The sequence below is a fragment of the Tachyglossus aculeatus genome, chromosome 20 (genome assembly GCF_015852505.1).
Source record: "Tachyglossus aculeatus isolate mTacAcu1 chromosome 20, mTacAcu1.pri, whole genome shotgun sequence".
In the NCBI taxonomy this organism is placed as follows: domain Eukaryota; kingdom Metazoa; phylum Chordata; class Mammalia; order Monotremata; family Tachyglossidae; genus Tachyglossus; species Tachyglossus aculeatus.
This window is the reverse complement of record NC_052085.1, coordinates 10,153,401-10,225,489: the sequence shown is the minus strand read 5'-3', so window position 1 is coordinate 10,225,489 and position 72,089 is coordinate 10,153,401. Positions and strand designations below refer to the sequence as shown.

Sequence of the window (72,089 nt, the reverse complement as noted above, 5' to 3'; positions counted from 1 at the left end):
GAGCATGTTTTGGAGTCAAATTAATTCTTATATCTCCAAGACAATAAAGGAGAAATAAGGAGACATAAAACACACGTGGGAAGCGGTGTGGCCTAATGGGAAGAGCTCGGGCCTGAGGGTCGGTGGACTTGGGGTCTAGTCCCAGCTCCACAATTTGTTCGCTGTGTGACCTTGGGCATGCCACTTAACTTCTCTGGGCCTCAGTTTCTTCATCTGAAATGAGGGTTAAATCCTACTTCCTTCTACTTCGATTGTGAGCCTGACCTCCAACCTGAATATCTTATATCTACCCCGGTGCTTAGAACAGAGCTTGACATATACTAAGCACTTAAGCAGTTAAAAAAATACCGTAATTATTCTAAGGCAACATGTCTACCAACTCTGTTGCACTGTACTTTCTTAAGCACTTAGTACTCTGCCAATTGCCAGCTGTGTGACTTCGGGCAAGTCACTTAACTTCTCTGTGTCTCAGTTACCTCACCTGTAAAATGGGGATTAAGACTGTGCCCCTCCTCCGTGGGACAATCTGATCACCTTGTAACCTCTCCAGTGCTTAGAACAGTGCTTTGCACATAGTAAGCACTTAACAAATGCTATCATTATTATTATTACAGTGGTCTGCACACAGCAAACACTCAATAAACACGACTGATAGACTGATAATGACTTTCCAGCCCTTAGAAATTTAAAGAAATGACCTCCTTTCTGAAGGTTCTATCTGATCTGTAAGGGCTGGAGTTCCCTAGGGACCGCCCACTCGAGAGATGATTCAGGTGTCCCAAGGAGATGATGAGTAAAAAGTCAGAGATCAAACAGAAGCACTTTCTGGAAATGAAGGGGCTTGAGGATATGCTCTCACTCACTTGCTTCCAACCAGTGGTGTCCCACCAGGTTACCATGGAGACCGCCTAACAAATCAAAGGTGAGACTTCAATTATTAAAATTACATTAATACAGGAAGGGAAGAAATTCAACGTTTGAACTATTATTCATTGAAATGGAAAACTGAATCTTGAGGGAAAACTATCAACAGTTTCTCAGAGGGGCTTGTTAAGACACAACCTACACTCAATCAATCGATCATATTTATTGAGCAGTTGCACAGCACTGTACTAAGCGCTTTGGGAGAGTACAATAAAAGGGTCGGTAGACATGTTCCCTGCCTACAAGGAATTTACAGTCTAGAGAGGGAGACAGACGGTAAAATAAATTACAGATATGTGCTGTGGGGCTGAGGATGGGGTGAATGAAGGGTATAAATCCAAGTACAAGCAGACGGGAGAGGGAGTAGGGGAAATGAGGGCTTGGTCAGTGAAGGCCTCTTGGAGATGTCATTTCAGTAAGACTCTGAAAGTGGAGAGAGTGACGGTCAGTCGGATAGGGAGGAGGAGGGAGTTCCAGGCCAGAGGCAGTACGTGAGCGAGGGGTCGGCTATTATTCCAATTCCTAGCTTTTCTGAACTTCAATTCTGCCCCATTTGCACAGACACACACACAGCCTGTTCCATTGGCATTTCTAGCCAAAAATAGATACTCACAGGGCATCTCGTCTAGGAACTTATCCAAATCCATCTTGATCTTATTGCTCCTTCTGGCCCGCACATTTTTCTGTAGTAATACAGTCCATGTGTTTACCATCCCCTGGTTGCAGAAGTGCTTCCTTGTGCTCATTTTGAATCTGCCTCCTTCAGGCTTCAGTGAGTACCCTCGGCCCCTCATCTTGTAAAAGAGCTTCGAGCAGCTGGTGTCGTGAGTCTGCTTAGACCCCACACACAGTACAGCGGGAACATGCGGAAATGAAAGGGCTACAGGCTAACAGAGCACAAAAGCAATCGCAAAGAATGGGTGACACTCGGCCTGAGGGTTAATTGGTAAATGGGGGCGAAATTGGAATTTAGGACTCCGGAGATTGGAATAGGATGCGAAAACCTGAAGCACTTCCGGCTCTACTTTGAGAAAGCATTTTCCAACCAAATGTGCTGTCAGATTTATTTGCTCTTTGAATGGCAAGGGAAAGTGCGCTGCCACCTCAAAATGACCAGCTACCCCTGAAACAAAATCAAATAACCTTTCAGGTTTATTTGAATTAGCCACAGTATATCTCCTCCAGGTCACGAACTCCAATTCCCTCCTCTCCAATGGAAGTCATAATCCCCTTTCGGGAGATTCGTTTTCAAGTATAAATCTATTTCTTCTTAATTGAGCAGTTTTCATTATACTGCAAGAAAGATAGATCTTGGGATCACGCACCACTGCCTCCTTTTTTGCTTCATTCCAGAGAAAATGAGGAACTTGGAAAAAATAATCGTAGTAGGCCCAGCTCTTTATCAGACAGCAATTCCTCTCTCTCTGTCTAAGCAGATACAGATCGAGTTCCACATTAGCTCTGGGGACAGAGATCTTAGGTGAAATCCTCTGAGCTTTATCCATCTCTGTTACCGGATCTGTACATGGCTCCATAATTACCTAATACAAATTGCTCACAGATGACCTGAGGATACATTTCAATTCCATACAGAAGGCAAGGGAATTGACTCTAAATTGGGGGTGTTTAAGTTCAGTCTACGCGGATTCCCTTTGGAAGCGAAATAATCCACTACTCTTAATAGCAGCACTCACCATGTCTGCGAGGTTTTTTTAAGATCCACTGGCACCATTTCTTTGCACCTCTGGATCTGAAGTACAAACTCCTGCCCCTGGCCCGACACCCGTAATTTTCATTCCGATTCCACCGGCCAATTTTCTTTGTTTAATGCAGGGGCATTAGCCTCAAAGAAGAAAGTGGAACTGATGATGGCAAGTGATTGTTATCACTTTCCCCCATCAATCTGCCCATACTCCTTCACAGAAGTGAGGCTGGGAACCCTATGCCTCTCTCTCCAAAAGGGAGCAGTTAAGGATACTGAGAGGGCTGTGTCATAGGTGCAGGGGAGGAGGGAGCGTCAATCAAGGGGAGGGACAGGGTGGAGACACAACAAGCAGATTTGCCAATCAGGTCCAACTGGGGGGAATGAATCAGATGGCAAGGTGAGAACTCTGGGAAAGGGGTGGATTGCAAAACTGTTCATTTCAGTTGGAATCTGAGTCTCAAGGGATAATCCCAAGCCTTTCAGTTTCAAGGGAATCAATCTACTGAGAAACTCAAGGTTGTGGGGTTCTCGTTTAAAGAGCCAAAGCCCAGGAACTGCTACGGATTTCAGTACCTCCAACTAGAGGTCAAGTGAAATCAATCATCAGCTACTGAGGCCACATTCTCTGCCAAATTCCTCTGCCAAATTCCTTTCTGTGTTCACTTGTGAAAGTTCCAATCTAAACTTCACTCCTGCAAATAACCCAGGACTGGGAATGAGTACACTGCTGGTCTCAAAAACAACTGTAGCTACGGAAAGCCTATTCTCTGCATTCCCCCATCCCATCAGTGTGCCCAGAGGTTCCCAGTCTTTGGGACATGGCCCAGGTAAAACAGGAACTCGGACCCACAGAACCAACAGAGGCAGCAAACAAAACTAATATGACATTTGGACTGTTGAGGCAGCATCAATCAATCGTGTTTATTGAGCGCTTACTGTCTGCAGAGCACTGTACTGAGCTCTTGGGAGAGTACAACAAAACAATATAACAACTTAGATCAAACATGGGGCTATCTTGGACGAAAAACAGTGGGGTAAGAATCAACTTATCATAGGACCATGGAGATGAAAGAGAACTCAAGAAGGCTCCTAACAAAACTGTGCTGCATCTAGGAATGTTAGGACTCCCTTTTCCTTCAAACCGCAGGAGGGGACACCATGGTCACTCTTAGAAGCAGTCTCTCACAGCCCTAACAGTCAAAAAGTCCAACCTGAATCCTGCCAGCTGCACTTTAAAGCTTGTCCTCAGGGAAACAGAGATAAAACCTCCCACTATTCCTCACGCGATATCCTTGCAGGCTGTTACGAAGCTCCCTCCCAGTTATGCTTTTCTAAGCTAAAAAAAAATCCATTATCTTTCACCTTTCCATCAAGGACCTCTTCCTAAACCTGTCATCATTTTTTGATGCTTTCTTGTAAATCTTCCCCTGAATTTCCACTGCCCAAATCATTCAAGGCCAGATCCCAAAACCTTCTTTTGTCATAAAATCTCAAAAGGGTCTTTGTACATTCTATACACTTATGGTTAAAGATGTGCAATAATGAGTATGACTTCGTAGGACCCAATGATTTGCACCCACACCAAAGAAAGTTTTTAATTTTGCAGGTTTTTGGATTTTCCTTCAATTTTGCAGGTTCCCCTGAGTGGAAACTAGGACAAAAATCTCTCGGCAGCGGTTAACTCTCACTGATGATATATTTTACCGACAACCTCTCCCACACCAGTGAGTCACCATCCACTCTGCACCTGGGGCGATGAGATGCACGATATGGTCAGATCAGTTTAAGTAAAGAACGGGTCAGCATTCAAAAAGGTGGAGAGTACCCTTGATTGAAAAGAAAACAGTTTTGCAACAGTAGAAAATGGGTTTGCTAAACCTTTCGCATGTGGGTCCTATCTGACCACGTGGAGCAATCCTTGGTAGAGAAAATGATTCCAGAGCTCCTGAAAACCAAAGCTGCTCATTTTGTCACTTAGCAAGTTAGTCCAGAAAATTATCCTTAGTGATGCAGTCACTATGCCCCTTAAACTGACTATAATTCAGCGTGGCTCAGTGGAAAGAGCATGGACTTGGGAGTCAGAGGTCATGGGTTCAAATCCTGGCTCTGCCACTTGTCAGCTGTGTGACTTTGGGCAAATCACAACTTCTCTGTGCCTCAGTTACCCCATCAGTAAAATGGGGATTAAGACTGTGAGTCCCACGTGGGACAACCTGATTACCTTGTAATCTTCCCAGTGCTTAGAACAGTGTTTTGCACATAGTAAGCACTTAACATATACCATTATTATTATTATTATTACTACTATTATTATTCCCTTTACCTTCCTCCCAAATGTATGGGTCCCTGTCCCTGGCCCCCTTTTAAGTCTGATGGACTGTGTAGCTTTAGTGCTAATACAGATAAGGCTGAGGAAGAAGAAAGGCAGGTACACTGTCTTTCTCCACCACCTTGGTTCACCTGCTGTCAAGGAACAATTAACGCTCACAGGCTCATTCAATCAATCAGTAGAACTTACTGAGCACTCACTTGTTCGGGGGAGTACAATCGAGTAAACAGGCGCAATCCCAGCCCTCACGGAGCTAGTCAGGGAAGCGAAAAAGAATAAGTACATGTCATTTCATGAGATTAACTTGGTTGTCAGGGGCTAAGAACGCAGCGTTCTGAAACGTCACCGGGCAAAAAGGAAACGCTATGGAACACTGGGTCAAAGTTCGATCCTGAGTACCTTCCTACGTCCATGCATGTCCAAACCTATCAGTGCTATCATGGCATAAGTAAGAGGGATGAAAGAGGCGAAAAGGGGCAGGTTACTGTAGTCAACTAAATAGGCATTAAACTAAATGTCTGTATCCAAGAGCTGAGAGTTTGGGAAATAAGAAAAAGGTACCATGAATGTTTCTTCAGATTCTTCCCTCCAAATCCCTGACAGACCAGCTCTAACTGCCATATGGCTAATTGCAGTCTGGTGGCTTGGAATCATGATCTGAAAAATTATAAACAGCTTGGAGTTCCATACCTTCCCACCCAACTCCCCTACTGATATTCTTTGCCTAACTATTGCAGTAGGTCCTAGGCAGAATTCCCCCTTTCAAGCCTCACTCTGAAAGCTTTTTCATTTCACTTCAGCACTTTCACTTTAACCCACCCACAGATGACCCTGTCCTAGGTTTCACACGGTCCATGGTCTCCAAGGGTCTGTGCTGAAATGGCCACTTTGACATCAAGACATCATCTGCCTATAACAAATTTAAAGTTTATTTATGAATTAATAGAATCATTTTGATAATAGCCCAAAAAATGGTGTTTTGCCACTCTATAAATTCTTAAGTCTGCCTTAGATAGATAGACTGTGTTTGGCTCACCCCACGTGTCAACATGAAAGTTCTTTCTCCAAATCCTAAGAGCAGTCAGTCTCACAGCCAGTACTTATTAAGTATCTGGGTGTTTAGTACTGTTCGGAGGGCTTGAGGTATATATTAGAAGCTGCTCATAACATTAAAGTTCTTCCCTGTGTGTTTCAATGGCTTGGTGGCATGCTGTTCTTCCAGTAACACAAACCAGGATGAACAGGTCTTGGATTTGGTGTGAACTTCGTGATGCATTTTTTGGAAAAGGCTGGAGGAATTCCATGTGATTTTGTGATAGCTTCTGAGAAACCAGATAATAAATCGAAAGCCAAGAATGTAGGGGTAATAAACAGAAAGGCATTGTCAAGCGGTGTTACTTAATGAATCCACTTCGGCTATCTTATAGCCCTAACTACCCACTTCCCTCAACACATCACCCATAGACACATCCACATACTACAACAATATTAACTTGGTTTGCATATGGCACTTTTATTCCCAAAGCACACTCAGGTAACTATTCACATTTTTACCCTCATAATAGCTCTTGAACTAGCAACAAGTGGATAGAGCACCAGGCTGGGAGTCAAGAGACCTGAGTTCTAATCCTAGCTCCATCACCTGTCTCCTGTGTGATCTTGGGCATATCTCAACTCCTCTGTCCCTCAGTTTCCTCAACAGTAAAACGGGGATTACATAGCTGTATGCCTTCCTCCTAGACTCTGAGCCCCATGTGAGACAGGACACTGTGTCTGATCCAGTTACTCTATTTCTACTCCAACACTGAGCATGACGCTTGGCATATAATAAGCGCTAAGCGGTATTATTTAAGGCAGATGAGGAAACTGAGATACAGTGACTTGCCCAAGGTCACACAGGAAGCTGGTAGCAGATCTTGAACTTGAATCCGGGCACACCAGCCTTCGGACCTCCGCTCTTCCACACAATGCTGCCTCCTTCATACACCAGCCTTCTCTTCTCTTCCAGGAAACTCAGGCTATTCGTAGACGCATCTAATTCAACCATGAAAATAATTACTGTTCTCCTGGATTAGGGTCTGAAAAAAATCATGATGGGTTTAAAGAAAATCAGGTGGGGACCTAAGAGAAACTGAATACAGAACCGCTCCCTTCTGTTCCTTTTTTTTTTCAGTTTCTTATGGGAATTTGTGAAGTTCTGATCATTTGCTGAAAGTGGAGTTCCTCTCAACCTACTGACTTAGAGAAGCTCAAAATTTCAGGGAAGGAGATAAGGTGATACTAGGCAAATTTTGGAGGTCAAATAAACATTCTGAAGATGTAACTATTTTTGAAAACTCTTTTCAAAGCTAATCTAATTCACTCTCAAAATCATCTTCCAGTGAGCAAAAGTAAAAGGGGATATTCTTTTAAGTGATGAAGAAACTGAGGCTCAGAGAAATGTAAAACTTGCCCAAGATTCTCAGAGAGAGTCAGTCTTGGGCCCAAGTCTTCTGACTCCTAATTCTGAGCTCTCTCCACATGTACTACACAGAGCAGATCATCTTTAAGACAGAGTAACCTGTTCTTCTTGTAAAAAAAAGTACTCGCGTTTCTCAACAAAGTAAAGAGCAAGCTGAGCCTCAGCCTGCTTGGGGCAACACAAAGAGAAGTGGGAGTCACTAAGTGTTCTATATTTACCGAGGAACAGGCGAGAACCAATCGGCACACTTCACTGTCCTCCGGCCTCTTGTTCGTGATGTCCAATGATTGGAAGAAGAGAGAAAAACTGCACAGTGAGAGATCACATCCCTCATGCCTTTACCTGTGTTAATAGCCATGTGTCTGACTCCCTCGCAAAGGATGTCTTACCTCAGTCAATGGTATTTATTGAGTGCTTACCATGCGCAGACTTAAGAATTTAGCAGACAAGTTCCTTGTTTACAGTCCAGAGATGAGCTTAGGGTCAATCTACTTCCAAGGATTCCTGGTCCTCCCACCATCACCACCCTCAACTGCCTCTAATTCGGAGTCCCCAGGGACTTCAAGGCTCTCCAACCTCTGACCTAACCTGCAATCTTCACCGGCCATTCCCCAACTCACTATATTTGTTCTTCCAGAGGTAACGCCTAGCTGGGCCTCACTCTTTACTCTCTCACCTCCATCCCTTGGCTCATGCTGTTCCCCTGGCTTGGAACTCTCTCTCTCCCTACAGCATATTCTACTCTACTATTTTCCCTAACTGTAATTGATTTTAATTTCTATCTCTCCTTCTAGACTGTAAACCCTTTGTGGGCCAGGATCACATCCACCAACTCTGTTGTATTTTACTTTTCCAAGCAGTTAGTAAAGTGCTCTGCACAAAGTAAGCACTCAATAAATACCACCATTTGATTGATTACACAGAGCACAACATTCCCCTCAATCACACCCCTCTTAAAATCCTATCTTCTCAAACAAGCTTTTCCCCTATTAATTTCCCAACATCCTGAGCCACAGAATCTCTTCAACCAACTCCAGCACTGTGAACTTATCTACATCTTTCCCAGCACTCAATTATGTATGTGTACTCAACTATTTATTTCAATACTCAAGTTGAAAATATTTTTATTTTTGTCTCTACGGTTAGATTGTAAGCTCCTTAAAACTGGGAATGCATCACTTCTTTATCTTGCCCTTCCCAAATGTCTAGTACAGCTGCACAAAATGGAGGGCTCAATAAATGCAGTTCCTGTTGCTTGTACTGTATTCTCCCAAGCACTTAGTACAGTGCCCTGTTCACAGTAAATATTCAACATATATCTCTGATTGACTGATACTACCACAGAGGGAATTGTGAGAGAAGGCCACAGTCAATCTATCTCCAAAAGTCTGGACTATCAAATCAACTTAAATGTGGTTGTCTGGCAGATTAGCTGAGCTTGTGTTAGTTTACCTGAATGAAATATTAGTTCTTCAAAGAGTCGGCTCCCTCCTTAAATGGTATAGAGACAAAAGAAGAAAGCAGGCTAATTGGAAAAAAAGGCAGCAAGCTCCCCCGACCCGCCTTGATGACTTCAACCTTTGCTTATAAATCACACTAACGTATTCCCTTCGGCATTTGTTCTTCTTCTACATTTGTCCAGTTGTCTGCCTGACCTTGACACATTAATCCACATATGTGAGGCCTCGATTATTAACTACTGGATTGCAAGAAACATACCTATAAAATTTGCAGAACTGCACATGCTCGCAGATGCTTAACAAGTGTTTTATGATGCACTTGATGAGAGAAGAGAAAATAATGACATAGAATTAAGAAATCTATTTCAGTTCAGTAGGCCAATCCAAGTCCTAAAAAAATTATGTTTAGACCAGACACTCAACTGTCCCCAGAATCCATCCTTCTATGAGAGATGTTTCTGGGAGATATAGAAAATGAGACTCTCCCCTCAGTCCAGGTTTCTTGTCAATAAGCAAGTCATTTGAGAGAAAGCCAGAGGCCTCTGAATAGATTAGATATTTCAGTTTACTCTTATCTTTCCTTGAAGTGTACTGCTGAAGGACACTTTATGCAATGCAAAATGATGGCAGAGTCTGTATAAACAATCGAAAAAAATCTCATTTTATCAAGGTGATCATAATGAAAATCTTTCACCGAATACATCAACATTTAACACAAATGTTGGGAGGGTTACTTGTTAGAACAACTGTCCACCTAATGGACCAAAACCCAATTTTTTGCCCAGGTCTAAAATGATGAAAACCAGCTTTTGTGGTGGCACAAAGTAAAAATCCAGAGGGGTGAGGCAGGACACGTGGAAAGGAACAGAGACCGAGCAACTCAGCACAGGTTTGGTGGGTTCTGCTCGGGACATCAACCCTAGCCAACTGTGACCGGGCCTGATCAATCCCCAAATTGGGTTCCCCTTTACAATTTAGGGGGCATGATTCAAGCTTCATAATCACTTCATGGAAAGCAACTCAATGTTTGGTCAATGCAATCGCTGAATGGGTTTGAACTCTATGGTCTGCTTGGAACTGAATGTCCTTTCCAAGGCCCTATCATTGCCAGTTTGTCAGGGCTTTATTTGTGCTGGGGATTGCTGAAGCTCAGTAGTTCATAGCCCTGGCACTCTACGATGGACAGATCACAGCCTTGGCTGTGGGGGGAGACAGACAACAAAGCAAAACATATTAACAGAATAAAATAAATAGAATAAATATGTACAAGTAAAATAATTAAATAGAGTAATAAGTACGTACAAACATATATACATATATACAGGTGCTGTGGGGCAGGGCGGAGGTAAGGTGGTGGGGATGATACTGCCCACTAAGCATCTTGGTACTCACCCTGCACCCACCCACAGCTCTTACGTACATAACCCTAAACTCAGCTGCTTCCCCTACCTATAATTAATTTTTTTGTCGGTCTCCCCATAAAATTGTAAACCCGGTGAGGGCAAGGATCATGTCTACTTACTCTATCATACTTTCCCAAGCACTTAGTACAGTGCTTTAAATACAGTAGGCGCTCAATAAATGCAACTGATTGATTCTTTTGCGGCTCTCAAGATCATCATCATCAATGGCATCTATTGAGCACTTACTGTGTGCAAAGCACTGTGCTAAGCACTTTTTTTAATGGCATTTATTAAGCGCTTACTATGTGCAAAGCACTGTTCTAAGCGCTGGGGAGGTTACAAGGTGATCAGGTTGTCCCACAGGGGGCTCACAGTCTCAATCCCCATTTTACATATGAGGGAACTGAGGCCCAGAGAAGTTAAGTGACTTGCCCAAAGTCACACAGCCGACAGTTGGCAGAGCCGGGATTTGAACCCATCACCTCTGACTCCAAAGCCCAGGCTCTTTCCGTTGAGCCACTTGGGAGAGTACAATTCAGTAGAGTTGGTAGGCATGGCTTTGCTCAAGATGACTCAACTGCCTTTGGGTTGCTCTTATTTATGCAAGAACCATTGCTGGGTTTAAAACCCTGAAGGAGTTTAAATTCTAAGGGCATAACTGATGTAGAAGAGCTGGGTGGCTGAAGGAGTCTCCAATACGGCTGGAACCATAAGCAACACCCCTTCTCTCTATCTCACTTGCCTCCCGCCTCTGCCCCCTTCTACAATGGCATTGCAAAGAGATAACACTGCCAGCATCCGGATGAAGCTAACAAATCTACCCTATTTTATTTGCCTAAATAAACTTCTTCAGGTCCCACTCAACAGATTCTGGCTAAGCACTGAGTTGATCCTCAATAACGTATCCATTCATGATTATAACGGTGATGCAAATACAACTTCATGATGAGATAAAATACAAATTATTGCAGTTCTTTCTAACTATAAGCCGCATATATAAAATCACTTTACGATCTGGCCGGCAGGTCTTCTGTCAATAAAAACACAAAGGGAAAATTGGAGTTTGTACGTCTTTAGAGAAATAATTGCTTTTATGATAAAATTCAGAGATGTTTAATAATACAAAACCCCGTTGCCTATTTTGCACTGTAACGGACTTCATAAAATTTCCCTTTTATTGCATAATCCGATCCTATAATGGCAAAAATGTTCTACCTCAGGTAGCTTTCAATACCACATGCATTCTTATTCTTCTCTCTCATTTTTAGGATGGCCAATATGAAGACCTTATGCAAGAAATTTTAAAGTCCAGATTGATTTTAGATTACCTTTTCCTAGTATATCCTGAATGATTTTCTACTGTTACTGAGGCCTTTGAGGAAGTATGTAGTCATTAAGCAAGCCATTCTCAGCCCAGAAGATGACTGATCAGAGCAATATAAACAACACAGCCTGGGTTAGATCAATGGCCCAGCCAGCCCAGGATTCTGTCCCCAGTAGTGGCTCCATCTTCTGCAGAATAATCTTTCTTCTATTAAAACTTTCTTCAAATGAAATAATCTCAGTTTCTTTAATCTTCAATCAGTGACAGCTATTTGGTGCCTACTTAATGCAAAACTGTTCTGGGTGTTTTGAGAAAGGTCAACAAGAGCAAGAGAAGCATTTCCCTAAAGAGGGAAGATAGGAAGCAGAATAAGAGTGTAACAATCAATCGATGGCATCTACTGAGCGCTTAGTGTGTGCAGAGCATTGTACTAAGCATTTTGGAGAGTACAATATAACAGAGTTGTCAGACAAGTTACCTGCCCACAATGAGCCCACAGTCTAGACGGAGAGACAGTTAGCAATCTAAATTATGGATATGTACATAAGTGTACATTACTTAGACTGTAAGCCCCATGAGGGGACAGAGACTGTGTCCAACTTGATTAATTTATATCTACCCTAGTGCTTAACAAATAGTAAGCATTTAACAAATGCCATCATTATTATTATCATTAGGATTATCATTATTATTAAGTGCTGAGGGAATGAGAGTGGGGTGAATAAAAGGTACAAATCCAAGTGCCTGGGCAACGCAGAAGGGACCAGGAGATGAGGAAATGAGGGCTTAGTTGGGGAAAGCCTCTTGGAGGAGATGTGCTTTTAAAAAGTAATAGGGAGCAGTACTATCAATGGTATTTTTTGAGTGCTTATTGGGTGAAGAGCACTGTCTAGGCACTGATACAGCCTGTTACTACAACAACTGTGTCAGGTTGAGATAGCTGAATAAATAATTGTGCATGTATGTGTATGGCCTGACCATGGAAATAAGATACAAGTACTGTTGGATTGATGCAATTCAGTGCTGTGAATAAATTATAGTGCACTTGCTCATACTTGCGATTTATCTTAGTATGTCTCCTCCACTAGACTTGTTGGCACCCCTGAGGGGAGGGATCAAAACTACTAATGCTGCTGCAGTCTCCCAAGTGCTTAGTACAGTGTGCTGAACAAAATAAGCACTCAATAAATATGACTGATTAAGTACATTGTTTTAATTTACAGCCAACAGCATGTTGTACCTCTTGAGAAGGAGGGTGGCCTAGTGGAGAGAGCATGGGCCTCGGAGTCAGGACTTGCGTTCTAATCCCAGTTCTGCCACTTGTCTGCTGTGTAACCTAGGGCATATCACTTCACTTCTCTTTACCTCAGTTACCTCATCTGTAAAATGGGGATTAATACCGTGAGCCCCGTCTGGTACATGGACTGTGTCCGACCTGATTAAGCTGTCTAACCTGATTAAGCTTCTATTTACTTCAGTGCCTAACAAATACCATTCAAAAAAACCCAATAAACAAAAAGAGCTTTGATGGTGCCTATTCCTTTTGCACACACCTTAATGGAAATACATGAATTGAAAATAGGTAAATTAAATCAACTCAGACACCTCTACAGGGATGATAACTGGGGAAGATAGGTAATAGACTTTTGACAGTAGAGATAGCCTTCTCCTTGTGGGCCTTTCCACAGCAAAGAGGCAAATCAAGCCTCGGGTTTGAATTTCCCTTGTTGTCCTGTGCTTACCAGGTCTGGGTAAGATGAGCAGCATGAAGCGGCCCAAGAGTGAGATGGTGGGCATGGTGCTTTATAACTCTGCTTCTAGTTTTCATTCTCATTCACATTCTCTCTCTCTCCTCCCCCTCCCTCCCCACCACCAAACAAATGATCACAGGCTCCCTGTTCTGAGAACCTCAGAGCTATTGGCAGGCCTAATGTAAGATTCCCCCTGAGCACATTGACTGATTCTCTGAAGCACCCTGTTCCTCCTCCTTTAAATCCCCAGGAACCCAGAGAACAAAATATTCCCTGTTCAAATCACAAATTCAATTCTCTGAGGTCTCCAAGGACACCTCCTACTCCTCCTCCTGTGGCCCAGGGGAGAGGAAGTCAGTCCATATCTAGATTTTACCCAGACTAGCACCAATCTCTAATGCTAAGGTCCTTTGTGGCCAATTTGTTCTGCGGCTTCAAATCCCAAGCTTCCTAGCCCTTCCCTTGATCTCTAAGAGGGAGGAAACATGACATAACACCCCTAGAGTGCCCTTCACCAGTTTGGAAAGTTCAACAAATAGCTGTGGGCCCTTCTTTTCTTTTTCAGCCCTGGGCTACCGTTACACATCATCTCAACTGTTCCCGGAGGAAAAGATGGATCATTTATTGCTCTGAAAAATGTTGCCTGGGCTTTTTTTTTCCACCATCTGTGCTCTTCCTGAAGCCACCTGCTCAGAGGCACTAAAGGATAAAGGAGATTGTTCCTCTGGAGAAGGAAGAGTGCAATTATCTCAGCAGGCTCACTTTTTCCACCTCTCTTCATTTCTGTGTTCACCCAGGCTGGTTGAATAACCAAGCTAACCTGTTTCAGAATTAAGGGAAAAGGGTGGATTGAAGAGAGGGTGACTCAGTGCTCCCAAGAGAACTCTGATTCGGCACAATCTACTGCCTTGATTTATACATGGATATCTCGAGCTCAGGAGAAGGTGGGCAGATGCAACCCCATCATAACGTGCACTTTCGCAAACAGAATGATTCTCCAGTGATTTGAGAGATTAAATGCTGCATCCTAAATTGCCCAATAAGAAGTACCCTTTAAAGAACTTTTTGTCTGGTGATTGGGCGTTTAATCTAAATTAAGAAAACTCCATTAGATGGCAGGTTGCTGGAGCTGAGAGAACGGGGAGGAGACGAGATCTCCATCCCAGGGGTAAGGGCAGCAGGAGCAATACCTGGAGGGAGCAAAGCAGGACGCGCTTCAAGGAGAAAAGCCAGAGATCGACCAAGCGTCTCCCCATATTCTCTACCTTTTTTCCAGGTTTCTTTTTGGGCCTTCTGCTACTCAAGTGTTTGGCCAGGAATTACTGTTAACCAACCAAACAACACTTCTGCTGCACTGTGAAGGGCAAAACTTAACCTGCACATCCCAGATTAAAAGAAACAGCACAGCCTAGTGAGAGATCACGGGCCTCAGAGGACCTGCGTTTTAATCCTGACTCTGCCCTGTACATGCTGTGTGACCTTGGGTAAGTCACTTAAATTCCCTGTTTCTCAATTCCATTATCTGCAATATGGGGATTCAATACCTGTTCTCCCTCCTACTTGGACGGTGAACCCCAGGTGGGACCTGATTATCTTGGATCCATCCCAGCCCTTGGTACAATTTTTCTGTCTCTGTATCCGGACAATGCTGCTGCCCACTAGAGATTTATGAATACTGCCTTCTGAAAAGCTGGGACTGAATTTCACCAGTCCACTAAAATGAGAGGATTAATATTCCGGTCCAATGGTTTTGCAGCTCCAACTAGAAAGTTGGAATAGAAATGCATATAAAGTTTGCAGATTTACATAAGAAAGGATTTGTCACTATGAAGTGCATTAGCCCCTATCACTGCTAAAAGTGGTCAGGCTGAACAATTTTACAGCTGTAGTCGAGGCTGGTCCTTAGAAATGAACATATTTTATTTTCTATTTATAGATTCCAAATCCTTGGAACTACAGGCATCAGCATAGAGCTGGAATTTAAGTCTGAAAACAGTTTAACTTGCTTTTCTAAAAGGATGTTCTTATGCTAGCTGATAGCCTTTATCTCATTCACTCATTCATTCATGGGTATTTATTGCCCACTTGCTGAATCCAGATCTCACTGTATCTCTCCTGGGAGAGTACAATACAAAAGATACAGGTCACTACCCTTGAAGAGCTTATACTCTAATGTGAGAAGCTGCCAGACCAACACAGAATGATACTGGGAACAACCAATCAGTAAGAAAAATGAATAAAAGCATAAATAAATGAAGCAGGGTGACCTAGTGGAAAGAGCATGGGCCTGGGCATCAGAGGACCCAATACTGGCTCTGCCACTGGTTGGCTGTGTGACCTTGGGCAACTCACTCACCTTCTCTTTGCCCCAGTTTCCTCATCGGTAATATGGAAATTCAATACCTGTACTCCCTCCCCCTTAGATTCTGAACCCCATGTGGGACAGGGACTGGGTCCAACCTGATTATCTTGAATCTAGCCCAATGCTTAGTACAGTGTTTGGCACATAGTCCCACTCTCAGCTACCCTCCAGCAAAGGCTAAGCCTGGAAAACTGAGGTCCCTACCCAAATTGCACCATTCCAGAGAATGGCACTCCAGCTAGTGTTAATCCCATAGCAATTATGACACAGGACGGTCATCAGTGTGTTCTGATTTTGTTGGGGAGTATTTCTGTGTGTAGACCTAGTGATACACTATGAGAATCTATCAAATTATGTCCCTCGTACTGCTGCCTACTCCAAAACTGCCTTTGCTGCACAGGAATTCTCATCAGAATAAGGAAATGACCCATTTCATTTCATCTGCATCATTAATGGCCAAGAGACAGATTTCTCTCTGAAATAGCTGACAGGGAAATCATTAGAAGGGATCACGACAGCAGGAGAATTTGCACAGGGCCTCCAATCTCCCCCCTCAGAACCTACCAACTCAGGAGTTGAAGGATTGAACAAGGATTTGGGAAGTGTTTTTGCAACTGAGACTGAGTTAACCCAATATTTGTCTGGTGAGAGACCTTATGCCTGGATCCGAATGGATCAGAATCAGAAGGATGATGCTCTGCATTTATTATGGCTCTTTCTTCTGAGGAGCTCACAGCTTTTATCCACTCTATCAGCAGGAGAGGCAAGGGAAGAGTGCGCGGTGGTGAATAAAGCAAGTCAAGTACGCGGCCCCATTTTGGGTTAGACAGAGCTGTTCTTTGAGGCACAGGCTAGCAGGGCAACTTCTGTAACCAGATGTTTGAGCAAACATTTGAGTTCAGAGATACAATTAAAGGATAAAATATCAGAAAGAAAAACGGAAGGAAGTTTAGCATTTTGAGTAATGATTTGCAATCAAGCAATCAATCAATGGTATTTATTGAGCACTTGCTATTTGCAGAGCACTGTACTATGTGCTTGAGAGAATACATGGAACTCCCCTGGCTGATTAGAGAGTTGGATATATCTGTTGGAAACCAAGGTACAGAGAAAAGTTAGCAGGAAAGGATAAATCACTCCTCCACAAGATGCCTCATTTTGGCACTGTTGATGCATAGGGCTAAAGGATATCTAAATTCCTAGAGGAGGGATCTGCAGGCAGCCCTCTAAGACTGGTAGGTAGTACAATAAATAATGGCCAGAATCCAGAAACAAAAGACTGTGAGCCCACTGTTGGGTAGGGACTCTCTCTATATGTTGCCAACTTGTACTTCCCAAGTGCTTAGTACAGTGCTCTGCACACAGTAAGCGCTCAATAAATACGATTGATTCCAGGATTCCAGCTAAGTCCGTTCACCATGCGATACTCCTTAGGTGGGACTTCAGCGAGACACCTTCATCATTCAATGAGGTGACCCCAGCAGGCTCTCCTCCACTTCTGGCTATTTGACCGCCACCACTGCCATAGGGTGTTTGGGTTGGGCAATACTATTGTGCTGCTACTCAAAATCTCGAGTCAAACCACAAGCCATGGCCCGCTGTTGGGTAGGGACCGTCTCTATATGTTGCAAACTTGTACTTCCCAAGCACTTAGTACAGTGCTCTGCACACAGTAAGTGCTCAATAAATACGATTGAATGAATGAATACACTGAGAACAGTTGCCCCTCTAGGCCACACAGTGTTTCTCTCTACATCTCTAAGTTCTTTCTATTGATGATTTCCCCCGGTTTCTCTCCTCTATGTGTAACATTACATCTGTGATTTATTTATTATAACTGAAATTTATTTATCTGTTATTTATTTATATTACTGTCTGTCTCCCCTTTTAGACTGTAAGCTCGTTGTGGGCAGGGTATGTGTCCATTATATTGTTCTCTCCCAAGCGCTTAGTACAGTGCGCTGCACACAGTAAGTGCTCAATAAATATGATGGATTGACTGACTGAGCGACTTGTTAATTACGTGGTCCAGGGAGCCGGATTCTTTCTACTGCTGTAACCCTTTCATAGTCCATTTAGCCCATTTGCTCCTTCTGAGCATGAGGAGGCATTTACTTGCATTAATAATAATAATAATAGTATCTGTTAAATGCTTACTATGTGCCACACACTGTTCTAAGCATTACTGCAGCACTTCTGAAAACATTTAATAATTGTGGGAGTTCCTTGGGTCTCTGAGCTCTGTCTTTTATGTTGCTTCTATTGCTTTCTCCTTTCTTTATGCATCTATCGCCAAACCCCTCCCCACCCTTATTCTCAGACTGTCCTCTGAGAAGCAGCGTGGCTAAGTGGAAAGAGCCCAGGCTTGGGAGTCGGAGGACCTGGGTTCTAATCCCGGCTCTGCCACTTGTCTGCTGTGTGATCTTGGGCAAGTCACGTCACTTCTCTGTGCCTCAGTTACCACATCTGGAAAATGGGGATTAAGACTGTGAGCCCCACGTGGGACAACCTGATTACCTTGTATCTACCCCAGCGCTTAGAACAGTGCTTGGCACATAGTAAGCGCTTAACAGATACCATCATTAGTATTATTATTATTATTGCCACTAGGCCATGCTGCTTCTCTAAGAAAAGAGGGTTCGTTCTTAGGTAAAGGGGTCCAAAGGACGTACGCAGAAGTGCCCCCCAAAACAAGTGGGAGACCTGGGGGGAGCCAAGCCTGCTGCCCACTACCCTCAGCTCTCTTCTGTGGACACAGGGGCTCTGCCTCATACTCATTAGAATTTAAGCTCATTGTGAGCAGGAACCGTGTCCACCTGCTCTGTTATATTGTACTCACCCAAATTCTTAGTACAGCGCATGCCCACTATAAGTGCTCAATAAATATAATTGATTAAATGTTTAATACTTAACCCAGTGTTCAGCACAGCATTTGACACATAGTAATGCTTTAACAATAATGTATTGTTGTTTTTGCAAAGCCAAGCCAATTTAAGAAACATATTTTCAGATTAACACACACAAATCTGGACTCCCCTGAGGCCTCATTAAATGAAACTTCACTGCAATAGTGAAGCCACGTTGCAAGTGAAATCATAGGGGAAATGCACAAGGGAGAGTTAACTCAAAGAAAAAAATTCACCATTAAATGAACAGTTTAATGCAGGCTTGTCTTCCTAAAAGACACAGCAAATTAGCATGTTCTTATGATGAGTAAAATGAAATTTCAGAAATTAAAGCAATGAATCTTTAGGGTAAGATGGGTTATACCTTAAAAGACAAATCCAAAATCCAACCCCCAAGATGACCAACATCTATAATGCCCTATAAATCCTGAGAAGACACACTACCCAAGGGAGCTTTGGGTACAGGATTGTATAGAGCAGAAAGGAAAAACGCTACCTATTTCACGTTGAAAAATCATCTATTTGAAATTGTAGCCTGGGAGAGTGGAGGAATCTCTTCCAGAAAGGATTGTATCCAAGGTGTAATCAAGTTTTGAAATATCTGCTTTTCTCCTCCCCTCCCAAGAACAGCTTATTCGATTTCCATAAAGAGGGCCCTGTGGTCACATTAGCTATGAAGTAGAGACTTCTGCCATTATGAAATGAAACATTCCAGGTTGCTAGATACCATGAGGGCTTGGAAGCCATCCAAACCCAAGGAAGTTTAAATTCTGCTGCATGACAACACATTACTTAACTCAAACAGGGCCATTTAAGATGGCCCAACGCAATTCGGTATTCTAAATGGACATTTGTCAACTGAAAGAACACCTGCTGGCGTGAGAGATAGAAAAGGCCCTGCAGAAATTGAGTGTGTGATAGAAAGTAGGTCCAATAAATTAATGTAACTATGTGCAAATGTATTCCCTTTCAAATATTAAGGCTCCATCCCACAGTGTTACCTGTCAGACCCCTGGGGGTTTGATGGCTAACACTAAAGTACTGGCAAGTCGATTCACACTCTGCAGCTACCAGCTCTTCCAAGACAGTAGGCCTCCCACAAAACAAAGAGCAGGTTGGACAGCAGAGATTTCATTCTAAGCAAAGGTTTGGAGTCCAACTTGCCTAGCAGGAGAGAGTTGCACCTCATAGTCAAAGAAGACACTCCTGACTGTGAAATTCCTCTAAGAGATGAGTACTAGAGGGACTGAAAAGGCCAAGGCAGGACCCACAGTCCCACCCAAATTGTGAACACAAAATGGTTATCTCTTTCTGGGTTGTCATGCTAAATGTTTGCCTGGTGCTCTTTTTGCCTCCTAGTCCCTTGTTCCTTACCAGGCTCCTAGAATAGGCAAATTCCTTCTACATTTCCCCACCCTATTCACCCTCCCTTCTGCATCCGCTGTGCACTTGATTGTATACTCCTTAAGCACTTTGATACTTACCCCAACTCCAAAGGACTTAAGCATATATCTTTATACTCAACTGCTTCCCCTACCTCTAATTTCTTTCAATGTCTGTCTCCCCTACTAGACAGACATTAGGCTCAACGAGGCAGGGCTTGGGTCTACCAACTCCCAAGCACTTGATACAGTAAGCGCTCAATAAATTCCTTTGATTGATTGATAGCAATACACCATGCCAGCCTATCTTCAGCAATGAACTCCAAAGTCTAAGAGCAGCACTCTCCATGGATCAGCTCTCCAAATGTCCTGTCAGCTGCGGTCAGAGACCGTGCAAATACTTCATTCCATGCCTCTTTCACGATAACCCTCAACCAAACTCTGCAAGCAGTCTCTCAGAGTCTTCCTGAGCTTGCCGTCCTCTGCATATCCAGCTAGTGAGGGAGATAAAATCATCCACTCGGTAGCTCAGACTGTCCTACTCTCCTTTGGCACTCACCACGAGTTGGCTCACGGGAAATGTTCCAGAGATCTCAAGACAAATTTATTATTGTTTCCTCTTGACAAGGCTGATGCTGCTTATGCATCTCACGGAGAAGTAATGAAGATTAATGCCTTTAGATAATTTAACATCTGTAATTAGTTCATCCCTCCGGCGTTCAACACAAGCACTGAGACTCAAAGAAGGTAAGTGATTTGGGCAGGTCATAACAGGGATAACTCAATTCGGGACTCTTTAGGGTTGGCTTGGCTGTCCATGCTGCCCAAGGAACTTCTTCATTAGCAAGTGTAAACAAGATTCAAATTAGAAACTTCTGGTAAAGAAGGACCAAGTCTAACTTGTACTGTATAGCACATTACTATGACAAGAGAGTGCTTAATGGTGGATCTGCAATGAAGACAATGATAACAGTAACACCACCAGATTGGACCTCACCTGATTAGTTACCCTTTTTTCGCTCATTCATTCTTTAAGAAATGCTCAAAGGGTCTGAGACCTGGGTCATTGTGGATTTTTCAACAAAATCCTCATCAGTTTAACATACAGTGGCATTTTGTCTCTGCTAAGAGCTGGCCCAAGTGGCAGAACTCCAAGCAGCCCAGATGTAGTAGACAGAGTCACTGCAGTAGTTGTAATAATAAGTGGTAGAAATGGGGTCTATCAGCACTTACTGAGCATAAGAATCCTTGACTTCTAGAATTGAGTTTATTCCTGGATCCCTACTGCCATAAACCTATCTGGAGCCCCTCCCCTTTCTCCCTCTTCCCCATCCCCCAAAAGACCAGTCTCCATCTGTGATATACAGGAGGAGAGGAGAGGTTTTTTACAAGATGTTCTGGCTCCTCCATATTTACTCCTCACGTCCTTTTCCTTTACAGTGCAACAGGACTGGTTCTTAAATGCAAACGTTTCCAAGCCCCTCTGCTGCCTTCCTGCTTTGAGTACTAAAGCATCACCCTCCATCTGTGTTTGCCCAATCTTTTCTAAAACATGTTTTCTATTCCTTCTCTAGTTCAATAAATTAGTGTTACTAGAGTGACCAATGGATTTATTTCCATGCCACCTGGATGGCAGACTCTTAGGCAGCCCCAGTGTAAGCTCACTGCGGGCAGGGAACGTGTCTGCTAACTCCGTTGACTTGTACTCTCCCAAGTGCTCAGTACAATACTCTGCATGTAGTACGTGCCCAATAAATACCATCGGTTGATTGACTGATTGGGAAGCAAAGACATCATTCCTCCTGGTAATTAAAGGAAGGAAAATAACAGTGTCCCAGTCGGTGATGAGGTAACTGGTTTGATCTGCTCTGATTTGTCTGGTTAGCCCACATAATGAGCCCATGGCAGAACACTTTTCTTCCTATGGCTCCTTTCTTTCACTATATAACCATCCCAGGAGCTAATGAATCACAAGCACCTTGTTCACTAGTTCAAAAGCTCAGTTTCATCGTATGCCAAGTGACTATTTTGAGATTTTGAAGAGGCTTCTGATGCACATTTGTCCGTCAAGGTTATTACAGCCTTTATTGTGATTGGTACTTTCTAAATGTAGCATGCAAAAAATGCCACTTTTTCTTCTACACGAAGAAGTCTTTAGAATTTAATGTTCAGCTATACGGGCAGGTAAAATGTCCCCAGAAGAAAATAAACAAGTAGCTGGGTCATCTGTAAGCATAAAGGCTTGTATATAGTTGTCCTTCTTAGTCTAAGAAGACATCACTGATGGTGGCGTTCATCTGTGTGTATGTGGCAAAAAGTCCAAAGTGGAATCCTTAGTCTTGATCATACTAGGTACACAAAAGAGTTGTCCCTTGTTGGGTTGTTACTCAGGTAGAGCTGTTGTCACAGAGATAAATTTGACACTGAGACACATAAGAAAAATACAGTGTAAGAACTAGCAGCTACTCTGATGTTATTAAAAAGTAGTCGGGTCCTGGCTCACATATCGTGTCCATTTCTGAGCTCCAGATTCCAAAGGAATGGGGAGCTCTACAGCAGTCCCCATGTACAGCTCTGAATGGGTGATGGGGACAACTATACTGTCCTTTGCCGCTGACCGATGATGGTGTCTCCTGCTGGAAATGACAGATGAGCCCGAGGCCCATCTCTTTCAGTGTTTTGCAAAATGGGTGTAGCACCCAAAGACCAAAGTATATGACTGGCCACGAAGGTTAGCACTGGTTGGTGTGTTCTGCAATGCTTAAAACTGCCTTTTTGCTTAGCACATTTCTCAATGGCTGAGGCAGTGTGTTTGTAGGGAATATTCAAATGGTAGAGCTGATGGCCTGCTGCTCCCTCTACGAGTCCCCATGCATTAGTAGCCGAGAAGCAAATTTTGAAGTCATTGCGGCTTTTCCATTAGTCACCTCTAGCCTGAGCTCCAGTGCTTAGCTCCCCAGAAAAGTGAACTGCATTTCACCACAGCATGCTTCCCAAGTGGCAAAAATGTTCACTGGTAAATAAGCAAAAACTGTCACAAAGTTCCACCACCTTACAGAAGGCCAGCAGGACAGTAAAAAAAACCCCAAAAACTCATCTTTGGTCATGGAAGCCAGCGCAGCAGTACACGATAACCACAGATGCTGAACTTTCCTGCCAACAGTAACATAGAGCAGAGGGGAAGCTAGAAGTGGAGCTAAGTTGTCACAACAGGGAAGTTCAGCGTCTGTTGCTGTCATCTTCCCAACAATCCAGCTACTGCTGCCTTGTTTTTTCGGCCCGCAGGAAGAGCTGCCTACACTTCACTGTGAATTCTGAGAAACCACAAGCATCCAGGGGTTATCCTCCCTGGTTCCTAGAATTTCCAACTCATCCTACTTCTACTTGGATCGTGCCACAGGGAGGAGCGAGAAGAGCAGGAATCAGAGTGGAGAGGTTGCTGTTCGGCAGCACAGAAGCTACTTGTTACGTGGTAGTTGTGGGGGAGTTTCACACAGGCCACTGGCTAGATTGTAAACTCCTTGAAACCAGGGATCATGGCCCACCCTTTTGTATTCAACCAAGCGCTCAACACAGTGCTCTGCCCAGAGTAAGGACTCAATAAATGCCACTGATTAATTGGTAGAACAATGTCACAGAGAGAGATACAGCAGTGTCAGAGAAGAAGTACCAGGAATAGTGCTGCCATCCAGAAAAGTAACAGTTTTAAATGGACCTGATGGTGACTGCGGGATCTGGCAGTGTCTCAATCAATCAATGGTATTTTAGCACTCACCATGTGCAGAGCACTGTACTAAGTGCTTGGGAGAGTACCACACAACAGAATTAGCAGACATGATCCCTGCCCATATCAAGTTTACAATCTACAGATGAGTTTACAGTCTAGAGTTGCCTCCTCTGGACATGCTTGGAAACCACACTACTGTCCCACTTGGCTTTTTAACCTTTAATCCAACTCTTTCCCTAGACTGTACACTCCTTGTGAGTGGGCACCATGTCTACTTAGAGAAGCATAGTGGAAAGAGCACGGACTCGGGAGTCAGAGGTGGTGGGTTCTAATTCCAGCTCCGCCACTGACCAGCTGTGTGACTTTTGGCAAGTCACTTGACTTCTCTGTGCCTCAGTTCCCTCATCTAAGACTGCCCCACGTGGGGCAACCTGATTACCTTGCATCTACCCTAGCGCTTAGAACAGTGCTCGGCACATAGTAAGCGCTTAACAAATGCCATTGAAATAATAATAATAAATAATTACTGTCTACTGTAATACTGTACTCAGTTAGTACTCACCAAGCACTAAATTCAGTGCTTTGCACAGAGTTAAGTACCACTGAAGTACAGTGCTGTGCACACAGTAAGTGCTCATTAACCACGATTGATTGATTGAACTCTTTCTCATTTGCTCCCTTACACACACAAGTCAGTGATACACCATTCTGTTCTAGTCCAAGCATGCAGTATATCACTCTGACAAAAATGTTTTCTCAAGCGATCTCCCCAAGTACATGCCAGATCTTCTGCTCAGACATTTTCAGTTTCTCGATCCAATCTGTGGGCTGGGACACTAGTCTGTTATCCTGCCGGTAGGAAACAAGGCCCATCCATCTTTCTTTAACTTTGCATACAGCTTGCACCCTGTCTTTGACAACTGTTGACTTCCTCATTTCTTTGTTTGAAACACACTCTCCAAATCATACTTTGCCCCTGGGATGTTTCCACTGATGTCTGGATTCAGAAAATTCTCCTTCCCAGCACATGTTTTTGCCTAACATCTAATCCCAGCTCACCACATGTCTGCTGTGTGATCTTGGGCAAGTCACTTAACTTCTCTGTGCCTCAATTCCTTCATCTGTAAAATGGAGATGAGTGTGAGCCCCATGTGGGACAAGGACTGGGCCCAACCTGCTTAACTTATATCTACCCCAGCAGTGCTTGGCATATAGTAAGCACTTAACAAGTACCATAATTATTATCATCATCACTGTTGGCAGAACATTGAGTGGAAAAGTTTTATTTTTTTCTTCACAGGATTTGTTACCCAACAATGGCACGCCATCGTATTGAAACTGATTCATGCTACGTTCCTCCTCCTACTCTATTCTTGGTCAAGTATGTTGACTTATGGATTTCCAGGTCAGATAGAAATAATTTTCCACTCCTTCGGGCTTATCTGAATTGACCTTCCTAAGCAATAGTCACTGTGCATCTATTTGGTCATGGAGTTTTGCCTCAACCCTAACTTGGTTCAGTTGCTTCTACAATTCTCCGATTTTCCTTTCCTGATTTTGCTACACTGAAATAATGCAATTGATAGGGAAGGAAAGGTGCATCAGTTGCTAATTATTAGAGCTGATTCCTTCTTTCCAGTTTAATTTGCTGAATAAAGTCTCCAGTACAGTTGTAAACACTTTCTGCAAGATGATGTCACTGTGTGTACAAAATATTATGATTTCCATTGTTCAAAGGAACCTCATTTTCTCTAGGTGATCTATATATGTTAAGTCAATTCCAGTTTTGCTGAGTGCATTGAAAATAGCATTACATTCCACTGAGTTGAACACTTTTCTTGTACAAGATGAATACAAAGCAAGTTTAGTATTTTTGACATTTTTCCGTTAGCTGGCAGAGGAAGTGGAGGAGGTCAGTAGCTTAAAGCTATGCACTGCCTGGAAGACGTGGGGCAGGAACAGTCTGATCTGATTATTTTGTATCTACCAAGTGCTTAGCACAGAGCTTGACACCTAATAAGCACTATAAATACCAGGCAGGACACTGGAGTTGCTTCACCTTGGCTACCTGGTGAAGAATTAGCACCAGTTAGTGCTCTCTGAAACTGGAATGGTCATTCACTGCCATCATCCCATGGCTGGATAAATCTGAACCTCAGTGAGGTGGCGGAAGCTTTAAGTTTGTGTAGTTCTGACAAGCACTCTGTGGACTCAGAAGCTGTCGGGAAAGAAAGCTGTTTGCCTCAACAGCCTTCCCAAAGGAGCATCATCTCCCCAGAAGATGACACAGGCATACAGAGAGAGAACAGCCATTTCAGGAAATTCTATGCAGCAACACTCAGTATGCACACTCAATTCCTAGTTACTCTCCCACTTAGACTTTGAACCCCATGTGCCCAACAGCGCTTGACACATAGTAAGCCCTTAACATTATCATTATATCCTCAGACGCACTTATAGATGAGAAAGTTGAGGGAAATTTAAGAAATGCTAGTAGAGTAAGCTAAATAAACAGATCCCAAGAGCAGCCCAGTAGGGCAGCAGCTGCAAGTCAAGTGGGCCTCTGACAGGATCCACCACGAGCCATGAGCAAACTCAAGACTAGTCATCATCAATCGTATTTATTGAGCGCTTACTGTGTGCAGAGCACTGTACTAAACGCTTGGGAAGTACAAATTGGCAACATATAGAGACAGTCCCTGCCCAACAGTGGGCTCACAGTCTAAAAGAGTGGGCTCACAGTCTAAAAGACTAGTCTTGGAAATACTTTGGGAAGAAGGTGAATAAGCTACTTCCAATGGGAAAACACTGTGGCAGTGATAAAAACATGACAGAAATATCTCCAGGCAAGAAGTAACCTCTATTTAAGGATTAGACGATTTTACTGAATTGATGGAAGCTGGACTGGTGATCTCTCTGACCTCCTTCTAATCAGCCTTGGAACAATATTTGGCTTCTCCAATGAGCCAGATTCAGAGATCTGGAGAGCTCTCTTGACATGTCTCACTTATATTTCAAAAGAAAGTAAACTTGGTATTTGTTAAGATTGAACTTTCAGCAAACTAAAGAGGAGTTTTTCATTTGTTGTGGCTGTTAAAAAGAAATTCTATTTCAGAAATGTCTTTATTACAGAGTTAGCCATTTATCAAGAGAACTAGATAGAGAGCGCTTCGTTGTCCCTGGACACAGACTTCAGCAGTCATATGTAATGCTTCAAATGTAGTCCCCGCAGTTTAACTAGGACATAGAAAGATTAATGACATAAAGGAGGGCAATAAAGGGAACACCACGATTGAACAATGCCCATAAGAGAGACTCAAGATGATTAATTTATATAGTCTAAAAAAAGGGAGAGAAAAATCACAGTCAGTCATCCCTGGCAAGGTAGTCTTGGAAGCAAATAAAGAAAATTGTTCTCTTTCTATAAAGTTCATGGGACAGAAGGGAAGAGGAGGAAGAGGCTAATGCTAGAAAAGAAAAAGAGGATTTTAGTTGCTCTCCAGTATTTCTGGGCTCCCATTGCACACAATGAAAATTTGAAATTTGAAAAAGTTGTCTCCACATGGATGTCCCACTGGTATTTTAAGCTTAATCTGAAAAACTAAACTTCATTATCTTCCTTCCTAAACCCATGCCGACATCTAATGTTCTCATCCCAGTCAATACTGCCTCATTCTCCCTCTCCCGGAGGCTTACAAGTTTCCTGACGTCTTTCATTACTCTCTGTGTTTGACCTCTCATGGTCCGTCTGTTGCTAAATCCTGCTGGAATTTTCTCACCCTCTTTTGCACATTGTTCTCTTCCTCTCCACACCTAGAGCCTCCACCCTAGTTCCAGCTCTCATCATAGCCCATCCAGACTACTGCATCAGCCTCCTCGCTCTTCTCCCTGCTTCCAACCTTACTTCTCTTCTGCCTTTCCTACCTTTTACTGCCCACTGTGACTGTGAGCCCACTGTTGGGTAGGGACTGTTTCTATGTGTTGCCAATTTGTACTTCCCAAGCGCTTAGTACAGTGCTCTGCACGTAGTAAGCGCTCAATAAATACGATTGATTGATTGATTGATTGCCCAGATCATCTTTCCCAAACATCATTCGACAAGTATTGCCTCAAAACTTACGAGTTTTACTTTGGGCTGTTTGAGGCTCACTGCTGGCGGACGAATTAAATGTGGAAGCATGAATAAGAAATTCCCAGTCTTCTCCCCTCTTACTGATCCCCTCTTACTGAGGGAAGGGGTCCTGCTTCTCCCCTCTTACTGAGTTCATACAGAGAATTATCCCTGTTTTCCAGGTTGTGAGGCCATCAAGGAGAAGCAGGACTTTCTGGGAGGTTTCCTCCAGAAAAAGGGTACAGTGCCAAACTGGAAGGCCAAATCTTGATTGTTTTTCCCTAGTACCGAAGTGGCTTCCTCGCCCAATGATCCCCTTAGAAATCTGACAAAATGTCTATCATCGGTGCCTATTGAAACAGTTAGCCCAACTAAATGCCCTAAAAATACTTTAGGTCTGGGGTGATGACATCAATCAACTGATCAATTATATTTACTGAGAGCTAATTCTGGGTAGCACACTATACCAAGACTTGGGAGAGTTCACTGGAGTTAGTAGACATGATCCCTGCCCTCAGTGAGCTTACAATCTTGCCAGGGTGTCTGGGAGAGACAGGCACTAGAATAATTACAAATACGGGGAAGCAAAAGAGTTTGAAGATATGTCGATAAGTACGTAAGTGTCTCGGGGTGAGGCTCCACTAACTGTGAAAGCGGACAGAGTTGCCTACCTGGAATGGAGTTGGCCTGGCCTTCGGTTTCTCAGAACTTCACAAAGTGACCCCAGCTGCTGCTGGCATCCATTTCTGCCTTGTCTCATGGCCAAGAATGTCTTCTGCCCACATTCACCTGCCATGAGAAGAGAAAGCACTGATATAGAAAATCCAAAAAATACTTCATTTTAGCCACCTTACCCACCATTTGTAAATAATAGTCTTCCTGACTATCCCCCCATCTTCCTCATTTGATTGTAAATCCCCAGAGGTCAGGGACCATGACTTTTGCTTCTGGTCTATACTGTGTGCACAGTAAACACTAAAAAAATGTATTACTAGTACTACTCTGCACATAGTCGGCACTCAAATACCAGTGATGATGCTGCCTAAGTTTGGAAGAAAACTGTTGTCTTGGAAACCCAACCAAGTGGACATCAGAAGCCGATCAGTGCCGAGGTCTTGGGGTCAGTCAGAGGCAACTTCACTGGTCTTTCCTCTCCCTTTTGTATTGCTAAAACTCCTTATAATTTACAACTTGATCAGGCCCGGGCAGTGATAAAGTAATTTTATCACCTTCATTATGTCATCCAAATGACTACTAATGCTAGTGACTGTCCTGGGCTAGGAGTGAAGAGTAAATCTATTTCTTTGGAAAATAAAGCACATATCATAAAGGGGATAGAGATGACAAACTGAAAAGTGAACTGGCACGTTCATTAGCGCTAGCAGAATCCACCTGGAAAGTCATGTTTTACAGCAGACTAGGTGAAAACTTTGGTGCAACTTCTCAGGGAACTCACTGCTCCTGAGCCAACAGGAGCATAGGACAGAGGTACGGAGAAACAGGAGAACCCATTAAAAATGTTTGCGGGGGGATGGACATAAAGCCTTGAAGGCATCTATTGTCTTAGGTCTCTCAGGCAATGCAGGCATTGCCAGAGAAAGATCACAACTGAACAAAGCTGCACACTGAGGCGGGCCGCCATGAACTGCTCCCTTCAGACGCTTCACAGTGCAGTTTTGCTTCCGCTGCATCATTGCCATGCCAGAGGGACCCGTACACAGAAAAAGCAGCTCTTTTTTACCCTATTCAGTGACATCGTGACACTTTGCTAGTGCCCGGGTTCTCAGGCCCATTGGATTTCACCGTGGTAAGTACTGAATGTCATTTGGGGGGCAGGATTCACTCCTCTTCTCTGAAGTTCTGGAACGCAACTCTACTACATCTCCTCTGTTGGCTCTACAGCTGGAGCTGAAGTTTTCTATAACGAAATAACATCTTGAGACCCATTTGTGGTCTTTGATATTGCTGTTTCAGTGCTCAGGAGATAACGGATAGGAAAAAGTGCTATTTAAATGTTTCATAGATACAGACAATCTGCCTTTTCTGGGTGCTAATTTATGTCTTACAAACTTAGCTCTGCACTTGAGAGGATACAGTATAATGACTTGAGAACTCTTCAGAAGTGAAAGCGCTTTAAAGGAGCCCTCTATAGAGGGAAGCCTAGTGGCGCTAATGTGACCTCAGCTTTTAAGCCATAAAGGAAACAATTTCAAACTGGGACCAGGAAAGATTCAAAGCAACCCACTGCCGGGAGGGTTTTCAATAATTGAGTTATCACTGTTAATGTGCTGCTGCACTGAGAGGGCACAAAAAACCACGTCGACTTCAGAACAGTTTCTCTGACACAGTCTGGGGCTCACAAGCAATCTTAAGGAGGAGAAAAACAGACAAACCGTCTTTACAAATAGGATGCAAGTGGTTGAAAGTATAACAAGGTAAAATAGCAGAATAATTGAAAATAATTGAATATACAGATGAAAATCCCAGCTCTGCCAACTGTCAGCTGTGTGACTTTGGGCAAGTCACTTAACTTCTCTGTGCCTCAGTTCCCTCATCTGGAAAATGGGGATTAAAACTGTGAGCCCCACGTGGGACAACCCAATCACCTTGTAACCTCCCCAGCGCTTAGAACAGTGCTTTGCACATAGCAAGTGCTTAACAAATACCATTAAAAAAAACAAATAAAAAAAATACAGTCTTTTAGACTGTGAGCCCTTTTAGACTGTGAGCCCTTTAAGACTGTGAGCCCACTGTTGGGTAAGGACTGTCTCTATATGTTGCCAACTTGTACTTCCCAAGCGCTTAGTACAGTGCTCTGCACACAGTAAGTGCTCAATAAATACGATTGATTGATTGATAGTCATCTATTTTCCAGGCAGCGTGGCTTAGTGGAAAGAGCCCGGGCTTGGGAGTCAGAGGTTGTGGGTTCTAATCCCGGCTCCTCCACTTAGCAGCTTTGTGACTTTGGGCAAGTCACTTAATTTCTCTGTGCCTCAGTTACCTCATCTGGAAAATGGGGGTTAAGACTGTGAGCCCCACGTGGGACAAGCTGATTATCTTGAATCTACCCCAGTGTTTAGAACACAGTGCTTGGCACATAGTAAGCGCTTAACAAATACCATCATAACTCTATTTACAGTACTCCCCCATCATCATCATAACTCTATTTACAGTACTACCCCAAGTGCTGAGGGCAGTGCTCTGCACACAGAAGGCTCTCAATCATTATCAACAGTATGTACTGAGCACATACTATGTGCAGAGCACTGTACTAAACCCTTGGGAGAGTACAGTACAAAGAACTGGCAGACATGTTAGCTTGTTGTGGGCAGGGAACACTTCCACCAACTCTATTATACTGTACTCTCCCAAGTACTTAGTACAACGCTCTGCACACAGTAAGCGGTCAAAAAATATGACTGATTGTTCCTTGCCCACAATGGGCTTACAGATCAGTAAATATTACTGAGTAATTTGGTAGGAAGCCCTACTCCTTTCTTAAAGAATTCATTTACTCAGCTCAAAGTGGATTGGAGGAGGAACCATCATTAATTGGCAAGCCCAAAATACAGTTTTTGGGGAAAGGCTAAACAGATGGATGTTAAAGGCAAAAGGCAAGCTTCTCATCCCTCCTTCTCTGTTCTCCTGTTCACCCTTTGTCCCCAGAGTGTTTGGGCTCCCAAACTTTTGCCCAAGTTTCCCAAGTGCACCATTTCCCTTTCCTGGCTTGAGAGAAGAGCAAGGTGCTAATCTTAGGAACCTGGGTCTTGTTAAAGGGCCTTTCCATGTTTGTCAAAACCTGAAGCAAGTACACCCACAAAAAACCAAACTCGGAGCCCCACAGGACTGGGTTTGACATTTCATAACTAAACTTTAACTGCTCGAGGATTCTGAGGTTTACCAGCTACTGCAAGTGTCACGGGGAGAACACTCTGACACACTTTATGAGTTATCACTTCAGTGTTTCGTGAAAACATTTCAACTGCTATTTTTCCTTATTTAAGAAGAGGCGGTACTTACATACTTTCTCTGAATTTTCAAAGGGACATTGAAGGACAGCCCCAGCATAAAACAAAAGCAACAGCTTTCCTCTCGGCTGCAGACAAATGGAAGAGCCACCTCCTGGCTCTCCAGCTCTGAGGGCTCTGACTGGCTGGAAGATAGTCCCAAATCCCGGGCTGGAAATGTGAGGTGGTGATTCCCAGGAAATTCTTGATTTGGGTGCGGGTAGGCTGTGGGGACTGAGTTCCCTCCCAACCCCTTCTTTGATATTTTCTGTTGTTCTCTCTACCTACCCTTACTCCCCTTAATCCCTTCTGCCCTCTTTCTTCTCCTCTCTGTCTTTCCTGCCTTTCAGCCCCACTCTCATCCCAACTGGTTTGTCCCAAACCTGGGCACCTTGGCTTGAAGGCTTTAAACTATTTACTACCGATGGGAGAAAAAAGACAAACAAAATTATTTTAGAGTAAATGTTTAAAAATCTGGACAGTTTCGGTGTATGCTGCTTGTGGTCAAGGATAGCACCTACAAAGTAAGCGCTCAATAGGTATCACTCATTGCTTGATTGAGATCAGAGTTATAGACTCCCTTACAGAGAGGTGAAGAATTATTATCATCGTTATTATAATATTTTAACAATATAATTATTATAATATCATAATAATGTATTATTAATAACTGTAATAATAGTATTAAGTGCCACTCAATAAATATCACTCATTGATTGATTGAGATCAGAGTTACAGACTCCCTTACAGAGAGGTGAAGAATTATTATCATTGTTATAATATATTAATAATATCATTATAATAATTATAATATTATTAAATTAATAATGATAATAATAGTATTGAGTGCTTACTATGTGCCAGGCTACTGTTGTAAGCCCTGGGGTAGATACGAGATAATCAGATTGGACACAGTCCCTGTCCCACAGAGGGCTCACAGTCTTAACCCCCATTTTACAGATGAGGTAACTGAGGCACAGAGAAGTGAAGTGACTTGCCCAAGGTCACACAGCAGAAAAGTGGCAGAGCTGGGATTATTCAGTCAGTCAGTCAGTCAGTCATATTATTGAGAGCTTATTGTGTGCAAAGCACTGTACTAAGCGCTTGGGAGAATACAATATAACAACAAACAGGCATACTCCTGTCCACAATGAGCTCACAGTCTTGAAGGGGAGACAGGCATTAAAGATAGGTAGACAGAGAGAGAGAGAGAGAGAGAGAGAGAGAGAGAGAGAGAGAGAGAGAGAGGGAGAGAGAGAGAGAGGGAGAGAGAGAGATAAATAAAAATAAATAAATGAATAAATAAACAAATCCAACCAACCAACCAAGCCAGGTCCTTCTGATTCCCAGGCCCATGCTCTATCCACTAGGTCCCACTGCTCCTCATTCATTCATTCATTCAATCATATTTATTGAGCACTTACTGTGTGCAGAGCACTGTACTAAGCGCTTGGGAAGTCTAAGTTGGCAACATTTACAGACAGTCCCTACCCAACAGCGGGCTCACAGTCTAGAAGGGGGAGACAGAGAACAAAACAAAACATATTAACAAAATAAAATAAATAGAATGGTAAATATATACAAGTAAAATAAATAGAGTCATAAATCAGTACAAACATATAAACAGGTGCTGTGGGGGGGGAAGGAGGTAGGGCTGGCGGGGATGGGGACGGGGAGAGGAATGGGGGGCTCAGTCTGGGAAGGCCTCTTGGAGGAGGTGAGCTCTCAGTAGGGCTTTGAAGGGAGGAAGAGAGCTAGTTTGGCGGATATGCGGAGGGAGGGCATTCCAGGCCCGGGGGAGGACATGGGCCAGGGGTTGACGGCGGGACAGGCGAGAACGAGGCACAGTGAGGAGATTAGCGGCAGAGGAGCGGAGGGTGCGGGCTGGGCTTGAGAAGGAGAGAAGGGAGGTGAGGTAGGAGGGGGTGAGGTGATGGACAGCCTTGAAGCCGAGAGTGAGGAATTTTTGCCTGATGCGTATGTTGACTGGTAGCCACTGGAGATTTTTGAGGAGGGGAGTAACATGCCCAGAGCGTTTCTGCACAGAGATGATCTGGGCAGCAGCGTGAAGTATAGACTGAAGTGGGGAGAGACAGGAGGATGGGAGATCGGAGAGGAGGCTGATGCAGTAATCCAGTCGGGATAGGATGAGAGATTGAACCAGCAGGGTAGCGGTTTGGATGGAGAGGAAAGGGCGGATCTTGGCGACGTTGCAGAGGTGAGAGCGGCAGTATTTGGTGATGGATTGGATGTGAGGGGTGAACAAGAGAGCAGAGTCGAGGATGACACCAAGGTTGTGGGCCTGTGAGGCGAGAAGGATGGTAGTGCCGTCAACAGCGATGGGAAAGTCAGGGAGAGGGCAGGGTTTGGGAGGGAAGATAAGGAGTTCAGTACTGAACATGTTGAGTTTTAGATGGCGGGCAGACATCCAGATGGAGATGTCTTGAAGGCAGGAGGAGACACGAGCCTGAAGGGAGGGAGAGAGAGCAAGGGCAGAGATGCTTCTCCGGGATCGTCAACTAATATTACGTCAAAAGCTGAGTGACTGATTAATTACGCATTAATACCCCCGGACTGCCCACATATTCACAGGAGGGGAAAAAAGAACTTTATCTCAGTTTTACAGATTAGGAAACTGAGGTACAGAGAAGGTAAGTGACGGGTACAGACTCACACAGCAGGCAAATGGTGTAGCGAATTGAAAGTATCAAGGAGGGTTTTTAACTCCGTCTCTGACACCGACAGGCCCACAACCCACCTGTACTCAGCTATACCCAAGCTGAATATAGGAGGCAAAAGGGAGCTGAAATGCTCAGCGTGACAGTCTCAATAGCACATTTCACAGAGGCTTTGCCAAAAATCATAGACTGAAGAAGGGAGGGGAAATTTCTTGATCAGAAGCATTTTGACAATTATCCTGGAATTACAACCTCTCTGTATACTCATTAATATCGGAATTCCCACCCTCCCCTTTGATGGAGATACTTTTCTATTTAGTCCCCACTGGAGTATCCTCTTTCACGTGCTGCCTTGGGAAAATCAACTAGCTAAAAGACTCAGATCAAATTTTCCTAGTGAGCCCACTGACCTGTGTGGTTCCGGGTCAAAATATCTCCTTGTCATTTCACTAATGACTCGTATTTTGGAACCGATAACCCGTGGGATCTCAGAATCACCAGTGCCTTCAAATTTTAAAGTCATCACCCAGGAATGGGATCGATCAGGCCGACAGCCTTCTTCATTTTCCATTTTTTTTTAAGTGGTTGGAAGATGCTTATGATTGAAGCCCAGTGGGACCAGTCACTAATCTAGCTTCCCTTAAGCATGCCTTCTTTTTGTCAGAATGATTTATAGCAAGCGTTGCATCCAGCATCCTCAGTCGTTTTGCACATTCATCTCCACCAGTCTTACCTGCATAGATAACTCTTGCCAAAGGTTTGACAGGGTCATGAGTTATTGGAGGTAATCGCTGCCCCAGTGGAGAAGTGGGCATTGTCTTCTGTGGCTGAAATGAACAAACACAAGAGAGAGCCAATGCACAGCTTGTAGTTAGAGTATGGCATGGGTGACGAATAATAATAGCATGCATAAAGGCTTTTGTCTTCCCTAAAGTGCTGTCACAGTAAGCTCCTTGAAGGCAGGGAGCATGTCTACTAATTCTGTTGTAGTACAGTGCCTTGTATGGGGCAGGGGCTTAATTACCACTAATGACTGACTGATTTTTACCCTCACAATATTCCTGGGAAAAACAGAGAGGTAGATATTATGATCTCCGCTTTCAGATGAGACGATTGAAGTAAGAGGAGGTTAATGACTTGCCCAAATTGGTCACCAATGGTCACTGGTCACCAATGACCTCCTGCTCGCCAAATCCAATGGCTCCTACTCTATCCTAGTCCTCCTCGACCTCTCAGCTGCTTTCGACATTGTGGACCACCCCCTTCTCCTCAACACGCTATCCAACCTTGGCTTCACAGACTCTGTCCTCTCCTAGTTCTGCTCTTATCTCTGGCTTCCCACTTTCCTCTCTCCCTGAAAACCCAGTAATGGCCCGCCGATGGGATAATAATAATAATAATAATAATAAGATAGTAATAATAATAATAATAATAATAATGGCATTTATTAAGCACTTACTATGCACAAAGCACTGTTCCAAGCCTTGGGGGGGGCGGGGGGAACCAAGGTGAACAGGTTGTCCCACGTGGGGCTCCCGGTCTTCATCCCCATTTTCCAGATGAGGTCACAGAGGCCCAGAGAAGTGAAGTGACTTGCCCAAAGTCCCACAGCTGACAACCGGCGGAGGAGGAATTCGAACCCATGACCTCAGACTCCAAAGCCCGGGCTCTTTCCACTGAGCCGTGCTGATGGGCCCACTTAATAATAATGGCATTTATGAAGCGCTTACTATGTGCAAAGCACTGTTCTTACGCTCGAGAGGTTACAAGGTGATCAGGTGGTCCCACGGGGGGCTCACAGTCTTCATCCCCATTTTACAGATGAGGGAACTGAGGCCCAGAAAAGTACAGTGACTTGCCCGAGGTCACACAGCAGACAAGTGGTGGAGTCGGAATTAGAACCCAAATCCTCTGACTCCCAAGCCCGGGCTCTTGCCACTACGCCACGCTGCTTCTGTAGAAACCACTTCAGTCTCCAGAACCTGAGCAGGTTAATTATTCCTTATTCAAGACAATAAAATAACTGCCTCTGTCGTCCTTCAGCAAGCTTCCCAAATACTACTCTATTCATTTATTTATTTTACTTGTACATATTTATTCTATTTATTTTATTTTGTTACTATGTTTTGTTTTGTTCCCTGTCTCCCCCTTCTACACTGTGAGTCCGTTGTTGGGTAGGGACCGTCTCTATATGTTGCCAATTTGTACTTCCCAAGCGCTTAGTACAGTGCTCTGCAATCAATCAATCAATCAATTGTATTTATTGAGCGCTTACTGTGTGCAAGTTAAGTGACTTGCCCGAAGTCACACAGCTGACAAGGGGCAGAGTCGGGATCCCGCCAGAAGGAGAGCAGCAGGAATTCTGTTTGGAACTGCATGGAATCTGGAATGGTTTCAAGACCCAGAATTAAGCGGCTGACATCTACCAGCAGTTAGGAAGGCAGAACCTAACCAGGTCGCTGAAATAACTGATAATGAATGCGATATAAACTCCTAAAGTGAGTGCTACGTAGGAGAAGGCTGAGCTGAAACTGCTCAGATGTGAACAGCCGAGAAGTTTGTGACTTCAAACTGAGCCAAAGAAAGCTGAGAATGAACAGAGCAGATTCAGAACCCTAAATGGTGAATCCACCATCTTATTGTCGAAGGAAGAACTGCTGTGATTTTCACTGTTATTGTTATTCCTCGAAAAAAACAAAAAAAGTTGTCAAGGAGCAGGGCACAGTCCTCAGGAAATTAAACCCGCGTCATTTTAATAGAATACCTCAGCGGAATTGGTTTTGCCGAGGTATTATTGCCGTGAGAATAATGAAAGCAAAGCATGACCATTGAAAACGATTTTTCCTTTCTCAAAATATCCCAAACTTGACTTTTCTCCTGACTACTGAAGAACCTTCAATTGAGGAAACGTCAGCAAAATAGGGCTATTACATTCTGCCAAGCAACCTGTACTGTTTCTCTTCTTAAATGCATCCCTCGTAATGCTGAAAATGTATTTTTTTAAAGGAGTGTAAGGCTAATAGAGGACCAAATTGCACTGGATTAAGAGTTTTCTTGACCCAGGTGCCCCAGTATGTAATGAAACACAGAACATGGCATCGAAATCAAGATGGCTGTGTCACTCCAGTCTTGGATATTTTCGGTACACGGGTTAGGCAGAAAGAAAGGTCAAAACAGTTGGATTATTTGCACAAGTGAAGGAATAAGGAGAGATCCTCTATTATTACTCTATTGACTACTAAATTACTAAGCCACTCTTTTTACAAAGAAATTGGTGCTGGTAGACAGAGCTTGGGGACGGAAGTCAGAACCAGGCTTCCAACAAATTTCCAAGTCATTTTGGAAATTACTTCATTAAAGTCATGCAGCGGGCAAATAGCAGAGCAGTTTAAAGGTATGTGCATAAATGCTACCGGGATAATCATCATCACCAAGTAGGGGAGGATGTAGACAGCCATGTGCTATCTGGCTCTGTGGCGCAATGGATAGCGCACTGGACTTCCAGTGTGGAGGAAGCCATTCAAAGGTCGTGGGTTCGAGTTCCGCCAGAGTGGCTGTTTGCTCAAAGCCCTACTGAGAGCTCACCTCCTCCAAGAGGCCCTCTCAGACTGATCCCCCTTTTTCCTCTCCTCCTCCCCATCCCTCCGCCCTACCTCCTTCCCCTCCCCACAGCACCTGTACATATGGTTTCACAGATTTACCACTCTATTTATTTTACTTGTACATATTTACTATTCTACTTATTTTGTTAATGATGTGCTTTAATTCTATTTGTTCTGACGACTTGACACCTGTCTACATGTTTTGTTTTGTTGTCTGTCTCCCCCTTCTAGACTGTGAGCCCATTGTTGGGTAGGGACCATCTCTATATGTTGCCAACTTCCCAAGCACTTAGTACAGTGCTCTGCACACAGTAAGTGCTCAATAAATATGACTGAATGAATGAATGCATGTGCTTAGGTGATGTGGAATTTCTGGTATCAGTAGTAATTGAATGTATTAAGTGCTTTCTGTGTGCCGAGCACACTGTAATAAGCTTTGGGAGAGAATATGCCATGTCTTGTCCCTGGGGGGGCTCAGAGGAGGATGGGAAATAGAGTAAGAGGATGAGAGGTTAATCAGGGGAAGCCTCCTAAAAGAGACATGATTTGAGAAGGGGTTTGAAGATGGGACTATGGCTACATTCAAGATGAGCAAAAGGAAGATCAAGGAGTCTTAATAGAATGGAGCTGAGTGTGACTCGCTAATGTAGCCCTGGGTTTGAAACAACAAGCGCAATATCGGTACACACGAATGGGAGGTGTCACGATGGAAATGGGAGTTGGTGCTCCCAATACAATCCTGATGCTCTTAGCACTGCCTTCAGGCTAGTGTACTGTGTTCACTTCTACTGCTCGACAGCTCGAATGTGCGTGGAGAACTTGGAGAGGATTCAGAGGAAAGCCACGAAGACGATTTCAGGGTTGGAAAAATAAGACCTCAAAGGAAAGATAAAAGGAACTGGAATTAACGAAGCTGGAGGGAAAAAAAAGCTGAGAGGTGATTTCAGTAGTAATTCTCAATTATCTAATGAGCTCTTAACCAGAGAGGGTGACCCACTATTCTCTTGCTCCACTAAGGACAGAGCAAGAAGAAGCAGGCTTAGACTTCAGGGCTTGGAAAAATAAGACCTCAAAGGAAAGATAAAAGGAACTGGAATTAACGAAACTGGAGGGAAAAAAAAGCTGAGGTGATTTCAGTAGTAATTCTCAATTATCTAATGAGCTCTAAACCAGAGAGGGTGACCCACTATTCTCTTGCTCCACTAAGGACAGAGCAAGAAGAAGCAGGTTTAGACTTCAGGGCTTGGATTAGATACACTGAGGTTGGGTAAATATTGGAACTGGAATCTGAGCATCAGCTTCAAATAGGATAGACTTTCACCCACCTGATGATTTGGGTCTATATCTGCCTGAAGAGATGGATCAAGCATTTTTGAAAATCCTTTCCAAATCTAGAAATCTATGAGGATTTGAAATAGCTAGCTCTTCAGGCAGGTTTCCCACAATTTCACCAACCACCAAGACACAATGGATAAATTAGCACAGACTTGGGAGTCAGAAGGTCATGGGCTCTAATTCTGATTCTGCCACGTGCTTGCTGTGTGGCCTTGGGCAAGTCACTTTCCTTCTATGTGCCTCAGTTACCTCATCTGTAAAACGGGAATTAAGACTGCACGCCCCACATGGGATGGGGACTCTGCCCAACATGATTTACTTGTGCTCACCCCAGCGCATAGTACAGTGCCTGGCACATAGCAAGTGCTTAACGAATACCATTATTAAATATCCTCACCATCATTATTATTATTATTGCAAATGCCACCTCCTCCAAGAAGCTTTCCCTGACTTCTGTATTGAGCTGAGGATCTCCTTGGGAACGCACTCATTATTTAGTCTGATTTTCATTCCATACAAAAACCTTGCACTAAATGTCTTACCTGATGAAAGTACTTTGATTTGTGAGCTGGTAAAGAGAGAGGAAATGAAGGTAGCAGAAATTAGCTGAATTCTGCTTTGCCTCTATAATCTCTCCCAGACCTCATTCTGGCTCCGTATCTTCAATGGAACACAAAATGACCCTATTCAACTTTTCCTCAAGCCAACCTCGAATGACTGAACATGCTTATTGACCTTTGGATGTTCCCCCATTCTCAAATTTCCTCCTAGGCTATTTTTCCTTTTTATGTGTAATCTAGTCATGCTGGGATCTCTCATTTCATTGTATCTTGGTGCTTAAATATGTCTGAATTTCTATCGAGTACTTAATAGAGACTATTTCCCTCCACACAGGTGTGTTTTGCTCCCTGTAATATCAGGTGCTTTCTTTGCACTTAGCCATGTTCTCAGGGCTCAACATTACCAAGTTCACAGGAAGTTTCCTTTCCACACACACACAAAAATACCAAGTGGTTCTTAGGTTCTCTAAACAGGTGCTATTGTTCGAGAAGTCAGTGGTATTTTTGAAAGGATGAACACAAGAGCACCACTCTAATGATTTCCAGAAAACTTGTTGCAAAGTGAAAAGCAATCTGAGACTACAGTGAGGTATAAATGCTTTTTTTAAAAAAAACAAACAAACCCATAGCTGTTGATGCTGAGAGCAAACTCGGATAAATCCTGTTTTACAGGAAATATCAGAACTGTTTGGAAACCACCTGCCTTAAATGGATTATAGGTTATTCCCCTGCCTGGAGGCAGGAGGTTGGAGAAGATAATAATAATTATAATAATGATAGCATTTATTAACCTCTTACTGTGTGCAAAGCACTGTTCTAGGCGCTGGGGAGGTTCCAAGGTGATCAGGTTGTCCCACAGGGGGCTCACAGTCTTAATCCCCATTTTACAGATGAGGTAACTGAGGCACAGAGAAGTCAAGTGACTTGCCCAAAGTCACACAGCTGGCAATTGGCAGAGCCGGGATTTGAACCCATGACCTCTGACTCCAAAGCCCGGGCTCTTTCCACTGAGCCACGCTGCTTCTCCACCTTGAAGTCCCTCCACACCAAGAATCAAAGAAAATTACTCCAGGTTTAGTTTGGGACCCTTATGGACTGAAGTTCCTATACTGCTAACCTCCTTCTCACTGTGCCTCCATCCCATCTACCTCGCCACCGACCCCTCGCCCACATCCTGTCACTGGCCTGGAACATCCTTCCTCCTCAAATCTGACAGACAATTACTGTCCCCCACCTTCAGAGCCTTATTGAGGGCACATCTCCTCCAAGAGGCCTTCTCTAAGAGTAATACCATACTAAATTAATCCAAGGAAATGCTTTAAAATCTTCCCCTGCCAAAGAAGAAATAAAGCGTGGCCCACAAATGAAGTGGAGTACTTTATAAAGTGGCATTTGCTTTTATTACATTTCATTCAATTGTATTTATTGAGCACTTACTGTGTGCAGAGCACTGTACTCAGCCCTTGGAAAGTACAATTTGGCTACGTACAGACACAATTCCTACCCAACAACAGGCTCACAGTCTAGAAGGGTGAAGACAGACAACAAAACAAAACAAAACAAGTAGACAGGCATCAATAGCATCAGTATAAATAGAATTATAGATATATACACATCATTAATTTAAAAAATAGAATAATATGTACACATATACACAAGTGCTGTGTGGCAGGGAGGGGGGTAGAGCACAGGGAGGAAGTAGGGACAATGGGAGGGGAGGCGGAGCAGAGGAAAAGGGGGGTTCAGTCTGGCAAGGCCTCCTGAGGGAGGTGAGTTTTCGGTATTGTCAGTCCCTCCAATGAAATGATAATTACTATTAGGAATCTCAACAGAGATGTCAGCTGTGCTTCACGACAATTTGTGTGAAACCAAAGATCAAAATTGCAGCCTGAAACATGTAACTTTCTCACTGGTCTGAATATTTTGCATTTCTCACCACCTTAGCTTTGAAATAATCCTTTAATTAATCATGTTTCTCCACGACTAATCTCTGGGTAATCAAACTAATTTTATGTTGCATGGAAACAAATCCTTCTGAAAGTGATCTACCCTGCACTTATCTCTACTAATCCTCAGGCTGTTGATTTCTCTCAACTTCTTCAATCTAAGGACACCGTGAATTTTCATCCTCCCTCCCCCTGTGTCGGAGATCCAGTCACCCCCACCCACAGGGTTCCCTTTCTATGCCATCATTCATAGCACTAGTGCATTTATTGAACTCCACTGAGCCCAGGTCTCCGAGGGACACTTCTCTCCCCACATCCCGCTTGATAAGGAATCTTTAATATCAATCGGACATCTACTTACTAATCGGACAGTTGTCTAGAGGCAACTGATGACCCTATCCCTCTGCCCAAAGAAATGTTCTATGCCACCTTCAGCACTCCAAATGCCCCACTATGCCAAATACTGACCTGGCCTAACTGCTGCCCCTTGCCATCACAGATGCACCTAAAGGGCTAATCAGAGGCATCTCAGGGATTGAATCATCATCCAGCAATGGAATCTGAGGGGCCACGTTCTGGTTCATTGTTGCCCAATTACTTCCAACAATATATGACATGGGGCATCCAAACCACCTGGCTAGGCAGTTCGAAGTCAAGTTCAAGCAAGGAGCTCCACTAGGACATCTTCACAGCCCTGATTTCTCAGAACTCCCTCTGCAAAGACTAACACAAGCAAAGGACAGACTTTCTGTGCATGGCCTACTGGAAAAAGCACAGGCCTGGCGGTCAGGGCACTTGGGTTCTAAATCCCAGTTCTGCCAAGTCCTTGCCATGAAATCTTGGGCTTCTCTGTGCCTCGATTCTCCTGTTCTCCCTCCTACTAAGCCTGTGAGACCCATTCGGGATACGGATGGTGTCCACCCTAATTAATCTATATCTTCCCCAGCACTTCGAACACTGTTTGATACGTAGTAAGCGCTTAACAAATACCATAAAAAAGCAACCAGACAACCATCAAATATAGGGCACCGTTAGTCAATGAGTCAAAGATCAAATACTTGACTCGCCTTGGCTTCCCCTTTCCTCCTCCTTTACTGCCTGCCAAAATCTTCCTTCTCTATTCCCTGTCCCCTCACTAACTCCTCCATTCCTTTTTCCCCAAACTCTTTTCCCCCATTCTCACTGATGCTGATTTCAATTTCCTGGAGTTTCAGATTATCCAGGCTGGAGACAGCTTTTAATGTTTTCAACTGACCTAAACGGTAGAATCAGAATAAATCTGAAAACATTTTCAAAGCCTCCAGTCCTAAGACTGTGTCCTCCTCCTCCCCACAGTCTAGCCCCAGAGTTACTGGGCAGAAAAAAGGAAGAAACACCTTGGATGCAGAATTCCCTGACTTCAGTGGGAATTCTGCAAGACAAGAATTGCAGGATCTGACCTAAAAATTGCTCACAGAAACACAGCTTCCGTGACTCCTGCCACAAAAGTTGATTGGTTCAAATGGAGAAGAAATTCCTACTGATAGCAAATGGGAATTGAAAATAAAACTGCTGACAAACTTCAAGAATAATTTTATTGTGGTGTCATCTCATTATGTGATGATACCACGCCGCCGAATTTCTCCTGAAACTTAAATTGAGTTTACAGCACTTGCTCCTGGAACTCCATCTAATCAAGGCCATCCCAGATCATTTCTCCAGATTGTTTAGCGCACACACACAGCTGAGGTTTGATTAGCAATTTGTAATCTTAAAGGGGGGGAAAAAAACCTACATACAATGTTGTTCACAGTAAGTGCTCAATAAATACCACTGATTGATTTAGTTTGGGGTCTCGAGACATGCATGGCCTTCATTTCAACTCCACTGCTGAATGAATTATAAAGCAAGTCCCTTCATCAATCATATTTATTGAGTGCTTACAAGTGCAGGGTCCTATACAAAAGCACTCGGTGGAGTACGGTATAACAGAGTTTGGGGTTTTAATCAATCAATCAATCGTATTTATTTATTTATTGAGCGCTTACTGTGTGCAGAGCACTGTACTAAGCGTTTTATTGTTTTGTTCTGTTTCTTTTTTTAAATGGTATTTGTTAAGCACCACTAAGCACCGGGGTAGATACAAGCTATTAGGGCTCACAGTCTTCATCCCCATTTTCCAGTGCGGTCACCATTCTGCCTGCTCCAATCTCCCCCTCTTTGGGCCCCACTGCGTCCTGCCCATTCTGGGCTGCGAACCCCCAACAAGCTACCATTGTCCCATCGCAATCCTAGGTGTGAGGAGCGGGCTGGGGAGCTACCATGCAAACCCCGCTTCCAGCGGGGTGGTAGTGCCCAGGCCAGCTCAAGGCCTTGGAGGTTTGGGATCTCAAAGGGTGGTGGTCTTTGCCTGCTCTGCCCACAAAGAGTTGGAGGAGTGGCAGGAACAAGGCTGCCTGAGATCTAAAGGTTTCCGCGTTTCAGAGTCTCTAGGAGGAAGGACTCAGGGCAGAGTTTATACGCTGGGCCCCACCCACTGCCCACCGCCAAGCTTCCAGGCCAGAGTCCTCGGCATCCTAACCATATCCTCTTGACAACCAGCAGTCGGGCCGAAAGGACCTAGGGGCCGGGGATGCTCTGTGACAAGCCAACTCCCAGCTGGGAAGGAGGGCACAACTTTCCCACTCCTCTTAGAGCAACGAGGCCTATGGGAAAGAATGGGTTTGGGAGTCAGGAGATTCACACCGCCGTTTGCCTGCTGTGTGATTTAGGCAAATTGCTAAACCTCTCTGGGCTTCAGTTTCCTCTCTGTAAAATGGAGATAGGATATCTGCAGTCTCTTACCTCTTGCCCCTTAAACTGTGAGCCCCAGGTGGGACAGGGGCTACGACTGATCTGATTACTCTGTATCAACCATTAGTGCACAACAAATAACTTCACAAGAATATTCCATTAAAACTTTTTTGGATAATTACTGTGGTATTTGTTAAGTGCTTATTATGTGCCAGGCTCTGTACTAAGCCCTGGGGTGGATACAAGCAAATCACAGTTTTAATCCCCATTTTACAGATGAGGGCGCTCAGGCCCAGTGAAATGAAATGATTTGCCCAAGGTCATACAGCATTCATTCAACCATATTTATTGAGCGCTTACTGTGTGCAGAGCGCTTTACTAAGCGCTTGGGAAGTACAAGTCGGCAACATATAGAGACGGTCCCTACCTAACAACAGGCTCACAGTCTAGAATGGGGAGACGGACAACAAAACAAAACATGGCAGAGCCAGGATTAGAACCCAGGTCTTTCTGTCTCCCACTAGACCATGCTCTACCCACTAGACCATGCCTCTTCTTCATTCTCAGAAAAGTATTCTTCCCAGAATTAGCCCCATAGGCAATGAAAATTGATTTTTTTCTGGGTTTACATCCTCGAGTTCTTTATAAAGAAATATGTTTCCCCCGAGTTTATATTTAATCAAGACATACATTAAAAGGATTTCCTAAGGACCTTGTGCTGCACCGCAGGCAGCCCTCCTGATTCAATCTAGCTCATTCCCAAACCACCTCTGCTCTGCTCTTTAGCAAACGTCTGTATTTATGAGCTTTTCATTATCTCCTAAATGTCCAGTCCTATCGTTTGGCTTCTAGAGGCCAATTTTTAAAGTACAGACAGTGAGTAGCTCTACTGCCTCAGAATCATTAATTCAATCCTCCCTTCATCACTGGTGCTGCTTTCTTCCTCCAGGATTTCTTTCTCCCCCGGCCCACGTCATCCCCCGGGCCTGGAATGCCCTCCCTCTGCCCATCCGCCAAGCTAGCTCTCTTCCTCCCTTCAAGGCCCTACTGAGAGCTCTCCCACTCCAGGAGGCCTTCCCAGACTGAGCCCCTTCCTTCCTCTCCCCCTCGTCCCCTCTCCATCCCCCCCATCTTACCTCCTTCCCTTCCCCACAGCACCTGAATATATGTATATATGTTTGTACATATTTATTATTCTATTTATTTATTTATTTTACTTGTACATATCTAGTCTATTTATTTTATTTTGTTAGTATGTTTGGTTTTGTTCTCTGTCTCCCCCTTTTAGACTGTGAGCCCACTGTTGCGTAGGGACTGTCTCTATATGTTGCCAATTTGTACTTCCCAAGTGCTTAGTACAGTGCTCTGCACATAGTAAGCGCTCAATAAATACGATTGATGATGATGATGATGATGATGATGATTTCCTGCCCCTTTTGGAACCATGGAGTCCAAAGCTAATCTAGGGAAACTGCCTTCAAGAAGGATCCAGAAGACGCAAATTTTGCAAGGCAGAGGGACGGGCAAGGAAAGGCCACAGGGCCACACTGTCATTGTTCTAGGTCTAGATCTTTACTCTGATGAATTGGCTGCCCCCTCTTCTAGTGGGTGTGGGACAGTCCTATGAGTTGCCTGGCCATCCTGGGTCTGTGGAGCAGGGGAGTGAAGTTTTGCTCCTTCTTCGGGAACTCAGAAGACTCAAAGAACCACGATCACGTTTCATCTAGTGGAGGCACACAGAGCCTTTCAAAGCCCTTTATGGGAGCCCAGCCCTTCTGTCCAGGGAGAGAAAGAAGGGGGTGGCCTTTCGCCTTGGATGGTCAGGGATCCCATGGGTCAAAATTCAAGCTTTCATTTCCTAAGGCCTCACTTGAGCCTCTCCTCCCACACTAACTGTTGCATGCCCAGCTAAGAGTGGTTGTCATCATCATCATCAATCGTATTTATTGAGCACTTACTATGTGCAGAGCACTGTACTAAGCGCTTGGGAAGTACAAATTGGCAACATACAGAGACAGTCCCTACCCAACAGTGGGCTCACAGTCTTCCACGTGTCCCGGGGGGCTCCTGAGGAAGGCGAACTCTGAACACACAACGTGGCTTAACGGAAAGAGCACGGATCTAGATTCTAATCCTGGCTCTGCCGCTTACCTGCTTTGTGACTTTGAGCAAGTCACTTCTCTTTGCCTCAGTTCACTCATCTGTCAAATGGGGATTTAATACCTGTTAGCTCTCCTATTTAGACTCTGAGTCCAATGTGGGACCTGATTATCTTGAGTGTACCCCAGCGCTCAGTACGGAGCTTGGCACATAGTTAGCGCTTAACAAATACCACAATTATGATTACTAGTATTATTACAACTCATTTGTCTCTGGATGAGGCAACCTGGCAGGAGAACACATATTTTGCTCAACTTTCGAGAAAAAGACTTCCACTCATGCCGGTTTTATGTTTGTCTCCCCAGTTTGAGTGTAAATGCCTTGTGGACAGGGAACATATAACTTCTTTATCCTGTACCTTCCAAGCACTTAGCACGGCGCGCTGCACCAAGCGGGAAATCTTAAAATACTAATACTACCCCTTAAAAACCAGGTTCTAAAATAATCATTACGATGCATCAAGGGATGGAACAAGGGTACACGCAGAGAAGCGGAGAGGCAAATATTAATCATCGGGTGATTAATAAATAGCTCTGAGAGGAAGCACTTTCACTCCTCTCGAGAAAAACAAGTATGAGGAAAGTCAGAACCTATAACCGGTTTCCTGGGCAACCCACCCTCTCGCTGCTGTCATCATTTAAAAACCCTGTGGCTACAAGTGAACAAGTTTGCAAATCTTTTGGCAAACAGTATTTGATCATTTATCCTGTCAGAGCTATGGGGAGGGGGAAATAATGTTTCAGTGTGAAAAGTCTGACTATGCAAAGGCCCTACGACCAACCCTGGCACCTTTGCTCTGCGTGGCAGAGCTTTCCACTACGTTTTGGGTAAAACCGGGCTCGTGCTGTTGGTGACTCCGTCTCCTCCTGGGCAGGGGCTTCCCCGGGCATGCCCTACTTGTGGCGATTAATCTAGCATGGGGTCCTGCCCAGGGTGGGTGGGAGGGTGGAAGTTCCCTCTCTAATCTCTCCTCCCCGTCGTCCCAACCGGAATGAATCCGAACCATCCCGAGCCCCAGAGAGCTGCTGCCGTTCAGATGGCAAGAGGAAGGTGGAAGCAGTCACACGCCTGAGTCATCAGTGTCCCTTTGATCCTGTACCACCCGGCCAACTGTCCCTCCTCCCGTGTGCAGAGGGAGAAGAGCACAGGTAATTGGGTACACGGTATAGTATCCCCAAATGACCCTACCATCAGGGCAGTCATGTTTCTGACTCTTTTCCATAGCCAAACGACTTCCCCATAGGGCCTGCACGGCGGAATCAGCATCAGGGCCAGCTGGGGAGGCTTGAGGATCAAAGTGACTCCCAAAATGTCTGGACTTCTGGCTTGAGGGCTCGAACCAAGTGCAGCAGAAGTCTAGATAGCGGCTAGACAAGCTTTAGGAGTCGTACTAATAGGAGGAGGAGAAGCAGCATAGCCTAGTGGCAAGAACACGGGCTTGGGAGGCAGAGGTTGTGGGTTCTAATCCCACCTCCCCCACTTGTCAGCTGAGGGACTTTGGGCAAGTCACTTCACTTCTCTGTGCCTCAGTTACCTCATCTGTAAAATGGGAATTAAGACTGTGAGTCCCACATGGGACAACCTGATTACCTTGTAACCCCCCCAGTACATAGAAAGTGCTTAACAAATACCGTTATTATTATTATTATTATTATTATTATTATTATTATTATAATTATCTCTCCCAGATGCCTCTTGGGTGCTCCATCAAAACCTATCTTTTCTTCTCGACTGTGAGCCCACTGTTGGGTAGGGACTGTCTCTATATGTTGCCAATTTGTACTTCCCAAGCGCTTAGTACAGTGCTCTGTACACAGTAAGCGCTCAATAAATACGATTGATGATGATGATGACCGTCTCTACATATTGCCAACTTGTACTTCCCAAGCGCTTAGTACAGTGCTCTGCACACAATAAGCGCTTAATAAATATGATTGAATGAATGAGTAGCAGCAATTAGTGAGCAACCACTTGGGTTGGGGCACTGGGGATGTCATAAGGCGACACGCTCCCTGTCTACGAGCAGCTTGCACTCTAATGGGGGGAGACAAGCGTAAAAACACTGATAACTACAGTGGTCAAATGAAACCAATTGAGGGCAAGTATATACTTGAATGCTATGATGGGTGTAAATAAGGCCCAGAAGTATCATGGAATTTAAATCCTTCCTCTCCCTTTCCCCTCTCCTGACTCTCCTTCGCCTCCCTCCATCTTTCCTCCCTTTCCCCCAAGAATTTCAGCTGGGGGAGTGGGGAGGAGGGAAATATTAAGTAAGAGAACTCTGCCCTGTGGTCCATTCAGAGTTTGTTGAAACAATTTTTAAGAAGAAGGAGCCACTGCTGGCAACATAAGAACGAAAGAAATGCCAGTCTTGGATCAGACCAATGGTCCATTCAGGCCAGTTTTCAGCCTCCAACAGTGGCAAAGGATACTCAAAGTCACACTGCTACCCCCAAGCCCCTGCCACTACTCATTCATATTTACTGGGCATGTAATGTTTGCAGAGCACTGTACTAAGCACCTGGGAGAATACAATATAACAACAGCAACATTCCCTGCCCATTTCAAGTCCCACCATACCACCACAACTCACAGCCCCACTATACTGGTCTGACTCACATCCATACTATACTGACACCTTTCCAGCAAAGGCAAGTGTATGACCTATTACTTTACCCAGAGAAAAGACAGACAACGAGAGGGGATTTTGACCAGCCATTCACAGGAACCTAGCCCCTGTGGAGGTCTCTCCAGGTGCAGGAGGATTGGCTAGAATTACCAGGGATCCAAGGACCTGCTGCACAAGCAATATATATGGCCTCTGAAAAATCCATGAATTGAAACAACAGTTTTAATTCACTGACCCTGAGACTGCTGTGGTGATACAAGGACATAAAATCTAGAGAAGCAGTGTGGCAGCGTAGTGGCCTAGGCGTCAGAAGGACCTGGGTCCTAATCCCAGCTCTGCCACTTGTCTGCTGTGTGACGTTGGGCAAGACACTTCACTTCTCTGTGCCTCAGTGTCTTCATCGGTAAACTGGGTTTTAAGACTGTTAGTCCCATGTGGGATATGGACTGTGTCCAAACTAATTAGCTCATATGGACTCCAGTACTTAGTACAGCGCCTGGCAAATAGTAAGTGCTTTCCTGGCTCTAGGCCAGGACCTAAGGTGAATTATAACTCTAGCAGTTGGTGCAACTGATGTCTCGGCTCTTAATGAGCACTGAGTCAGAGATGACCATTCACTACTTGACTATGGCGTGACCTTCGTGGGGAGATTATAACCAGCAGGTTGTGGTTTCTGTACCAGTCATTGATCCTTACCTCACTGAGCCATCACGTCATCGTCCAAGAAGAGCATAAAGTGACATGGCATTCGCCGAAAAGGATTAGCTTCAGAGCAGGGCCTCATCCTAGGGCTCTCTGGAAGAGAAAGAGGGGGAAATGGTTTGAGGTTCTCTGGTGGAATTACAATCTAGATTGTTTGCAATAAAATATCCAAGCTGTCATCATGATAAATGGTTAGAGTTCATTCATTCATTCAATCATATTTATTGAGTGCTTACTGCACTCAATACTAAGTATTGAGTGCTTAGTACTGCAGAGCACTGTACTAAGCGCTTGAAAAGTACAATTTGGCAACAGAGACAATCCCTACCCAACAACAGGCTCACAGTCTAGAAGGGGGGAGACAAATTACAAAACAAAACAAGTAGATAGGCATCAATAGCAATAGTTCTTATCCCACATGCTTCAGAAAAGCTAAAATGACAGCAGCGGGTTAAATGGCATATTTGGGGGCCGCATCCAGTTTAGACCCCCTCAGTCTTTAACTTAGAAAGAGCTGCATTCCAAATTGGTGTTCTCAACAGTAGACATCATTTTGATTCAAGAAGAAGCTAAAAGTCTCCATGCTATCAGCTCTCCATGTCTCCTTGTTCTATCAGGTTTAAACTAAACTCAGTAGTACTTACGGAGCATCTCAGTTTGCAGGACACGGAATTAGGCGATGGAAAATGAACGATAAAAGTAAAGAACAGGTTCTCTCCAAGAGTTTACAATCTAACGGGGAGACAGGCAGACCTGTGTAGATAGAGACTTCACATTCCTTACTGTCTCCTTATGGAGTGTTTGTCCTGATTTTGGCCTGATTTCAAGAAGCTACTTCAGGGAGACTCTCCGACGTCTACGGCCTTTGGATTCAAAGGCAGAGAGGCACTATCCGCGTGTGCGGCTGAAGAGACTCGTATGTCATGAGGAGTCCAAGGTGTCCTTCAGGCTCAGGATTTAAAAGCAGAAGCCGTGGCCGTGGGAGTGATTGCAAGGGTCCCATTTCTCAAAGGGTAAAGCAGTCCCGCCCGCAGCTAGCTTTGAAGTCCTAGAAATTGGAAAGGCAAAGACTCTTAACGTTCATTTCAGTGCATACCACCAGGTAGGGAATTGAAGAGGTGGAGGACAACACCGCCCGGTCTTACAAATGACTGCAGTGACCAGGATTCGTTCTCATTAAGTGGATGCTAATAACCAGGGCTCCACTGTGATACACGGTTTCTCTTAAATTTACATAGTGTACAGCTCTGGGCCATGGCAGAAGGGAATGACTTTAAGAAACAAACAGTGATTAAGCTCTAATATAATTGAGCTCTCATGGAGACTCAACAAGCTGTATTGATCCCACCACATTTAAAAGAGTCTTGGAGCTGAGTGTCTGTGTCGTTTGATAATTCGTTAACTAAAGAGTGTGCTTCCAAGCCTTTAAAGATTTTTGTGGCAGGGTTAGGGGGCTTTAGGCGGCAGGCACCTAAGCTGCTGGGAGAAGGGAGAAGGGTGAACATTCACCAGGCATCAAAGCACACTGAAGAGCTGAATGACAGCGATCACCAACTCTGGCCCGGAATCTCATTTTATATAGTGTCCTCTTCATGCTCGTTCCCTAACAGTGGCAGTGTCTCTGGTGTGGAGGTGTGAAAGGACGTGCTGCGGAAATCAGGTACTCAGTCAATGGTAATTCTTAAATGCTCATGCTTGTTCCCTAACAGTAGCAGTGTCTCTGGTGTGGAGGTGTGAAAGGACGTGCTGTGGAAATTAGGTACTCAGTCAATGGTAATTTTTAAATGCTCATGCTTGTTCCCTAACAGTGGCAGTGTCTCTGGTGTGGACGTGTGAAAGGACGCGCTGCGGAAATCAGGTACTCAATCAATGGTAATTCTTAAATGCTCATGCTTGTTCCCTAACAGTGGCAGTGTCTCTGGTGTGGACGTGTGAAAGGACACGCTGCGGAAATCAGGTACTCAATCAATGGTAATTCTTAAATGCTCACTGTGGGGAAAGCGCTGTACAAAGCGCTTGGGAGAGTACAATACAATTCAGCTGTTAGACACAATCCCCGCCCTCCAGGAGCTTACAGAATAGTGCAAAGAGCACAGAACTGCAGCGTGGCCTACTAGATAGAGCATGGGCCTGGGGGTTGGAAGGGCCTGGGTTCTAATCCTGACTCCGCCACTTGTCTGCTGTGTGATCTTGGGCAAGTCACTTGACTGCTCTGTGCCTCGGTTACCTCATCTGTAAAATGGGGGTTAAGACTATGAACTATGCCATGAACTGCATCCAACCTGATTAGCTTGTATCTACCCCAGTGCTTAGTACAGTGCCTGACACATAGTAGGTGCTTAACAAATGCCTTAAAAAAAAAGTACATGGAGTGAGTGAGATGTTGTTTCTAGTCCAGGCTCCACCACCTACTGTGTGATCTTAGGCAAATGACAACTTCTCTGTGCTTTAATTTCCTCCTCTGTAAAGTGGGGATGAAATACCTGTTCTCCCTCTCTCTAAGACTCTGAACCCCAACCCTTAACTCCGTGTGTGTGTGTGTGTGTGTGTGTGTGTGTGTGTGTATGTATATACATATATATACATATATATATATATATATATATATATATATATATATACAGAGAGAGAGAGAGAAAGAGAGAGAGAGAGAGAGAAGCAGCGTGGCTCAGTGGAAAGAGCACGGGCTTGGGAGTCAGCAATCATGGATTCGAATCCCGGCTCAGCCACCTGTTAGCTGTGTGACCTTGGGCAAGCCACTTAACTTCTCTGTGCCTCAGTTACCTCGTCTGTAAAATGGGGATTAAAGCTGTGAGCCAGACGTGGGACAACCTGATCACCTCGCAACCCCCCCAGCGCTTAGAACAGTGCTTAGCACATAGTAAGCGCTTAACAAATACCATCACTATTATATAACCACCCCCTTATGTGGATTGGTTGATACTACATATAATGAGGTTTCCCAACATCAGAGACTCCAGAGAATCCATCACAGCTTCCCTGCCCCCACTTCCAGGCCAAGAAAACAAAAGGTAAAAAATTTGTTCCCATATTATCCTCCAGGCATTTTATTCAGTTCCAGGTGGGTCACCTTAACACCCACCACCCAGCAATGGGAGTTCTCCTGAAACAAAGTAGGGAATCATGAATTCTATGCAAAATGAGAAACTCTCCCATTCACAATGGACACTCTGACCTGTAGAACAGCTCTAAGGTAATTTTCCAAATAATTTCTGTGATCCTCTTCTTGACCTCCATATTCTATTATTTAAATATGGAGCATACATAGACATCACCAAAGCATGTACTGATGTGCTTCAAAAGGCTTCTCAGTTTATAATATTATTAATGTAGTGCCTGTTTGGCTGAAGTCATAACAATATGGAGAGAAATGATAAAGCTGAAGGAGCTGCAAAATTCTCTGTTAATCATATGAAGAAGACATTCGGCTGAAATTATCTAAAGCAAAGTGGTTCTCACTGCTAAAGAGAAAATCGTTTCTGAGTGGCAGATGAGATGAAATAACAAGACAGAAAGAGTTTTTCCATAGTGTCTGCCACTCAGTAAGTCATGAACCTTTCATTAGATCCCAAATTGGAAAAAAAAATGAATTATTAATAAGATTTTTGTCTAGGGCATGTCCCTCTAAATCAATATCTATTTAAATTAGGAAAACATGAAGACGGTGTAAGCTTTTGATGTAATTCTCCAAAAGACAATTGGACAGTTCCAGAACAGGCTCAGCAAAGAAATAAAAACTCGGGAATCCAGTTAAGAAACGAAAAGACTGCAATCTAAAGTCTTGATGAAGACCAGATCAACATCAAATTACAGCCTGTGTGTGAGATATTTTACATACATATAAATTTTAAATCATGCTTTTGTTCCTTTAATACCACTTTCTCACCCAGGCATGTAGGCAGAACTGAGCAGGAAAAGTGTGAGGACTATTTGAAAGATCCAGCAATGATAAAAGTCAGAATGCATTCTAGTAGGCTACAATAAAAACAATAATTATGGCACTTGGTAAGCGCTTACTATGTGCCAAGCACTGTTCTAAGTGTTAGGTAGATACAGGTTAGTTAGGTTGGACACAGTCCCTGTCCTACATGGGGCTCATACTCTTGATCCCCATCTTCCAGATGAGGTAACTGAGGCACAGAGAAGTGAAGTGACTTGCCCAGGTTCATGCAGCAGACATGTGGTCTGACGCCCAGGCCTGTGTTCTAACTAATAATAATAATAATAATAATAATAATGGCATTTGCTAAGCGCTTACTATGTGCAGAGCACTGTTCTAAGCGCTGGAGGGGTTACAAGGTGATCAAGTTGTCCCTCGTGGGGCTCACAGTCTTAACCCCCATTTTACAGATGAGGTAACTGAGGCTCAGAGAAGTTAAGTGACTTGCCCAAGGGCACACAGCAGACATGTGGGGGAGTCGGGATTCGAACCCATGACCTCTGACTCCAAAGCCCGTGCTCTTTCCACTGAGCCACACTACTTCTCAATAGGCCATGCTGCTTCTCTCTTTGTGGGCAGGGAATGTGTCTATCAACTCTGTTATAGTGTACTCTTCCTAGGGCTGAGTACAGGGCTCTGCACACAGTAAGCACTCAATAAATACAATTGATTGATAGATTTGACACAAGGAGAGCAGAAGAGAAGTCATGCCAAGTTCCCTAATTTCATTAACCTCTCATGAATCAGGTAACAAGAAAATCCCCATAGCCCCTCCCTAGAAAAGAACCTGGAGGATAAGCCACCTGATTTTTACCATGCTGCGTTAGCTAATACTCCAGATGATTTTGCAAGGAATAATTCTTGGATGTTATCTGGCGGTGCTTAGAAATTCAAGAACCTGCCTCTTTGAAAAAAGGAGGAAAATGCACCCCATCCCCCCCATCCACTCTTTGTTTTCCAAAGAGAAATAGGCTTTTTTTAAATCGCCGGCAAGTGGCTGGGAGAAATCAAGCTTTGACTATTTTTGCAAACTGAAATAATCTCCTGGGACACAAATTACCAGTACAACCCCTAAATGTCGTGCTAACAATAGACACAGGCCTGGCTCACTGGAAGCACAAATATAGAGCAGAGATGTAAGTAGTTACCAGGAGACAAAGCAAAATGCATCTGGCCTCCTCTTCCTTACAACTCCCACTACTGGGGAGAACTGGCGGGCATACACACGATTCTTTCTTTATCCATTTAAAATTTGGGGGTGGTATTAGCGAGCGACCTTAATTACCCACCAATTTCGGACTGTGTTCTTATAAGGTTCAGGAACTTTGGTACCCTGAGCCCTTTTGGTGAGTGGCACTTTCAAGATGTATCTCAAGCTTCTGAAATGTTTCTTAAAATATTAGCAAATATGATGCTATAGCTGCCCAATAAATTATGCATAATATATCAATCACTGGTATTTAATGAGTGCTTACTGTGTTCAGACCACTGTTTTAAGTGCTTGGGAGAGCACACTACAACAGAATTAGCACACATGTTCCCTGCCCATAACAAGCTTACACTGTATAAAATGTACGTACGTATATGTGGGTGTACATTTGTAATAAAATTTGCATCCAAGCCCAAACCCCCACCCCGTTACAGGTACACCAAATCAGACAGGGCTCAAGGAGGACTGGCATACAGTATTCTGTACTTAGCTCTATTTCTACTGAGAGACCAGTAGTGCAGAACACCCAGAAAATTCCCAGAGGTTGAGCTCTCTTCCTCCCTTCAAGGCCCTACTGAGAGCTCACCTCCTCCAGGAGGCCTTCCCAGACTGAGCCCCTCCCTTCCTCTCCCCCTCATCCCCCTCTCCATCCCCCCCATCTTACCTCCTTCCCGTCCCCACAGCACCTGTATATATGTATATATGTTTGTACATATGTATTACTCTATTTATTTATTTATTTTACTTGTACATATCTATTCTATTTATTTTATTTTGTTAGTACGTTTGGTTTTGTTCTCTCTCTCCCCCTTTTAGACTGTGAGCCCACTGTTGGGTAGGGACTGTCTCTATATGTTGCCAACTTGTACTTCCCAAGTGCTTAGTACAGTGCTCTGCACACAGTAAGCGCTCAATAAATACGATTGATTGATTGATTGATTGAGCGGGCTCCGGACATTCACCTCCACCACTATTCTCAATGACTTCACTACCCTACATTGCAGGCCCCGCCAACCCCCAACAAAATGTAATACACGACATGATGCGGAATACTGCTTCTCCATCACCTCTTCCCCTGCAACGGCTGCCCAACTGAGCTCAGTGCTGCGACAATAACTAATGCCCATCCGTGCCAATCACACCTACAAGCACTTCTTTTTTGTTCCATTTAAAATCCGTGTGGGACTTTAGTGCACAACCTTAATTACCTGCTGGTTTGGGACTATGCTCTTGAATAAGATTTAGGAACTCTGATACCCTGAGCCCTTTTGGCAAGTGGCAATTTCAAGATGTAGCTAAAGCTTTTGAAACATTTCTTTAAATATTAGCAAATGAGATGGTAGAGCTGCCCGATAAATTATGTATCCATCCATCTATTATATTCATTGAGCGCTTACTATATGCAGACCACTGTGAGCCCGTTGTTGGGTAGGGACCGTTTCTATATGTTGCTGACTTGTACTTCCCAAGTGCTTAGTACAGTGCGCTGCACACAGTAAGCGCTCAATAAATAGGACTGAATGAATCCCGCTGCCATCTTTGTGTAGACCAGTGGCTCAGCCATCTTTGAGAGGTTGCGAGTGGTTGCCATCTTCCATGAGGAAAAAATGAGGAAACTGAGGTACAGAGAAGTTAAATGACTTGTCCCTGGTCACACAGGCAAGTGTCAGAGCTGAGATTAGAACCCAGGTCCTCTGACTCCAAAAACCATGCTCTTTCCACTAGGAAACATTGCTTCTCGAAAATACTACTGCTTGCCTGATTATTTTTACACAAAGTGACTGCATAGAGAATCACAAAATGGGCTTCTTTTACTTGACATCTACATTTTTGGATAGCGAGTTTTGTTTGGATTGCTGCATTTTCAGGCTCATTCAAAAAATGGAATGACTGAAAATGCATTGAGAGGGATTGAAATACTTCAAAACATGGGATGCAAACTATAAGACCAAAGCTTAACATGCCACAGGAGGCAATTAAAGGAAACAAAGGAATTGTTGTTTGCGATGGAGCTGTCCTCAGGGCCTTTGCAGTGCCATGAACCTACTAATAAATCAGAAACAGTGCCAAGGAGGCTCTGTTGACCTGGGTATTCCCAGCACTCTCCCTGCTGCTATTTATTCATTCAAGCGTATTTATTGAGTGCTTACGGTGTGCAGAGCACTGTACTAAGAGCTTCAGAAGTACACGTCAGCAACATAGAGAGACAGTTCCTACCCAACAACGGCCTCACAGTCTAGAAGGGGGTGACAGACAACTTAACAAAACATGTAGACAGGTGTCAAAATCGTCAGACCAAATAGAATTATAGCTATATGCACATCATTGACAAAATAGAATAGTAAATTTGTACAAGTAAAATAAATAGAGTAATAAATCTGTACAAACATATATACAGGTGCTATGGGGAGGGGAAGGAGGTAGGGCGGGGGGGGATGGGGAGGAGGAGAGGGAAAAGGGGGCTCAGTCTGGGAAGGCCTCCTGGAGGAGGTGAGCTCTCAGTAGGGCTTTGAAGGGAGGAAGAGAGCTAGCTTGGCAGATGTGTGGAAGGATGGCATTCCAGGCCAGGGGAAGGACGTGGGCCGGGGGGCGACGGCGGGACAGGCGAGAAGGAGACCCAGTGAGGAGGTGAGCAGCAGAGGAGCGGAGGGTCCTGAGAAGGACTCAGGGTATCAGAGTTCCTAAATCTTATTCAAGAGCATAGTCCCAAACTGGCAGGTAATTAAAGTCGTGCCCTAAAGTCCCACACAGATTTTAAATGGATCAAAAAAGAAGTGCCTGTGGGCCGGAGAAGGAGATAAGGGGACCCCTTGCCCATATCCTACCCGTATATATCCTACATGCCATCACTCTCCCCACAATCAAAGCCCTCCTAAAATCACATCTCAAAATGGCCTTCCCTTACTAACAGCCCTCATTTCTCCTACCCTCTCTCTCCTCTGCGTTGCCTAGGCACTTAGATCTGTACCCCTTCAGCACTCGATAGTCACCCCACATTCAGCCCCATAGCACTTATGTCCATATCATTATACTTTCCCATTTCCCCTTTCTGAAGTTTATTTTAATGCCTTTCTCCCCCTCTGGACTCTAAGCACCTTGTGGTCAGGGATTGGATTTGACTGTATCCACCCCAGGCACAGAGTAAGTGCTTAAGGAATGCCATAATCATCACTACCAACTTTGTTAGATTGTTCTCTCGCAAGCACTTGGTACAGTGCTTTCCACACAGTAAATGCTTAATCAATACAATTGATTGCATTGATTAAAAGAGTAATTTGGGGGATTTGCAGTTCTAGGCAATCATGTAGAATTTTTTTTTCCTTTTTTATTACTCCTCTTCCCAGTTGATTTCAATACGGCATCATTAACCATCCATGGACTCTTTCAGTCAAGTAGCGAATACACTCACAGATCCATCTTCTGTGGGTTCTTTCTGAAGGTGCAATCGAGCTAAGATTTTTGCTTGTTTGGTTTTTTTTTTTTTTTTTGGTTTTCATGACTTTGATTAGAGCTCAGGCTTACATCAAATGGCCGGGAAAACTTGGTGTAAGCAGAAATTGCAGGGGCAGTCATATAGATGTCGTTTTGAATTTGTGACCACTGCGGTTCATTTACTTTATGTTTAGATTATACTCTATTTTTTCCGGCCTGTAATGCTAGGGGTTTTCAGACAAATGATAAGGTTGAACGGGGGGGAAATTATAGGGTGGGTATCAGAGTTAGTTTTAAGAAGAAATCCTCTCAGCCTAATGCTTCATAAATGCTCACATTTGAATGTAGATTCTTGACTGCTGTGAACTTATTTCCCTTGCTGACCAAGAGAGTGATACAGGTGACTACTTAGCACTTGTGACCCAACCGCTGACAAGGAGAGGTGTATACATACCATGAGAAATTCTTGGTTTATCTTGTTCTTCAGGATACATGACCAGTTCACATACACACTCTGTTGAGCTGTGATGAGATCCAGCAACATTTGAGCCATAGGGAAAAAAATGAATAAAACTTAAGACTAGAATGGAGAGGAGCACGGGGGGAGGAAGGGGCTGAGTGTGGGAAAAGGTGGAAGGTAGGGGACAGGAAAACTGCCAAAGCCAAGGGAATCGGATGGCCACTGGCTAGGGAGGAGAGTGAGCAGGGTTACTTCCCTGGAAAACTTGTAAAAGAGGATTCATGAGCTACAATTACTTTGGAAAGGAAGTGATTTCAGCTGAGCTGACATAGGACCAAAGTAGCATCACACGTTTTGAAGTAAGCTTCCCAGTTGTAATGCAGACAGCTTCCTAAGAAGCTGTTCCTTGAGCTTGAGCTGTTCCTTGAGCTCCCTTCAAGGCCCTGCTGAGAGCTCACCTCCTCCAGGAGGCCTTCCCAGACTGAGCCCCTTCTTTCCTCTCCCCCTCGTCCCCCCTCCATCCCCCCGTTTTACCTCCTTCCCTTCCCCACAGCACCTGTATATATGTATATATGGTTGTACATATTTATTACTCTATTTATTTATTTATTTATTTATTTATTTTACTTGTACATTTCTATCCTACTTATTTTATTTTGTTGGTATGTTTGGTTCTGTTCTCTGTCTCCCCCTTTTAGACTGTGAGCCCACTGTTGGGTAGGGACTGTCTCTATGTAATGCCAATTTGTACTTCCCAAGCGCTTAGTACAGTGCTCTGCACATAGTAAGCGCTCAATAAATACGATTGATTGATTGATTAAGTAACTTTTGCCTCCCCTTCTCAAAGTAGCTATTGGAGCACATGCGTTGGCAAGACTAATGTTAGGATGCATTCTACTACTCCAGTGGCTCCTGAGGGAAGACACGGATTGGAAAAAAAAGTGTGTGTGTGAACTGGTAAATAGTTTGTTCTTCATTATTATCATTATTATTATTATTATTATTTTTACAAGGCTGGGATAGTAGTAAGCAAGACAACCATCTCTCTGCATAAGTAATAACTACTTGGGCTACAGGACAACTGCCGCTGAGAAGAAGTAGACTGTGACTGTGAGCCCGTTGTTGGGTAGGGACCAACTCTATATGTTGCCAACTTGTACTTCCCAAGCACTTAGTACAGTGCTGTGCACACAGTAAGCGCTCAATAAATACGATTGAATGAATGACAGAAGTTCTCTTGGCGGTTGGGGCTACCAGTCTCCTGAGAGATTTGCAATCAGCAAGAGGCTTTCTGAGACTCAGGATCTTTCATGTCCCCCAACTCTCCACAGATGCCCAAATCAATAAAGCCATGACACAATCAGTATACCCATAACGCTTGGCTTCTAAGATCCAGGCCCATTTCCCTTCCCTGTTCTACAGTACCTAACCCCCAGAGGCTCAGGCTGCTTCTGCCCAGTGGGCGAGGCCAAACTGGGATTCCAGGCTGAGCTTCCAGAATCAAGACCTGAGGCAGATGGTAAAATCCTCAGTGATTTTATTAGGGGATGCAGGCCAAAGATGCTAATAAACTCCATATGCTCAATGGGAGAATGCAAAAATATCATACGGCCTACTGGATACATGCCAAGTTTCCTTTCAGGTGGTGAATCCCTAGGCCTGCTGTTGGTCTAGTGGAAAGAATCCTGGGAATTAGGAGAGCTGGGTTCTAGAACCAGTTCTTCTAGGAATAGGTTAACGTGGGTGAAGACCACCCATGGGCTTTGATTTTTTTTTAAGGGTGTTTATTAAGTGCTTACTCTGTGCCAGGCACTGTACTAAGCACTGGGGTAGATACAAGCTAATCAGGTTGGACACAGCCCCCGTCCCCCATGGGAGCTCACAGTCTTAATCCCCATTTTACAGATGAGGGAACAGAGACACAGAGAAGTGAAATAATAATAATAATAATAATGACATTTGTTAAGCGCTTACTATGTGCAGAGCACTGAAATGACTTGCCCAAGGTCACCCAGCAAACAAGGGGTGGAGCCGGGATTAGAACCTGGGTCCCTCTGATTCCCAGGCCCATGCTCTATCCTCTAGTCCATGCTACTGCCTTGCACTGTGATGCACAGCTCCCCACCTACTCGCTCATTGCACTCCCTGCCCCAGTGGGAACAGAACTGGAAGGGATTAGAGAGTGTGAGTGGTGTTGAACCAGCCACTAGCACTAGAATCGATTCCTCTGTGCAAATTCTTGACCCTGAAGTCTTAAGATCGAGGCTCAGCCACGGCTCTCCCTTGAGGAGACTCTTCCTTCATCGTCATCAGCAGCAGCAGCACATTCTTGACCCACGGGATGGCTTCCAGGTTCATGCTTTGCTCATCCTTTCCTCAAAATACCAGGAAAAAGCTCCTAGACTGATTGACACTCCTTCATGTGGGGAAGGAATTCACTTATGAACACACACTGACCCCATCCCCCCAGCCTTACCTCCTTCTCCTTCCCACAGCACCTGTATATATGTTTGTATAGATTTATTACTCGATTTATTTTACTTGTACATATTTACTATTCTATTGATTTTGTTAATGATGTGCATTTAGCTTTAATTCTGTTTGTTCTAATCAATCAATCAATCAATCGTATTTATTGAGCGCTTACTATGTGCAGAGCACTGTACTAAGCGCTTGGGAAGTACAAATTGGCATCACATAGAGACAGTCCCTACCCAACAGTGGGCTCACAGTCTAAAAGGGGGAGACAGAGAACAGAACCAAACATACCAACAAAATAAAATAAGGAGGATAGAAATGTACAAGTAAAATAAATAAATAAATAGAGTAATAAATATCTACAACCACATATACATATATACAGGTGCTGTGGGGAAGGGAAGGAGGTAAGACGGGGGGATGGAGAGGGGGACGAGGGGGAGAGGAAAGAAGGGGCTCAGTCTGGGAAGGCCTCCTGGAGGAGGTGAGCTCTCAGCAGGGCCTTGAAGGGAGGAAGAGAGCTAGCTTGGCGGATGGGCAGAGGGAGGGCATTCCAGGCCCGGGGGATGACGTGGGCCGGGGGTCGATGGCGGGACAGGCGAGAGCGAGGTACAGTGAGGAGATTAGTGGTGGAGGAGCGGAGGGTGCGGGCTGGGCAGTAGAAGGAGAGAAGGGAGGTGAGGTAGGAGGGGGCGAGGTGATGGACAGCCTTGAAGCCCAGGGTGAGGAGTTTCTGCCTGATGCGCAGATTGATCGGTAGCCATTGGAGGTTTTTGAGGAGGGGAGTAATATCTCTATTACTCTATTAGTAATATGTCTATTCTAATGACTTGACACCTGTCTCCTCCTCCCCCTCATTCATTCATGCATTCATTCAATCGTATTTATTGAGTGCTTACTGTGTGCAGAGCACTGTACTAAGTGCTTGGGAAGTCCAAGTTGGCAATATAGAGACGGTCCCTACCCAACAGTGGGCTCACAGTCTAGAAGGGGGAGACAGAGAACAAAACAAAACGTATTAACGAAATAAAATAAATAGAATAAATATGTACAAATAAAATAGAGTAATAAATACGTACAAATATATATACATATATACAGGTGCTGTGGGGAGGGGAAGGAGGTAAAGTGGGGGGGGATGGGGAGGGGGAATTTAAGTGGTTAAGTGCCAGGCACTGTACTAAGCGCTTAGGTGGATACGAGCTATTTGGGTTGAACACAGTCCCCGTCCCAACTGGGGCTCACAGTCTCAATCCCTATTGTACAGATGAGGCGACTGAGGCCCAGAGAAATCGAAGTGACTTGCCCAGGGTCACACAGCACCTTTCATCCCCCCCACTCCCTCCCTCTGCCCTCCCCCCTCTCCCTACCCACAGAGCTTGTGTATATTTGTACATATTTATTACTCTATTGATTTTATTAATGATGTTTATATATCTATAATTCCATTTATTTTGATGGTATTGACACCTGTCTTCTTGTTTTGTTTTACTGTCCGTCTCCCCCTCCTAGACTGTGAAGCTGTTGTTGGGTCGGGACTGTCTCTATGTGTTGCCAAATTGTACTTTCCAAGCGCTTAGTACAGTGCTCTGCACATAGTTAGCGCTCAATAAACATGACCGAATGAATGAATTAATCTTCGTGCGGGCCCAGGCCACAAATCCCTCTGGCCTAGGGCCCTGATGTGACGGCTTACTAGCTTACTGGCAGAAGCTGTCCCTGCCTAGGAGAAGGGAAATGACCAGATTAATCTGGGCTCCTTCTACCTCTTGATTTCATTAGCTTGTAAACAGGGGAACTGATTGCCTAAATCAGGTCGGTTTTTTAACTGTAAAATATTTCCAACTGCAACTAAGCTGCAATGCTGATATCAAACAGAAGTGCCCTAAAGGAATTGACGAATCAAAGGTTCAAAGAATTAGCACTAGTTGCTTCTGAGTTTGGGTTGTTACTGAAACCCCAGGGAGATGATAGAGGAAAGGCTCTAAAGAGGAATTAGGATACCAATATAGAAGATTCTGGGGGTAAACCTGAGCCTTTTCCATCTCAACATCAGCAGTCAATCTCCAGGAGAGTGGATAATGTTTTGTGTAATTTGCTTTTACATCCATTAGTAGCTAAAATTAGTGCTCTCTTCTGTGAGCGACAGATTAATGTTTTGTGCTTCTGTAATTGCAAGATTTGGATAATTGTGCTCATTTGAAACCTTAAAGTTTAGAAAATTAATTAATTTGCTTCACGCGAATCACATTAGAAATGACTCTTTCTTAAAGTCGGTGAAAATCGAGATCGGAACCAGGATCTAGGAAAAGTGAAGAGTTACAAACAGGCATTTGCCGCTCACAAGAGTGTCCATGGTCATAGCCCACCCTCCAATACTTGGATGGGAAAATGTTTGAGGCCCATACTTGGTAGAGAATCAAACTAGACACAGTGGGAAGTCATGAGGAAAAATGAAAAAGAGTTGCTTACAAGCTACCTGGGAGCCAAGACCAACAAAACTATCGGAAGCAAACGAGCAATAATTAACCATACTTATTAAGAACTTATAATATGCCAAGCACTGGTTAGATACAAGATAAATCAAGTCAAATCACAGTCCCCATCCCACAGAGGGATGGAAGTACAGGAACTTCTATGAGCTGCCCTCAATGATCCCCAAATAAGGAATATAGGCTATAATGAGTGGGATTAGGAAGTCACCCTGGGGAAGAACATCAAATGAAATTGTAATAAGAGAGCTATTTAGTGATTACCCACTGACCACACTGCACTGTAGAAAGTACCATCGAAAGTCCAACAGAACCCCACAACACATTTCTGCTCACAAGGAGCTTACAATGTAATAGGGAAGGCAGGGATAAACTTATTTTCACATTTTGCTACCTTTCTCTCCTCTACCCAGGATGGCTAGAGGACCAGCTTCCCAGAAGTAGCTCAGAAAATGCGTAGCTCATAAAAGCAGGGACACTGAGAGGCTCCCCATTACTGCCACTTCATCTGAGAAACTGCAGAAATGCTCTATATTATCAGCAAAGAAACTAGTTTCAGAAGGTACATCTAATCCAAGAGCTCCTGTGAGTGGGCAGGCAAAGGAGTTTCACAGCATCATTTGCTAGAAAAGCTGCTGCCTTTTAGCTGAGCCCAGCAACAGGAAATCCTCAGGACGGAAAGTGAGCACATTTCAGGGCAAGATTTCATTTTAATTAAGGATGCCAATCTTTTGGTGGAGCCAACTTACGAAAAAGAGCCATTATTTAGGTCTCATTTCACCACCGGTCCTCACTTTTAATGAGGGGAAAGAATTAAGAAAAAAAACCAACATCCATGCAATTGTCCAGCATCAACACTGACACCGCTGACAGTGAAATTTTAACTAAGGATGCGAGAGAGGCTGAAAAGGCCAATTTGGGACTGACGATCCTGGTCACGGCATGTGAGATTATCCCTTCTTCTGCTCCCACTAGGAACTAGAGAGAAGGGGAGAAAGAGGTCTATCTGAAATGGGCAGTAAATTCCAACACAACTCTCCAAGAGTTCTCAGGATTCATTTGGCCCAGCCTCCAGGGACATATACTCAACTATCTAATCAATGTGCTAAAGGTCAATAAATCAATCAATCAATCAATTGTATTTATTGAGCGCTTACTGTGTGCAGAGCACTGCACTAAGTGCTTGGGAAGTACAAGCTGGCAACATATAGAGACAGTCCCTACCCAACAGTGGGCTCACAGTCTAAAAGGTCAATCTTCATCATCATCATCATCATCATCAATCGTATTTATTGAGCGCTTACTACGTGCAGAGCACTGTACTAAGCGCTTGGGAAGTACAAATTGGCAACATATAGAGACAGTCCCTACCCAACAGTGGGCTCACAGTCTAAAAGGGGAGACAGAGAACAAAACCAAACATACTAACAAAATAAAATAAATAGGATAGATAAGTACAAGTAAAATAAATAAATAAATAAATAGAGTAATAAATATGTACAACTATACATATATATATATATATACAGGTGTATATATACATATATATATACATATATACATATATAAAATCTTCTAATCAGAGTAAGCGCTCATCTTTAACATTATATTCTTCAATGTTATTGGCTTCGTTTATCCACTGCCAGAAGGCCACAGGTGATCCCAGTGATCAACTCCAAACCAACTTCCTTCTCTGGCCTCTCTGAGGTCCTCATTGAGTCCTGGGTGAATGTTTTCATGTTTGCACAGTATTCCCTTCCCATTCTGGAGGGACCCATCTATTTGGTCCCCTTGGCTTGCATGTCTAACCTTTTCCTTCCCTGTACTCTCTCCCGCTATTCCCCATACTGCATGGAACATGACTGCTTCCTTTTGCTATTTAACTCAGAGGAGCAGTGGAAGTTCTTGGGAATTTTTTGTCACTCTAATATACCCCTTTATTTACAGATTGGGCAGGGAGAATGATTGATACTTGAGAGAAAGCAGAGGTACCGGATTTACTGAAGATACTCATGTGACTTGCAGGTGAACGGAAAGAGATGTCAAGACCAAGAATAACGGTATTTTATTAAGTGCCTCATGTGCCAAAACACTGAACTTTGCCCTAATGGAAAGGGCTTAGGCCAGCGGGTCGGAGGAGCTGGGTTCTAATCTCGGCTCTGCCACTTATCTGCTATGTGGCTTTGAGTACACAACTTCTCAGGGCCCCAGTTACTGATTGATTTTTATTTTCATCCCACAATACATTGGATCTACTTGGTCTACTGTACTCTCCCAATTGCCTAGTACGGTGCTCAGCACACAGTAAGTGCTCGGTAAATACTATTGGTAGATTAGCTGATTACACAGAAAAGGAGGTAATGACTAGACCAAGATCACACAGAGCCATTACCCCTTTGGAGGTGAGAATCGGAGCACCAACCTGGCTCCCATAGCTACCGAACCCTTGTAGAAGTCAAGAACCCCACAGCACAGGTCCAGGACTGACTGCTTCACGTGCTCACATTTCTTGCTCTGCCCTTCGGGAAGATTCGACCCTGCCCCTCACCAATATGCAGAGACATCTAGTTAGCCCAATTGGTACCAACCATAGTTCAAGCTTGCCTCCATAAGAGACTGCTCAGCGGATATCTTATAATAATTAACTGCCCACCCTGTGCCTTTTAATTGCTTTTTCTATGAATAATTCTCTACGTTGAAGTCATTAGATGCAGCACTCCTTAGAAGATATTAGGGAGCTTTTGTGTTATTAAAGCTTTATTTCTGGCAAAAAGAAGCCACAGGCAACAATCCTTTTTTCAGTTGCCTTTACAACCAGGTTCATTAAAAAGCAGGTGACTGTAAAGCCTTGAATATTAATAACCGTTAGTGCTCAGAAAGCACATTTTATTGGGGCAGGGCTGGTCATTATCTCAGCATCCTATATGACATAACACCAACTTCCCAGTTCAGTGGGAAAAATGACATCAACAAGAAGACCAACAGAGCCTGAGGTTCTAAAATGCTCTTTAACGAGCCTGGGAGTCTGAGACGGCAAAATTAAACTTTAATATTCGGGAGTACATTCTAAGCCCCTGAAGCTTAGTGAGAACAAGCAAAATAATTCAAAAGCCATTTCAAATTATTCAAGAGGAACCGACAAGCCTCTTAAAGGCACTATTAACCTGAAACGGTTCTTTCGGAAAAGTCACTGCAGCCACGTGAAGTCTTCCCAAGACGTGAACTTCCAGGTCGCTTCCTAATATTTCAAAGAGAAAATCCAAAGGCTCTGCTAGGCAAAATCCCCCATTTGTTGAACCCTCACATACTCTAGGCCATGAGTCAGTGGGGAACCGAACCACCACAAAGAAGAGAGTCTAAGCGGGAAATCTCTGCACGAACGGGGCACGTTTGCAAGAGTGAAACATGACACAACTCCGCCACCGCACCCTGTGCTAATTACCCCTGAACGTTACTGCGTCCCAAATCCCTAAAAGATAAAAAAAAAAGTCCCATTTCCTTCACACTGGACACAAAGGCCACATCTAAACTGATAAATTATCCACCGAACATGATTCTTGGCGAATGCAGGGCCCTGACCCAAAGCGATGATCCCTGGATCTTTGTGACAGCAAGGTTATAGCTGGCAGAGGTAAGAAAGTGAGGATGTTATTCCACAAACCACCATTGCTACAATCAATTTCTTGCTTAGGTTCTCAGATCTCAAGTCATCACCATCAATATTAGTCTCCCTTCCGGGGCAGAAACACTTTCCTGTTTTCAAGATATGCCTCAGTGGAAATTGCCCTGGCCGATGGCACCTAGAAAAGGCAATATTTAGCAGGGGTTCTAAAGAAAGCCACAGAGGAAGCACAATACAAACGTTTCCCCAGGAGCAATACTGTTTGTGCCTGTTTGTGAATATAACTGCTTTGTGCTTTTGGTTGCAGGGGCTGGAGGTTTTACTGAAATGTTCACTTTGGAACTAGACCACACCTGGAAAGAGAAATAATAACTCTACCCTAAGTTTAAATTGGATATGGTGGAGTGATTCCCTAATTAATGCTTTCATTTGTTGTTTTTAGAGTCTTCCATTTACTGTTTAATTGATACTGCTATCCATTGCGCTCATTTCCCTATAATGACTTATTTCTTTTACAACAGAGCAACAAAATGGTGGCCTATTTCTCAGCATGTAACCCTTTAGGTAGAAGTCAAAATGTTTTTCTAACATCGTCAATTATTACTTTAACACATACAGACTCACACACTTTTGCCCCATTCCTATGGCCTATTTCTCAGCATGTAACCCTTTAGGTAGAAGTCAAAATGTTTTTCTAACATCGTCAATTATAACTTTTAACACATACAGACTCACACACTTTTGCCCCATTCCTATGGTTGGGGCTAGAGACTGTGGAATAGCTTCAGCGGAGTGTTCTCCAACATGTGGTTAGGAGAGGGTCAACTGACCATCCTGTGGTAAGGAAATAATATAGGCAAGATATTAAGCATATTAAGCAGGATTGTAATTCCACTAGATTATAAACTCCTTGAGAGCAGAGATAATGCCTACCACTTCGGCTGTGATATACTTTCCCAAGCACTTAATTCAGTGCTCTGCTCTTGGGAAGCATCCAATAAATTCCACTGATTGACTGATTGATTGATTGACTGACTGAGTGGGAGATGGTATTGTCAGGGACAATATCCTGTCTGGGTGAGCCACTCAACTCACTTCCCAAGGAGCCATAGACCCTCCTCAAAGAGGACAATAAAGCAAGGCATTGTTATAGTGTACTCTCTCAACCATTTAGCGCAGTGCTCTGCACTCAATAAATGCCACTGAAAGACTGAATAAACTTCAAAAGAGGGGAAGAGGGTGATATGCAGAAAAAAAAATTCCTTAAAGGATAGACCCAAGGCAGTTATGTAGTGAAAATAGTGGGAGGTAGGCAAGGAATTGGGACTAGGTGTTTGATGAGACTATAATTTTTAATTAGCCAAATAATAATAATGGCATTTGCTAAGCTCTTACCATGTGTGAAGAACTGTTCTAAGCGCTGGGGGGGGATACAAGGTGATCAGGTTGTCCCACGGGGGGCTCACAGTCTTAATCTCCATTTTACAGATGAGGTAACTGAGGCACAGAGAAGTTAAGTGACTTGTCCAAAGTCACACAGCTGACAAGTGGCAGAGTCAGGATTAGAACCCATGACCTCTGGCTCCCAAACCCGTGCTCCTTCCTCTGAGCCACGCTGCTTCTCTTAAGCCAAGGACAGTGAAACCACTTGCAGCTCGATTTTCAAATAAAATGGGCTTCTTTAAAATTTCTACTCTTGTCAGTGGAACTGTAACTTAAAAGTAATAGAACACACTTGGGAAGAAATAGCAAAAGAAAAAACTAATTTGATCAGCCTTTATTTATCAATTCTTACTCTTCCCCTAACAACTGTAGAATATTTTGGTTCCTTTTCCCTATTCATTTCCAAGAATGTTCCAGGCGTAAGATCCATCATTCTCAATAACTGTAATGCAAATTATATTTCAAGGCAAATCATATTAATATAAGAAAAAGAGTAATAATCAAGAGCCTGTCACAACAACATCTGCAGTCACTTACAAATGCCGATTTGGTGTGAATTTTCAAAAAATGAAGTGGTCGGATCGGGGTAACTAAATGAATTGATGCTACACCTTCCTTTTAAATGGACGTGTCACGGTACATATGCCAGTACACGTCACAGCATCAGTGGGGGATGGAGGGGGGAAAGGCTGCATAATAATAATAATAATAATGGCATTTATTAAGCGCTTACTATGTGCAAGGCACTGTTCTAAGCACTGGGGGTATACAAGGTGATCAGGTTGTCCCACAGGGGGCTCACAGTCTTCATCCCCATTTTACAGATGAGGCAACTGAGGCCCAGAGAAGTTAAGTGACTTGCCCAAAGTCACACAGCTGACAAGTGGCAGAGTCAGGATTCGAACCCATGACCTCTGACTCCAAAGTCTGTGCTCTTCCCACTGAGCCACACTGCTTCTCTAATGCATAAGGAAGCATTGTGTCACTAGTGGAAAAAACCTGGGGCTTGGAGTCAGGTGGACAGCGTTCTAGCCCCAACTCTGCCAGTTTTGCTTAAGTTACCCTTAACCCCTGAGCCTCAGTTTCCTCATCTGTAAAACAGGGATAAAATATATTTTGAGCCCCGTTTGGGACAGGGACTGTGTCTGATCTCCTAACGTGGTATCTGCCTAAGTGCTTAGCACATAGTATAACTGCTTAGTAAATGCCATGATCAATTTTAAGGTTCTAAATCTCTCTATCACCACAAAATAAATATCTGACCAAATGACTGTCATGGGAGACTTCAATGCTTGTGAAGGCAGTGATTCAGAAACATGGAGAGAAATTGCTGGACTACAGGGGATTCACGATCTAAAAGCCACTGGCCTGTTTTTTTTCAGTGGAAGCACCCAAACCTCAGCTACTGAACACCAACGTTTTCTTATTTGGGATCTTGGCTCCTCTTAAGATCCATAAAATGTCACTTTGAAGCCAAGAATTGGGCTGGTCATTGACTGATACATTCCAAACTTTCACTAATAATAGAGCCGATGGATGATAAATTGGCACTGGATGACTGACTATTAAGCTCTTGGAGAATCAAAGTACACCCAAGAAACTTGGTAACAGCATAAAAGCATCCTTTTAAGAGCCATAAAAAACATCAAACTCAACCAGTATGACCAATAACTCTAAGATGTTATCAACTATTCTATTATTTTCTTAATGATGTGCATCTAGCTTTATTTCTATTTATTCTGATGACTTGATGCCTGTCCACGTGTTTTGTTTTGTTGTCTGTCTCCCCCTTCTAGACTGTGAGCCCGTTGTTGCCAACCTATACTTCCCAAGCGCTTAGTACAGTGCTCTGCACAAAGTAAGTGCTCAATAAATATGATTGAATGAATGAATGAATGAACCCAAAAGCCTTTAAGACTGTAGCTGTGGCCAGCAGACCACCAAAACAAGTTTTTTGAGAATGATCCCCCCTCAAACAAAAATCAAAATCTAGTGATGTAGACGTGCAATATAATGTTATTTTGCTGATCTTAATGACTCCAACAAAAGGAATGCTTATCAAAGACTACATCACGGAGCATTGGACAAGCTAAGAAACAGGTGCAAGGAACAACGGATTGCCAGCACTGATAAAATATAAGGCTGTGTGGATTGAAACACCACGTAAAGGGCTTGCTAGCATTCCAGTTTTTCCTCTTGAACCTGTCGGGCAGTAAAGATCACATCTACAGTGATCCAAAACCATGCTGGTATTTTTGGAGTACATATTTAACCCTGCGTTTTTGCAGCTTGTTCAGGGAGAGCAGCGCAAGTCAGCTCTCTCCCCAGGTCTCCTTTTTGAAGATGCTGCTGTTGGTGATATCTTTGAAATCCAGTGGCATTTCCTCTGGGTTTCAAACATGACGTGCTTGCGCCAAGTGACTGAACACATGGTCCCCTCCCTGCTGGTAAATCTCAACAGATTGAGAACCAGAAAAATTAGATTGACTGAAAACCACGGAGTGGATGCCTAAGGTTAGATATCAGTTTGCATCTCACAAATCCTATGGGCAGCCGACGACTTCCATCCGCCCCACAGAGATGAATCCTAACCCCATAGGCAGCCCATTGCCCCGTGATGCAAGGATTGGCCACGCCAGAGAACGTGGGATGATGTGGAAGAACAGAGGTCAGTTAGGAGACAGCAGCTAAAGGCAGATCGGCCTGGTACACAGCAGTTAGGAGACAAGGGGACTGACTTGGAGAAGAGACTTCA

General features: G+C 43.9%; 1 long non-coding RNA gene across 1 annotated transcript; it reads right to left on the bottom strand.

The window, feature by feature from the left end:
* Positions 1–26,900: 26,900 nt before the first annotated feature.
* On the bottom strand, positions 26,901–50,298 carry LOC119941184. The gene is made up of 4 exons (XR_005455192.1): positions 50,231–50,298; positions 35,264–35,357; positions 28,517–28,634; positions 26,901–26,971 (listed from the first exon to the last, which is right to left on the bottom strand). It is a non-coding gene; the product is annotated as an uncharacterized LOC119941184 (long non-coding RNA).
* Between the last annotated feature and the right edge of the window lie 21,791 nt (positions 50,299–72,089).